Consider the following 72,089-nt stretch of genomic DNA (forward strand, 5'->3'; position numbering starts at 1 on the left):
AGTGAAAACTAAAAATAAAATCCTAAGCCCCCCCAACCAACAAAACAGACCCCTTTTGGCCAAGGGGACTTCAGAGAAACCTTAAAAACTGAGTTCCAGGCCATGAAGGGATGGGAGGTCAGACATGCCTCATTGTACTCCCTCCTTTCTGCAGCTGAATGCTGGTCAGTTGTCTGTTAAAACAGAATTCATAGGACTGACAGAATGGACTCTCTGTAGGAAGAAGATACCAAATTATAAGCAGACCTAAGGTCATTCCAGGCAAGGGTTAAGTTACCTATGCCTACACTTACAGAATAAGCTATGCTCTAATTGCCACAAGGTTCTTCTTTTCCTCCATCAGCAAAACAAGTGCCGGTCTTGAGATAAACAATGTTAAAACAATTACAGCTCATCTGCCACCAATACTAACTCATCCCCTCTTCCACAAGCCATAACTACAGCTTTGATTGGATAAGAGACCTATTTCAGTAACTTTCTCCTTATAAGAGACCACAGATTATGGATTGGTGATGGCTGATTTACACAGGTTGTGAACTTGAGTGTCTTTGTGTCCCTACTTCACCTTTTGACATATAGGGCCTAATTGTAATACGTTTCAATGTTAAATCTCTGTCCCAAAGTGAACATGGAATGCATTTAAAATGCATGCTTGCTTATCACACACGTGTGCATCCCCACTTTGTGAATATTCATAGGTCCTCTTATAAGCTACTGAATATGTATATTTAGCCAACCTGTTCAGAATAAATTTCTGTCTCATCCTTCCCTTCCTAGAAGTGCCTGCTAATGTTCTCTGCTAGAGGCTACACTTCCCAGCCTGCAGAATGGCCAGCCTGGTAGGCTGTAACCCTTTACAAGAAAGTCTCCTCTCCAAAATTAAGACCTCAAGATTCTTATGCTGACAATAACAACCAAAGAACTATGGACTCATGTACTAAGCCACCCCCTCCACCAATGATAATTCTTTCAAAACAACTTACGTAATCATCCTTAGCTTCTTTTTGATTTTTTCTTAAAAGCCCCTATGTTCCACCTCTCTTCAGAACACAGTTTCGCTTCTAGTTGAATCTGTGACTCTTAAATTGCAATTCCTAGGACTCCAAAAAATGCCCTGATTTATTGCATTGTAGTCTAGTCTTTAGCCTCCTGTTGGTTGACAACAGCTTGAGAAGTAAATTGCTGGCTGCAACATTGAGGAATTCTTCCAAAGAAATAAAGAGATTATATATATTAATTTTTTCTTTTTTTCTTTTTTTTTGAGACAGAGTCTCACTCTTGTCACCCAGGCTGGAGTGCAAAGGCGCAATCTCAGCTCACTGCACCCTCCGCCTACTGGGTTCAAGCAATTCTCCTGCCTCAGCCTTCTGAGGAGCTGAGATTACCAGCACCTGCCACCACGCCCAGCTAATTTTGGTATTTTTAGTAGAGATGGGGTTTCACCACATTGGCCAGGCTGGTCTCGAACTCCTGACCTCAGGTGATCTGCCTGCCTCGGCCTCCCAAAGTGCTGAGATTAGAGGTGTGAGTCACCGCACCTGGCCAAGAGATGCAAAATATAAAAGAAAAAGGAAGTTTAAATACAGTTTCAACAAATAGGGGTTCTAAGTAAGAGAATAGAGAAGATGGAAGAAAGAAAATACTGGAAAAATCTGTGGTTAATATTTTTTTCAGAATTTAAGAATGACAACAATCCTTCAATAAAAAAGAACTGCTAAATAAAAATATAAGGTCTTCTTACACTTAAATATAGAATTTCAGAACATTTAGGATAAAGACAATTTTCTAAAAGCTAAGAGAGAAAGGTCAGATTACCTCCAAAGGAATGTAAATCAAATTGGTATCAGATTTCTCGGCAGCATCATTAGGTTGCAAGAAGATACTAATGCATTGTTTTCAAAATGTTGAAAGAACAAAAAGTTTAAAAAGACAAAACTTTTTGCTGCCAAAAATGTAGTTCACTTATAAGGGGAGCACAAAATGTTTCCCTTCTGGCAAGAAAATCAGCCATATGAATTAAGAGCCTTAACGATGTTCAAATTCTTTAACCTATCTGGGAATCTACATTCCGAAGTGATAATCAGAAATGCAATGCATCACAAATGCAATAAGCCCTAGTGTAGCATTTTCAACAGCAAAAATTGTAACATTCCAAATATTCAAAATTAGGGGAAGAATTAATCATGGTTCAGCCATATGAATAAATACTTGCCATCATTAATACAACGAAAAGACTAATGAAATAAGGAGCATCACTTAGAACAACAAACCAAAAGTGTTCAAACAGTAATGATGCTTGTCATCTCACTTAAGAATTTTGGAGGTAGAAAAAAAGCAGTTAGTTAACTCTGGCAAATACTGCTTGCTGTCATCCAATATTTATTCTCCTTTCTCTGAAAGAGAACCCTGATTTTAGGCGGGCACATGGCCGCCTCCAAAATTACCACCTTTTGCAGGCTCTATAAATACTAAATACTAGTCAATGTGATATAAGCTGATGTGTTAGACAACTTCCAAGAAGTGTCAAAGTAAGGGTGGGGGGAAGTGCATTTCCCACTTCCTGACTGGAATTCAGAAGTCATAGCTGGAAATCAGGCAGCCATCTTGGCCTATGAAGAGGAAGCCACATCCTGAGAATGGCAGGGTAGCAAAAAAGAAGGAATCAGGATCTCTAACACCAAGGAAGGACCATGTCTGCTCTGGAACACCTACTTCTCGACCATTTTTACATGAGAAAGAAATAAACTGCAATTAAGACACTGTTGAGTCTTCTGATACACACATCTGAGCCAAATCCTAAAATCTCGGCTCTACCCTTAGATTTTCCGATTCAGTAGGTCTGGGGATAGGGCCTTATAGTTCTAGTTCTAACTAGGTCCCAGGTGATGTTAATGCAGCTAGTCTGGAGACCATACTTGAAGAACCACTGCACTAATGGAGGTAATAACTTAGTGATTTTCAAGCTGTGCTTTACATTAGAATCACTGGAAGAGAGGGAGGCTTTAAAAACACACGGCACGCGCACACACACACACATACACACACACAGCCAAGGCTAATTTCAAAAACTCTAACTGGTCTAGGCCAGATGATTCTAAGGTGTAGACTGAATGCTGTAACTCTTTCCTTACTTACTGAAACAATAGTAATAAGAAGGAAATACCTGTGTTTCCCCACAGAGGGGGGTTGATATTTAGAAAGCTGCTCTTGATGGCCCAGAACTTGAAGCCAAAAGACTGGATTTAATTCCCTGATCTTAGACAGTTATGAGGACCTAGAACAATATAGTATCTCTGGACCTTGGTTACATGATTTGCAAAATGGTGATGAAAATATTTACATTATTGGGTTTTTGTATAGATTATATGATATAGGTGAAAGTACTTTGTAAACTCAAAGTATTACACAGAAGTAATAAGGGAGGCCCAGCTGATTTTCTATGGAGAATCTGAGTTAGTTTAGCCCTAGGACTGAACTGAATAAATGGAAAAAGTAGGAGAAAAACAATAGAGAACATAAGAAATAACATAGGATTCATCTGTGACTCCCTGCCGGAGGACTGGAATGTGTGATAGGATCGGAGTACCTCCTGTGATGGGTGCTGCTCCCTCTTCCTTTTCTTATTATCATGATTTATTTTCATCAGGTGTTCCTAGTCTGAAATAACTCCTCAGGTGATGAAGCACACAGACTTTGTCTGTATAGAAGCAGGTGTTAAAGAATGGATAGTCCAGTGATTAGGATCATTATACCACCATCATTAAACAGAACCTGAAATCACCAGTCTCTGCAATGTTTCCCAGGTGGCTGTTTTATATTTAGGTGTTTGGCTGTGGATGTACCAGATGTCAGAATCTGACCCTGACACTTCTACTTTCAGGATAAAGGGGGATTTAGATCGGGTCCTTGAGGGCCTCAGGTGCCAGAGTGAATTTGGACTTTATTCTGTAGCCTGTGTAAGTCACTTTTTTTTTTTTTTTTTTTGAGACAGAGTCTCGCTCTGTGGCCCAGGCTGGAATGCAGTGGCGTGATCTAGGCTCACTGCAAGCTCCGCCTCCCGGGTTCACGCCATTGTCCTGCCTCAGCCTCCCAAGTAGCTGAGACTACAGGCTCCCACCACCACGCCTGGCTAATTTTTTGTATTTTTAGTAGAGACGGGGTTTCACTGTGGTAGCCAGGAGGTCTCGATCTCCTGACCTTGTGATCCGCCTGCCTCAGCCTCACAAAGTGCTGGGATTACAGGCATGAGCCACTGCACCCGGCCAAGTCACTGGTTTTAATCCCAGAAGTGACAAAGCGTGGTACTCTGAGAGTATCAGCCAGGGGCCTGTGTAATGGATTAGACTGAGCTGAGGCTGAAATCAAGATGACCAGCATAGAGGTTACTGAAGTAATACCGTAACAGAGTAGAAGCAACAGAAGTTGATGGGAAATAATAAATGCAAGAGATAGGGTGGATGAAAATGAACAGCACTTGGTCATTCATAACTGTCAAATTTTTTTTGGTAAATACTGGTAGCCTTCAATAAAGATTGACAAGGCTATCTTTCTTTTCCCTTGGTACTAAGTAGTGTCCTACAGTTAAAACAAGTCTCAGACTGAATGCTACTACACAAATCTTATAAGCAAGCAGACACAAAAAACAGTACAAACAGTACTTTGTGGCAAAATATTAAGTCTAGACTAACAGCCATTCTGAAGGGTGTCAGTCTGCGACACTCAGATTTCTACTCCATAGTTATGCAAAGAGGTGCTTGTACAATATTCTAGCCAGTCACATATCTTGAATATCTTGTTTCCACAATGAAGAATTCTTTCTAATCCTTTATGCTAAGGTACATCTAGTGCAGATTTACATGGTGATACTGGAAGCATCTGTGCATTCAACTCTGCAGTGAACATTTTTTATTAGTCTTTCAAATGCCAATTACCCACCCTGGGCTGTGCAGATTAACTTTCAAACATATACACATCTCACTGAAGTATTCTAAAGTATAAGGACAAGATAACAAGCATCAAAAATGGTTTTAAAGTCATAAGGCAGAAGACCAGGTCAGAGGAAGATGATGAAAAACCACTGATTTAGTGAGCTGGTCTTAGCGCTAAGCAACAGAATGCAGCTGTAGCTAATTTAAGCAGAAAGTACGTTTACTGGAGGACGCTAAGTAGCTCAAAGGATAACTGGAGATTGAGGCTTGCACCTACATGGCCAGAAACTACCTCTGGCTGTTACCGGTGGAGGGTGTCCAGGTTCTTGGCATCTTGAACAAGGAATTGGACAAAACGTACAAACAAAGCAAGGAAGGAATGAAGCAACAAAAGCAGAGATTGAAAATGAAAGTACACTCCACAGGGCGTGAGCAGCCGGAACATGGGACTCAAGAGCTGGGCGGCCGGGTTATAGAATTTTCTGGGGTATAAATACCCCTAGAGCTTTCCCATTGGCCACTTGGTGTACACCCCACGCAAATATAGTGGCCCACAATCAGTCTGATAGCGGAAAGCAACCAATCAGAGCCTGAAGCGAAGTTACAAAGGTTACACACTATGCAAACATCTGATTAGTTGTGGAAAGCAACCAATCAGAGGTACTTTCAATTTTCCGTCTGCCACGCAGAAAAGGCAGGTGGCGGGGGGACGGGGACGGGTCCTTTTGTTCCTCAGGTGTGGAAAGTTGGGGCTTTCCTTTTGATTTAGTTCTAGGAAGTCAGCATGAATCAGCCTTAAGTTCCTTGCCTTCAGACCCTATTCTCCTGCCTCATGGCTATATAGTACAGAGTCTGTCACAGGCTACCCAGAAATGTACACAGAGACTGTTAACAGGCTACAGAACAGATTGGGAAAGGGTTCTGGGGTTGTGATCCTCACCAAGCATAGGCATCTTCCATCTCTGACATGTTAATGGTGGATGCCAATACTCTCACTACTGCCCCAGAAGCTTACTTTGCTGTTGGGGATGGGTTCTCGGTTTCTACAGTTGCTATACTCCTATAGGTGACCTGGGAGTGTAGCTTTCTGTACCTTTTTTGACTCATGGCTTCCAGCGGGTACACATGATTGGTTAAACAAGGGTTCAGCATTTCAGCCGCAGCCATTAGACTCTTAACTAAGGTGGGGAATTCTCCAAATACGGAAGGGGATTCAAATGGAAAGCATAATAAATATATATAAATGTCCATTAAAGGCAAGTTGAGTTGGACGTGATGACAATATATTTGAGTAGAAACATCTAGCAGTAGTTGGAAATGTGACACTGGTGTTCCCCAGAGAGCTAGTTACAGATTTGGGAAGTTGAGTTGTGATTGCTTTTAGGAGTCTAGAGAGAATCTAGCTCAAAATTTTCATCTACATATGCAGAATCTCAATCTGAGGGTTGTTAATTCCTATAGAAGTGCTGGCCACACCAACCCCCAACATCTATTATGAAAATTAGGAAATTCACACTCTATTATGGAAAATAGGAAAAATATAGATAATATATGCAAAATAAGTGGGAGGAGAGAACTAGGGATGTGGAGAGCCTATTGTACATTATTACTTTACAAGTATTTAAGTGTTAACTTTGTGTCAGGCACTATGCTAAGGTGATTTAATGTTTAGCAAAACCCGACACGTCCCGGCATTTGAGGAACTGAAGGGTTCTGAGGGCGGGCCTAAGGAGCTTGGGGCTGAGCTGGTTACAAAGCCATATATTATGCCATATATATTAAAGAGCAGCAACGCCTCCCGCAGTATTTACAGCCCACGCGTAGCAGTCCCGTCCGCCCTGTCCCCGTTTGGTCCAGCCCGAGGCGGTGGCCTAGATGCTTGACGGGCACTGTCAGCCTGATCTTTGGTGGTCTTCCCGCTGTCTGTTCTCAGCCACTGATTCCAGGTCCCAAGAGTCGACTTTGGCTCGAGGAAGTCAGGCGCCTTAGGTGGGGCAGTTGACACTCGCTGAGCGCCTTGCTCACCTCGGTGCGCGGCGGCGCGCGGGTTTGGGCGGGGAAGGGGCCGGGCCTCGGGAAGGACGCGCGCCGCGCAGTTTGACCCCGGCGGCGTTCCGTACCGTCGCGGATTTTTGGCGGCGGAAACATGGCGGTCGCGGCCGGGCCGGTAACGGAGAAAGTTTCCACAAACACTGGCCTGTATTAGCGCGTATGGGCTCGGGCCCTCGTTCCCCAAGACGTGCCGCCTCCCTGTTCTCAGTCGCAGGCTGAAGCCTTGTCTGCCCTCCCCCTTTTTGGTTTGGTTTTGGAACTGATTCCGAGGTTTGGGAGAGCGCGTTGGTGGCCACGGCCGAGTCAGGTAGGGAGAAATGGATGGACGGCAGGGCGGCGAGATCTAGGTACAGACACCGCCAAGGCTCCGTGTGGTGGACCCCAAGCTCCGCCCAGCCGGCCTCCCAGGGCCGGGGTAGGATACCTGTCCCTGGAGGAGTTGACAGTGGTGGTTGGAGATTGGAGGGTATGGGAGCGCCTCTCCGTATCTTGCCAGGGTTCCCCCTCAACAGGGCGCCACGTTGTGGTCGCGTTCTCCCGAGGTAGAGAATGGTGGAGAACAGCCAAGCTCCTTGTCGGACCTCCTACATCTTGCTAAAAGGAGGCCGAAAGGGAGAGAAATTGCTATTGCTGCTCTAGTGCCGAGGAGTTTAATATTCGAGATACCATTTTCCTCGTATGAGATGGCTCAAATAGTTATCAGTAACTCAGAACCGAAGCACTGAAATTCCCTGGCCGTTTTTTCAGTGTAGTTGTTTCAGCCTTGACACTTCTAGATGGGACAGAAAGTTTCTGAGTGAAAGATAATGCAAGTGATACGGTATGCCTCAAGTCATTCCCTAGAGGTAGGACATGGAGAGAGAATTGGTTTGGAAGAATTTGGGTGAATTAAGTAAAGACTGGTGGAAAGCTGAAAGAGAAACCAAACATTTATGGAATCTCCCTTAGTACTACCAGTTATTAGTTGTGAGATATTAGCTAAGTTCTGTATTTTCTTTATGCATTAATAAGTGTCCAATGGCGACCATTGTTGTTACATGTAGTTATTTCTGTATTAGTCTTTATTTTTCAACAAGCATTTATTGAATACCTTCTTGATGCCGAATTTTTACTAGTCACTGGGTGTACAGTATTGAAGACAAACCCTCAGAGACCTTTTGATCTAGTGGGAGAAGCAGACATGAAATAAGTGATGGTATGTAACAGAGAAAGTACGGGGGTCATGTAATGGGAAGGGGGCAAGGATAATCTCTTAAGAAAATGTTTTATCTGAGACCTGAAAAGTTGGAGTAAGCCAGGTGTGAGCACTGGGGTGGGGCCAGGAGGAGGAAAAGGAGTGTACCTGGCTTGGGAATAGCATTTGTGCAGTTTGTAATTGAAAGGTCAGTAAGTTTGGAAAACAAACTGTGAGAGGAAGAGTGGTAACAGATGAGGCAGGAGAGTTATTCAGGCCCAACACGGAGAGCCTTATAAGGCGTTGAAGGAGTTTTGACTTTATTGTTAAGGGTGATGGGACGCCATTGGAGCATTTTACATAGTGGAGTGCTACATTTTTGTTTTAAAAAGTACACTTCTTAGAAAGGGCAAGAGTGGATACAGGGAAATGTTCAACATGATGGTGGCCAAAATCGGGATGGTGACCCTGGGGACGAGAAGTAGAAACACTTAAAAAATGTTTAGGAAGAATAGTAGACAGGACTTGGTGAGGGTTAAATGTAGATGATGGTGGAGAGGAGGGTTAGAGTAGTATGTAAGGCTTTATTAAATAATCAGACTCTGGCAGTGATTAGTTAATTTATCCCATATGCATATTGAATCTTCTATGCTCCATTTTAATCTACCTCTGGAATAATTGTCCATTGAATCATTAATGATGGCAAACCAATTGAAAAGGATTGTAATGTTTTTCTATTATTCTCTAACTCAGGCTGTCTTTTGAAGAAGATCAGGATGGGGAAAGACTTTTGTAAATTAGCCATTTAAAAACAATCTGCCATGTTGATTTTGGTCCGTCAGAAGGTAACTGCGTATATTGCATTATATGGATGCACTGTACTTGACTAATTTTTTTTTTTTACATGTTTACATTTACTTTGTTTCCAGGTATTTACCTCTGTTAACAGTGCAGAACAGAGCTGGTGCTTCAGTTTCTATAGTAGATTAATATATGTGTGCACTTAAGTAGAGAGATAATAATTGAAGACATAGAAATAAATGACATTGCTTAGAGAAAGTATGTAGTGAGAGAAAAGCCTAGGTTTGGGGTTGAACATTACAAAGGATGGATTGAGAATGAAGAGCCTTCAAGGAGACAGAGGAGGGGAAACCAATGAATTAAGAAAAAAAATCTGGAGACTTAGTCTTTGGATGCCCACGAAAAGGAATGGTTTGGAAAGAGAGAGAAGTCAACAATGTAAGTTTGTTTAAAGAATATGCAGGATACGGCCGGGCGCAGTAGCTCACGCCTGTAATCCTAGCACTTCAGGAGGCCAAGGCCGGCGGATCACCTGAGGTCGGGAGTTGGAGAGCAGCCTGACCAACATGGAGAAACCCTGTCTCTACTAAAAATGCAAAATTAGCTGGGTGTGGTGGCACATGCCTGTAATCCCAGCTACTTGGGAGGCTGAGGCAGGAGAATCTCTTTAACCTGGGAGGCCGAGGTTGCGGTGAGACGAGATCACTCCATTGTATTCCAGCCTGGGCAACAAGAGTGAAACTCCGTCTCAAAAAAAAAAAAAGGCCAGGCGCAGTAGCTTGTGCCTGTAATCCCAGAACTTTGGATGGCGAGGCCGGTGGATCACCTGATGTGAGGAGTTTGAGACCAGCGTGGCCAATATGGTGAAACCCCATCTCTACTAAAAATACAAAAATTAACTGGACATGGTGATGGGCGCCTGTAATCCCAGCTACTCTGGAGGCTGAGGCAGGAGAATCGCTTGAACCCGATAGTCAGAGGTTGCAGGAGAATCGCCTGAACCCGATAGTCGGAGGTTGCAGCAAGCCGAGATCCTGACACTGCACTCGGCCTGGACAACAGATCGAGACTCCGTTCCCCCATCTCCCCCCCAACCCCCCAAAAAAGAGTATGCAGGATACTGAGTGAAAAGTATCCATTGGATTTAGGAATTTACAGGTCATTTCAGCACTTAGCAGAGCAGTTGTGTGGTGGGAAACACCATTTAGTGGTTTGAAAAGTGAGTGGGTAAGTAAAGCAACTACCTTCCAGCTGTCAAAAGGACACAAGATTGAGTTTCATACAGGATATGGGGATTAGCAAGGATTGTTTTTGTTTTGTTTCTTTTTTTGGTATTGTTTTTAAAAGAAACAGGTTTATAAATGTTTAAATACTAATAGATAAAAGTGAGAGTTTGCGGAGAGGAGAGAGTCTGATGTTCTGGAAGAGGCAGAAGGAAAGATGCACAATATGGCTGAAAGATTTAACCTTAGAGAGAGAAGCAACAGCCTTCTTTCCTTATATTTGTACATATAAGCAGAGATGGGTTTGTGGACTTGGTAACTCAAGTGAACTCCCTTTTGATGACTCTCTAGGAGGCAGAATCATCTGGTGAGAATGCAATAGGAAGAAGTAGGGTATCAGAGATTTGAAGAGAGTAAGTAGGGTTTTGAGTAGTCACAAGAATGGAGAAGAATGTTGACCAGGGAAGGATGTTGCATGGATTTAGAGTGGTACTATTTAGCCTAGTGTGTGATTTTTTTTCCCTCCTGTCCAGCAGTGTTCAGTAGTCTGAGCCCAGATTGTACCATCAGCTCTTTGAGGATAAATATTCTAATGTATTTGTTGAATTATTTTATAACACACAATAGTGATGTTTTTAAAAAACCTCAGTGCATTCCAGATTTTGTCAGTTTCTCACACTCAAGTTAAAAAGATAAACCAAAATATACCAAAGGAAGACATTTTCTTTAACATTATGTGGTACCTTAAGACATAAGTGAATACAAATTTAATTAAGGCAAATCAGTTGGAATACTTAAATAGACTTAGTTGTAAAAATTTTTTTAAAAAAATGCTTGTTGAACATATAAAAGCAAAGTAAGTAATAATACTTGGAACTTCCCAGAGACGCTAAGGTTGCTTTAGTAACATTCCTCTCCAGCCAAATGAGTACTAAGAGTTGATTCTAGGTTCTCATATTTCTCTTGAGCCTTTTAGTGTACAGCTATTAAGAAAGTACAAATAAACTAATCACAAACTAGTATTTTTTGTTTGTTTGTTTGTTTGTTTTTTGGAGGCAGAGTCTCACTCTATCCCCCAGGCTGGAATCCAGTGGCGCAATCTCGGCTCACTGCAACCTCCGCCTCCTGGGTTCAAGCGATTCTCCTGCCTCAGCCTCTCGAGTAGCTGGGATTACAGATGCCTGCCACCACACCCAGCTAATTTTTGTATTTTTAGTAGAGACGGGGTTTTGTCATGTTGGCCAGGCTGGTCTCTAACTCCTGACCTCAAGTGATCCGCCTGCCTCTGCCTCCCAAAGTTCTGGGATCATAGGAGAGAGCCACCATGCCTGGCTCTAGTTTCTTTTTAAGTATCTGATTGGGTTCTCTTTAGATAGAGTTACCATGAACCATTGATCAGTTCTTTTGAAACAGTATACTAGGAAATTTTGAAGAATTATAATAGATGGTTAAATCATTTTTTGACTACTGTCATTTTTTAGGTGTGACTTTTGGAAGCTTTAATTTCCTGGGTCCTCTAACAAATAATTGTAGTAACATTTGTTTAAGTAGAATTGAAAAGTTCTTCATTTACTTTATAATGACTATAGAATGAGCATTTCAGTTTTTCATTTTTGACTTGGAATTGATCAGGAATTGGTTTCTATAGAGATAGTGTTTAGTAGAGTAATTTAATAGAGGTAAAAGTACAGGGAGAATTATGGCTCAACTTTAGGGACTAAGTAACTTTGATTCTGGTGAGTTTATTAGTTAAACAATGTAAAGACCTTGTGTAACATTCTAGAGCTGCCTTGTAAAAAGATGTAGGGGATATTTGGCAGGTAGTAATGGTTGCTGTTACTACTAGTATATACAAGTGCTTTTCAAATTAGAGGTAACAATGAAGTCCTTCATTTGCTTTAAGAACTAAGTAGCTGTATGTTGTACCAAAACCCGCTACAATCTAAGCTAAAGCTAACATATCACATTTCCTTGTTGTTGAAAAAACAGATATTTAAACCAGAATGGATTAGGTGAATTCTTCACTATCTCTGGAAGAACAATTCTATTCATGCAGTCATAGCATATGATGAGTAGAAGGCACAGCCATGTCTGTTTGGATAAACTGCCAAGTTTTAAGCCAGAAACAGTAATCATTAAGATATTGCAAATCAGGTTGTAAACTGGATTTCAGTTTTTAAACTGGATTTTTTCACTTTTTATATGCATCTTTATATAAAATAATGAGTAAATTATATAAAATTAACTGAAATATTTTCTTTTGCTTTTTAGATCACTATAAACAAAATTTCCATGAGAGAAAATGTTGAAATAGGAGTTGCGGATACACTGGATATACCGGATGAAATACAAGCAGTTAATTTTTGTCACGTGAGGGAAAAGCCCACATTGCTGGTTACATGTGTAAATCACTGCGTTACTGCTTTAGTCATTGTCTCTATTTAGCAATGACAAGACTGGAAGAAGTAAATAGAGAAGTGAACATGCATTCTTCAGTGCGGTATCTTGGCTATTTAGCCAGAATCAATTTATTGGTTGCTATATGCTTAGGTCTATACGTAAGATGGGAAAAAACAGCAAATTCCTTAATTTTGGTAATTTTTATTCTTGGTCTTTTTGTTCTTGGAATCGCCAGCATACTCTATTATTATTTTTCAATGGAAGCAGCAAGTTTAAGTCTCTCCAATCTTTGGTTTGGATTCTTGCTTGGCCTCCTATGTTTTCTTGATAATTCATCCTTTAAAAATGATGTAAAAGAAGAATCAACCAAATATTTGCTTCTGACATCCATAGTATTAAGGATATTGTGCTCTCTGGTGGAGAGAATTTCTGGTTACGTCCGTCATCGACCCACTTTACTAACCACAATTGAATTTCTGGAGCTTGTTGGATTTGCCATTGCCAGCACAACTATGTTGGTGGAGAAGTCTCTGAGTGTCATTTTGCTTGTTGTGGCTCTGGCTATGCTGATTATTGATCTGAGAATGAAATCTTTCTTAGCTATTCCAAACTTAGTTATTTTTGCAGTTTTGTTATTTTTTTCCTCATTGGAAACTCCCAAAAATCCGATTGCTTTTGCATGTTTTTTTATTTGCCTGATAACTGATCCTTTCCTTGACATTTATTTTAGTGGACTTTCAGTAACTGAAAGATGGAAACCCTTTTTGTACCGTGGAAGAATTTGCAGAAGACTTTCAGTTGTTTTTGCTGGAATGATTGAGCTTACATTTTTTATTCTTTCAGCATTTAAACTTAGAGACACTCATCTCTGGTATTTTGTAATACCTGGCTTTTCCATTTTTGGAATTTTCTGGATGATTTGTCATATTATTTTTCTTTTAACTCTTTGGGGATTCCATACCAAATTAAATGACTGCCATAAAGTATATTTTACCCACAGGACAGATTACAATAGCCTTGATAGAATCATGGCATCCAAAGGGATGCGCCATTTTTGCTTGATTTCTGAGCAGTTGGTGTTTTTTAGTCTTCTTGCAACAGCGATTTTGGGAGCAGTTTCCTGGCAGGTAAGCTTATTGTTTGTCCATCAACCCAATGACATGTAATAAAATGCTAACTTCAATAATTGAAATTAAAGTTGTAAGGTCAAGTTCCTGATTTCAAAAGGATACTCATATTTGCTCTTATTTAATTTTGTTCATGGAATTGAAGCACTGAATGTGTTTCAAGAGGATAATTTGTTTGATCTTTAGCAAAGAAGTACCAAAATGTTATGAACACTCAGCATTGAGATGCCTCCCACTTCCTGACTGTTCATTAGTGAAACATTCATCGATTAAAAAGTCTTAGAAAACTAACATTTGGAAAGTATTTAAAGATAGTATTCTGATCCTTTCATTATACCCATGAGGAAACTGAAAGCCAAAGAAGACACATCCAGAGTCACTAATACTGGCAGGAACAAGGTTACTTAATTTCTGTCTATTCCCTGGACTCCTCACTGTAACATGTTTCTTTTATGTAGCCATTTCTCTGAAGATTTTATATAAAAGGTGTTAGATATGTAACTATATATCAGTTGCTTATAGATTAGAGGTTATCCTAAGAAAGAAAACATGGGTTTCACAGTAACTTTGCTGCCCAGAAATGTTTTCTAAAAGGTTCTTGTAGACAAAGACATTTGTACAGTTGGCGTTTGCATCTGCAGTATTAACAAACCCAGTCTTCCATTAATTGAGCATGTATTGACTATGCACTATATGCCAGGCACTGTAGTGGGTGCGGAAGATCTCAGGATGTCTGTCAAAGGTGGCACAGTCTCCAATGGGAGGAGGAAGAGGCTGGCATGTAAACAAACAATTATGATTACAGTGTGATAAATACTATAATCTGTGTACGTCAGGCTGGGATGTGGGGCATAAAGGAAAGTCATCTCTGCTTGGTGCAGCTCTCTGTAACAGTTTGTTGCTGCTGAGTGATTTCTAGAGGACAGTCAGCTCTGCTTGGTGCAGCTCTCTGCTTTGTAACAGTTTGTTGCTGCTGAGTGATTTCTAGAAGTGTGTTTTGAAGAGGGAGATGTGGAGACTTGCCTGGACATGGTGCTTTCTAGTCAGCTGGGCTAGGGGCAGGGATCCTGGTGGGAGTCAACCAAATGAGGAAAACATCTTGGGTGTGGCCTGAGGATATTGTCCTTACTTTGCTCTACTTGCTAGTGTTGGGTACTATCAGAATTATGATGATGATGTCTAAAACTCAAGCATGAGTTTTCCTCCCTCTTCCTTGCCTCTCTTCCTGCTAGCTCCGTTCCCAGCCCTAAATACTTTTTCTTTTCCAAGTCAGCCTCATTCATGCTGGATGCCATTCCAGGCTGTCAAATTCTGTTATCCAAAATATTAATATTTTCTTGGTCTCCAAACTTTTTCTTATCTAGTGGTCTTCAGATATGGTGTGTACCACTGGAGGTACACAAAAACTTTCCAAGGAGTCTGTCAGCAGAGATAATTTTAAGAGCATCAGTTTCCTGATTTACACCTTCGATTCTGCTCTTTCCTAAAGTTGATCTATTTGAGAATCCCTTGATTTAGATGTAGGGTGATAGCATTGTGGTTTTAATTTATGTCTCTAATGATTAATGATGTTGAGCATCTTTTTATGTGTGTATTAGCCATTTACTTTGTTGTTTCAATATTCACATCTTTTGCTTATTTTAAAGCTGGGTTATTTGTCTTGATTGAGTTTTAAGAGTTCCTTATATATTCTGGATACAAGCCCTTTGTTAGATAAATGATTTGGAAATGTTTACTCCTGGTCTGGCTTCCATTTTTATTTTCTGAATGACACTTTTTGAAGAGTTTTCAAGACTAAAAGTTTTTAATTTTACAGAATCCAATTTATCCACTTTTTCTTATATGGGCTCTGCTTTTAGTAGCTTATCTAAGAAGTCTTTGCTCAACACTAGGTCACAGTTCTTTCAAAAGCATTATTGTTTTAACTGTTACATTTAGGTGTATGATCCATTTTGAGTTATAGTATGAGATAAGGATCTAAGTTTGTTTTTTTTTTAAATATATAAATGTCTCATTGTTCCCAGCACCATTTGTTGAAAAGATTAACATTTCCCCTATTGAATTGCCTTGGTGCCTTGTTTAAAATCAATTAAACATAAATGTAAGGTTGTATTTTTGAGTTCTTTTGTTATACTGACCTGTATGTCTCCCGTTATGTTAGTACTATGCCACCTGGTGAGATGTTTTCTAATTTCCTTTGAAATTTCTTCTTTGACTCATGGGTTATTTATAAGTTTGTTGTGTGATATCCTAATATTTGGAAGTTTCTCACATTTCTTTCCGTTGATTTCTAATTCCATGTGGCTGGAGAACATTGTATGATTTTAGTCTTTTAGGCCACTTGCTTTGTGGCATGGCATGTTTTATTCCATGTTCACTTGAAAATAATGAGTCTTCTGTTGTTGGGTACAGTGTACTATAAATATCAGCTAGATTAAGTTGGTTGGTAGTGTTATTCATATATCTATAGCCTTGTTAATTTTCTGTCTAGTTCTGTAACAGAGAGATTAAAATCTCTATTATAGTTCCTCAATTGTCTACTTCCTTTTTCAATTCTCTTTTTTTTTTTTTGCTTCATGTGTTTTGAAGCACTGTTCCTAGATGTAAATGCATCTTTGTTATGTCTTCTTACCATATTAACTTTTGTAATTATGGTAAACAGCATAGTTGAGTAGTTAAAACAGAGATTGCAATGACCTGCAAAAGAAAATATTAACTATCTGCGCCCCCCTCTGTTTTTTTTTTTTTGACACGGACTTTCACTCTTGTCACCAAGGCTGCAGTGCAAAGGCGCCATTTCTGCTCACTGCAACCTCCGCCTCCTGGATTCAAGTAATTCTCCTGTCTCAGCCTCTCAAGTAGCTGGGATTACAGGCACCCGCCACTAGGCCTGGCTAATTTTTGTATTTTTGGTAGAGACGGGGTTTCGCCATGTTGGCCAGGCTGGTCTCTAACTCCTGACCTCTGGTAATCCGCCTGCCTCGGACTCCCAAAGTGCTGGGATTACAGGTATGAGCCACTGCACCTGGCCCCCTATCTGGCCCTTTTAAGAAAAAGTTTGCCAACCTTTTTTCTAGACCAGTGTTTCTCAGTCCTCAGTATGCATGTGAATCATGTAGGGATCTTGTTAAAATTCTGAAGATTGGAATTCAGTAATTTTGGGGAAGAACATGAGACTCTGTGTCTCTAAAAAATCTTCAACGTGATGCAAACACTTCCGGTCACCAGCGTACTCATTTAGTGGCAATATATTCATTTAGCTATTCAAGACCAGTGTAAATCTACATGAGTTGTGTCTGCATTCCCCAATTGTTTGCTATTTGGAAACTGCTGCCCATGGCATAGGCATTATGCCTTAAAGGTAACTAAATTTTTTTGACTTAATTTAACCAATCCTCTGTAGAAAGATTTCAAACTCTGCTCTGCCCAGTGTTCTGTGAGATGTTAGTGAGTGTACTCTGAGAAAAAAATGTTCAAAGTACAGAAAGAAAAACATTTCCAAACTAACTTGACCGTGAAGTCCTTGCTCTACCCTCATTACTTACATTACACACCTCCCCATACCCATACCTTTTAACCTCTATGTGAAACATAATTTGGGAAGTATCTGCTGAATTTATACATGTTCCAGACCTCTTGAATAATGAAAGAACCAGAAAATTATGTAGAAAGGCAAATAATTAAGAGCTTTGTTAGGACATGACTGTTTTGGGGATAACATCATCATTTAATGCAAATAAATTCTGAGGGCTCTCTCAGATTATTTAAATTGGATTTTAATTGATTTTTAAAATTGAACTATTTTTACTTATTTCCTAAATGATATTAAGTTTTTAATATAATCTAAAACCATTTGTCATATTTCTGTGAGAGTAATACTAAGGTACGAAACCAATTTTTCTCACTGTCCCATTAAAATATCCTTCAGTCTATTTTCACTAGAAAAACTGTGCCACTGATTAGGTGAGGGCAGACCCAATGTGCCAAGAAAAAAATGAGGAATTAAAGAAGGCTTTGAGCAGATCAGTTTGCCAGCTATGACAGAATCTATGAAAGTAGACATAGACTGAAATCAAGAAGGCTAGCCAGGAGCAAGAGATAAGGACTTGGACTAAGGTGATAGGGAAAAGGGCTATGATAAGGATAAAACTGAGAGTATTATCAGAGGAAAAACTAATAGATTTTGTTGAGAAGTAAATTTAAAGCGAATTTTATATTAGTTGATAAAATGTGAAGTTGAAAGTTCGGACGTGGTAGATAGTCAAAATGTTAAAAAGATGTTGAGAAACTGAAGAGAGCAGATAAGAATGTAGGATGAGAGAAGACATGATGATGGATCTCACTGAGGTAATGACCTAGTGGACATTTGGAATTTATTAAATACCTTATAGGTTTCTTTATCTTTTAAAATATACTTTTAGGGACTCAAATGTACTTTTGTTTTACTATTAGAGAAGTAAAAACATGCAAGATTAACATGCCTTATGGAGCACAGTTGTAATTTAGATCATAATTCCAAAAAATGGGTTTAGCCATTTTTTTTAAGGTTTTGCATATGAAAACTTTTGGGTTTTGTTTTACTTAGCTTAACATAAAAATTTTTTTATTAAGGAAAAATTTACATATAGAAACATTCACCTTTTTTAGTGTGTAATTCTGTGATTTTGACAAACACATATATTTGTGTGACCACCACTACCACAGTCAATGTGTAGAGCAGTTAAATCACCACCAAAATTCCCTCTTGCTTCCTTGTAGTCAGTCCTTCTCCCAACCCCCAGGTACTTGGCAACCTGATTTGTTTTCCGTTCCTAGAAATTTTCCTTTTCCAGAATGTCATATTCATAAAATCATTTAACATTGCAGTCTTTTGAGCCTGACTTTTGTTTTTGAGACAGGGTTTTGCTCTGCAGTGTGGGCTAGAGTACAGTGGCACAATCATGGCTCACTGCAGCCTCGACCTCCTGGGCTCAAGCAGTCCTCCCTGCCTTGGCCTTCCAAAGTGCTGGGATTATAGGTGTGAGCCACTGCACCTGGCCCTAAGTCTGATTTCTTATTTACATCATTTGAGATTCATCTGTGTTACTGTGTGCCATCAGTAAGTTAGTTACTTTTATTGTGAGCAATATCCCATTGTATGGATGTTCCAGTTTATCCCTTACCCAGTTGAGAGACACTGAAATTATTTGTAGTTTTTTGGTAATTATGAATAAAGCTGCTATAAACCTTTGTAGACAAGGTTTTGTGTTAACATAAGCTTTTATTTTAGTGTGATGTGGGATTGCTGGGTCATGTGGAAAGCATTTGTTTTAACTTTATACTGCCATACATATGTATTTCTAATCTACAGAATAAGCTCGTGACATAAATTATCTATGTATATATTCCAGAAATCAAGACTGAAAAGGTTAATTAACTTATTCATGTACACATAGCAAGTGGCTGAGCTGGGATTGAACCAAAGTCTAACTCTGAAGCTTGGGTCCTTTCCACTATGCCCTACTTCTTCTGCATAAAGAAGTCATTTGACTTTAAAATTATACAGTAGTCTTCATAATGTTCTTAAATTTCCTGAACCAAGCAAAGTTTTGAAAGTTGCCTGTGGTTTCTTAAAGCTAGATTTCTCACAGTCTCTCCATTTATATATTGCTGCATTTATGTATTCTATTTCTTAGTTGGGCTTTACTTTCTTTAGGCTTCTATGTATGTTTTCCAAATCTGGTTTGCATAAGGTGACTCATAAAAAAATACTTCTAAACAAACAAGCCGTATATGTTTATGTAAATGTTACATTTTAAAAACGACATTGCATAAAGAAATTTTGTTCCTGTTACCTGAAAAATTTTAGGATATGAAACGTTGAATACTTTGACCGTGACTTGAAAGCCCAGCTGGATAGAGATCTAATAACTAGTAACAACTTTTATTCAAAGGGCATTACTTACAGGTTGTTTATTGGTCTTCTTTTGTGCTGACTTTGTATCTGCTCTGAAATATGAGCCATGTCTTAAAATTTGATAGTGAGCTGAGGATAATTTGGAGAAGCAAAGGAGAAAAAGTACTTATAGGCTTTAATCAATTGATCTTATTTGTTACTTGGAATTAAGGTGTAAGGAGTACTCCAAAGTCACAAATGACTTCTAGATTGAAGCTATAGAGTAAAGGTTTGCAGGCCAATAAAAGTGAAGGTCTCTGAAAGTGGCAAGTGGATAAAACATCCTACATTTATTTTGGCTTCCCCTGGACATACTTGCCATCTGTTCAGTTAAAATTATGAATTTTTGTATTGCCAAAACATTAACTTGTGCGTGATCTTAATAGAATATTTAATACTGTTTTTCTAAGCTTGCTTTTTCAAAATAACCTAATAGAAGTGCTTAATGATTTTTTCCTGATAAATTTGCTTTATTAAAAATGTATGACAGGGCCAGGCACGATGACTCATGTTTGTAATTCCAACAGTTTGGGAGGCCAAGGCGGGAGGATTGCTTGAACCCAGGAGTTTGAGACCAGCTTGGGCAACATAGGGAGACCTCGTCTCTACAAAAATGAAAAAATTAGCCAGGCATGGTGGTGCATTCGCCTGTGGTCCCAGGCTACTTGGGGGGCTGAGGTGGCAGGATCACATGAGCCTGAGAGGTTGAGGCTGCAGTGAATTGTGATCATGCCACTGCACTCCAGCCTGGATGACAGAGTGAGACCCTGTCAATCAGCATAAAATTCTCAGTTTCTAAGATTTTTTAATATAAAAAGCAAGTAGTAACAGATCATCTGTTATTTATGAATTGTGATCAGTAAACCCCCGAATATCTACTTATTTAGTCCTACTGTATCAAATATCATCGTCAGTGTTACATAACCAACATTAGGGTACTGAATAACATCAATATCAATTAACATTTTAATTGGAATTTTGGATTATTAGGCTTTTCATTTAAGTCATCTACAAATTGATTGGCAATTGAACTTTATCATTTGCTTAGTTTGCTGCTAAATGAAACCGTTCAATACCTTTTCTAATAGTAAAAACATACTGAAGATGAGAAGCACTGGTTTAGAAAAAATATGTAAATATATAAAATGTAATAGCCTGGAAATCAATCATCAGAAAATTGGAACTGATTCCATTTGTAAGAACAGAAACATAAAATAAGTTTTAAACTTACCAAACTTTTATTTTAAAATTATTGTAAACCTCAATGTAGGTTATAAAGGAAGACTTGAATAAATGGAAAAACACACCATACTTCCTGGGATGAAAAGACTCGATGCTGGGCCTTGCAGACATTTGTATACATAGAGGAAACTGTTTTCAAAGCTGAGCTGCACTTTTGGCCCCCTCAAGAGTGGCAAAAATAAAAGCCAAGCCCAGGGCCTCCAGAAGTGAGATCTCTGGTAAATTACCTCCCATTTTACGCTTACACAGTGAAAGAAGAGGGTGGAGCCATGTGTGTTATAGCCCTTTCATGAACTTGCTTTCTGCCGTTGTGTCCTGTTGGTGGTTCAACCTGGGATTCAGTGGTCAAACCCGAATTAAGATATGTAGACTCGTGATGTCCGCAGCTCTCTGGAAGAAACAATTGTCCCTAGGAGAAAGTGTCATTATCTAGGCCTAAAATTAATAATAATGTAATTTTTATATCCAGCGTTCAGCTTATAAATTTAACCAGGTACACACACACACACACACACAGCACCAAGCGCAAGAAGCAGCAAAATCAACAGACAACAGAAAAAAATCTTTAGGTATTGGAATTATCAAACAGAAAACCATCATGCTAAGTTGCAAAAATAAAAGGAGAGATCAGGACATAATGGTAGTATACTGGAAACTTTAAAAAATGACAGGGCAGATTTTAAAAAGAACTAAATAGAAATTTTAGGATCAGGAAATAAATTATTTCAGTGTTACAAACATAACATTAGACAAAGCTGAATTGAGCATTAGTGACCTGGAAGATACAGTTCAGAAGAAGCTATACAAGAAGCAGCATGAAAGAGGAGAAGTATGGAAAATAGTGAACAGAAGGAAAGGATAAGACTCAGAGGATATGTTAAGAAGATCTCATATTTGTTTGATTAGAGTCCCAAAAATAGAGGGAAGAAATGAAAACCAAAGGACATGTGAAAGGATAAAAAATAGACCAACAGAACAGAAGAAGAGAGACCAAAAACAGATCCGTGAATACTTATGACAAAAGTGGCACTGTAATGTGGAGTGGTTGATATTTTCAGTAATTGCTGCTTGGACAATTGAGTGTTTCTGTAGAAGAAAAACTTGGGCCATTATCATAAAATCAATTATATTTGGACTATAGATTTAAATGTGAAAGGCAAAACAATAAAGCCTTTAGAGGATAATGTTAAAATATCTTCTTAATGGTTGGATAGAGGGATTTTTTTCAACAAGGCATAAAGTGACTATATTATAATTAAGAACTCTTGTTAAGCAAAAAACAGCATTAAGGTAGTCACAGAGTCACCAGCAAAAGACTTTCATTTAAACTGTGTTCAAAACCAAACAAAGCTAAATCAATGAAGAAAAGATCAACCTCATAGAAAGGTGGGCATAATATTTAACACTTCATCACAGATGATACCCACGTGGTGAAAGGTACTTAACCTCATTAATAATCAGAACTTGATATTTATTCTAGTTTTGGTATAATGGCAAACTGTAAGCAGTTTAAATACCAATAATAGGATCCACCAATTAAAGTTTTATATGTATTATAGGAATGCCATTTGATCTTTACAAGTGACTTAGAGTTATGTAAGCTTAGATTAAAATGTTCACAGATTAGGTATCCCATTTCGGTAAAAAAAATACACATGAATATATATTTGTGAAAAATACATTGCATGAAGTCTGGGAATATTTCAGAGTAATTGTGCGTATAGATGATGGTATTTGGAATGATTTTAATCACATATCTTTTTTACTTATTTGTATTTTATAGTGTTTCTAAATGGAGCATGTACTGTGTTATTTATGTCATTGACAAAATAGGATGTACCAAAATAGGGCAGTATATTCATTTTTCTATTGCAGGAATAAATTTTTTAATTAAATTTTGATCAAATGAACCACCCCTTAGTGTTAAAAGCATGTGTTCATGCACCTAGGCATATAGTATGTGCAGTAGCAATACAGAAAGAATGTGATAGTTTAATATTCTAAAGGTATGTTCAAGTGACTATCCATTTTCTTTTCACTTAAATGAGTCTTAATTTTTTCTGCTTTTTCATTGCGGTTAATACCTGATTGCCTTCTCCTTATTTCTTCTGCCTCTCTACTTTCCATTCTGCTTTTACAATGCTTATATGTCCTTAAATTTTCTTCTGTTAAAATTTTGATTGCACATCTAGAGAGTTCAGTGCTTTATAAGGTAAACTATATCATATAAACGGAATTCATTTTTATAGCTTTAGAGTCTTAAATTTCCTTAAGAATTTATACAGAAAGAATGTAGAAATAATGTAATCGTTTAATATTCTAAAGATATGTTCAAGTGACTGTCATCCATTTTCTTTTCACTAAAAATGAGTATTAATTTTTTCTGCTTTTTCATTGCAATTGATGCCTGATTGCCTCCTCCTTATTTCTTCTGCTTCTCTACTTCCCATTCTGCTTTTACAATGCTTACGTGTCCTTAATATTTTCTTCTGTTAAAATTTTGAATTTGTACATCTAGACAGTTCAGTGCTTTATAAGGTAAACTATACCATATAAATGGAATTAGTTTTTAAGCTTTAGGGTCTTAAATTTCCTTAAGAATTTATTTTCATAATTTCATGGGGAAAAAATGAGCCCTTTCTAAAGTACCCTTTTTGATAAAGTAAATAAATCTGTTATTTGAAAAATGACATAGGCACATGGGTTTTAACAAGATACTTGTTATCTGGCATTTTCTCTGTCATATCTAAGAGTGGTTTTGTTTGTTTTTTTTTCTTCTAGTTTGGATAGGATGTTATTTGACAAATCTTTTTTAAAAATGATATGCTGTGTTTTGCCACAACTTTCAAAAAAACAGAGATAAATTTAGGATTTATTGCACTAGTTAGCTCATCCATGTATACTTGCCTGCTTTAACTGAACATTGTTTTTAGATCATTAATTGTTCCTTTTATCCTTTTTGAAAGTAGAAGCTAAAAAATGTAAATCAATGTGCATGTATGTAAATATATACACATATGTACGTGTACTGTGTAAACATGTTTTGGATTTCTTTTAGCCAACAAATGGAATTTTCTTGAGCATGTTTCTAATTGTTTTGCCATTGGAATCCATGGCTCATGGGCTCTTCCATGAATTGGGTAACTGTTTAGGAGGAACATCTGTTGGATATGCTATTGTGATTCCCACCAACTTCTGCAGGTACAGTAATCTAGTATAGTTAGTGGTAACTATTCAGTTCATAACATTTTCTTAATATTTATATGAATAAAATATAGCTCCTTTTCAAAACCGTATTTTCAAAATATAACTTTTGCGTTTCTTCCAGATTTTTAACAAACTTTATTCCAAGTGATAATATCTTCAGAGTTCAATTGAAATATTTTGATAAATATGATAAGCTTATATTTTAGCTAGAAACCATAAAATATTCATGTGTAACTTTTCTGAGGAAAGATCTTACCCTAAAGGGAATATTTTGTTTAAGAAAGTGTCCTCTGGCCAGGCGCGGTGGCTCACACCTGTAATCCCAGCACTTTAGGAGGCTGAGGTGGGCGGATCACCTGAGGTCAGGAGTTTGAGACCAGCCTGGCCAACATGGTGAAACCCCATCTCTACTAAAAATACAAAAATTAGCCGAGGGTGGTGGCAGGCACCTGTAATCCCAGCTACTCGGGAGGCTGAGGCAGGAGAATCACTTGAACCTGGGAGGCGAACGTTGCAGTGAGCTAAGATCGCACCATTGCACTCCAGCCTGGGGAACAAGAGCAAGACTTCGTCTCAAAACAAAAAAAAGTCCGAAACAACATAGTGAAATATAATAAAATGTGCACTGGGCCTGAGAGGCTGGAGGTCTAGTTCTGTGTTACCTTCAGTACATTAGAACTCTGAACCTTATTATCTGTCTTTACCTAAAGACATCATTCCTGTTCATCTGACAGGAATGGTATGAAGAACTAAAAAAAAAAAAAATGAATGTAAAAACACTCTGCACACTGAAAAGTGCCATACAAATACTAGGAATTCAGAGGATTGGCAGTGAAGTTTAATAAATGTTTATTGCAGTTTTATTCCAAAATAAATTTTACCCACAAAGGTGGTGACATCTGTATAAAGCTGTAAATGTGCTAAATTTTGTTTTTTATTTTATAGCTAAATACCTTTAAAATAGTTATTTGCCATAAATGAATTCTGATGACAGTTTTCATCACACTTTCCCTGGGGGAGGGGAGAGTTGAAGTAAAGTTTTTTTTCTAATTTCAAGTATTTAACATAAAAATCTCCAAATAGACTATTTGTAGGAAATAAAGACTTAATCAAAAGTCGAAGGTTCAAGAACTGAGGGAAACAGATTTGGAAATGTCCCATAAAGTGAGAAATGACAACCTTGTAGAAAGAAAGAATGTATGGAAATAGTAATATGCACAGTTAGATATTTATTATATTGTAATTTTTTTAAATGTAGTGCTTACTCTTTTGTGACTGTAATTTTAAAAGTTAGTAGAATACTATTGATGGTACATGAAGCAAAATCTAAGGTTTTCAAAAATCCTGACAGAAATCCCTTTTCTGGATAGGAATGATGGTTTTTTCTTTCTCAATATTAATGGTATTTTGCTAGTTATAAAACTTGCTTTATCTACTAGAGTACCGTTTTATATTTGTTCCAGGAGCAAATCTAAGTCTTCAACTAGTGTTCAGTATAAAGCAATGGACCTAAATTTTAATAACTTTTTAAATGCCTATTAATAATTTCTTCTATTTATGTACCTTAAGTTAATGAAATTTGAACACAATTTTTATAGATTATTTTTCAATACAGAAATATATAATTAAAATATTGCTTTTATATTTTGTGTGTTATAATATTTTTAAACAATAGTTTTTTCATAGTCCCCACCCAGATGTTCTTGAAACAGTGTAATCCTGCTTTTAAAAAGCCTTGTCCAATATCTGTCATGTAAGAAAATACAAATAAGGAACAAAGAGTAGTACTATCTACATTTGGAGGTATTATCCCAGCTTTTAATTTGATTATTGTTTTAATGATAGTGAGTATTTAGAAACCAGGTTTTGATTTTCTAAGCTTAATTCTTAGTACTATAGGAATTTTAGAAAGGATAATTTTTTTTAAAAAGCCTGCCTCTTAGCAGCAACTATATTATAACTGATTCTTAGATAATCAGTTATAAATGACAGATGAGAATGTGATACAGAATGAATACTTCTTAAACACCAAAATAATTGTTTTTTCTCCTACTTCAGTCCTGATGGTCAGCCAACACTGCTTCCCCCAGAACATGTACAGGAGTTAAATTTGAGGTCTACTGGCATGCTGAATGCTATCCAAAGATTTTTTGCATATCATATGATTGAGACCTATGGATGTGACTATTCCACAAGTGGACTGTCATTTGATACGCTGCATTCCAAACTGAAAGCTTTCCTCGAACTTCGGACTGTGGATGGACCCAGACATGATACGTATATTTTGTATTACAGTGGGCACACCCATGGTACAGGAGAGTGGGCTCTAGCAGGTAAACTCACCTTTGGCAGTTTCACTATTGTAAAGATACACATGTATATGTAGAAATCTGTACTTCACACACAGTCATTAAATTTCCAGGATTCTTAGTTTACTGAACTGTACATATGACTTTAATTTGTTTTTCTTTGCTCTAGCATCCCTGTTTAGCCATCTCTAATGATAAGATTCAGAAATATGTCTTGTAGTGATTAGAAGGAAAAAATGCTTTGAGACTTACAGTTTCCCTGAAAATATTTTCAGAATTGCTAAATATATTTTTCAGAAGCTGATAAACTTCGTTGACTAGTATTTTTAAGTTTTGAAATGTTATGGATGCAGATTTCAGTAGTCCTTCACATCTGTAGTTTTATTTATGTTTATAAAGCTCACCAAAATTTTAAACAGCAGATCATGTAGTATGTGGGAGTAGCATTTAGGTTAGGAGACCTTGGTTCTGGTCCTAATTTGCCACAACTGTGTTATTTTAGGCAAGTTAATTAACTTCTGTTGGCTTCAGTTTTCTCGCCTGTAAAATAAGGCAGTAATTTTAAATGATCATTGAATTTTATTCTAAGGTACAAAATTCTGTAGGGATTGTTTTGCATTTGAAAAATCATAAAATAACTTTGGTTTACATGCATTATGGGAAATAGAAAACTTCTTAGTTATTGCCAAGAGAGAAATGAGATCTCTTTATATAATATATAAATTTATCAGGCTTTCCAACTATTAATAGAGAGTAAGTGAAGGGCTTTGTTTTATAAATTGTTACTTGCTTAGGACCTATAACAGAGCCCAATACATAGTAGAGGATCCTTAAGTAGCTGATAGATGAAATCATTGAATACATCATTAAAAAAGAAAGGTAATTTTCTTATTTTAGATTAGAAATAGTTATTTTAGATTTAATTACATGATTTTTTTCCATAAAAGAGTATAGATGTTTTAAACCAAGAATGTATAAATAATAAAACAGTCATGAATAAATTGGAAACATTCATGATGAAGAAAAAGATAAATAGAAGTAGGATGGAAGGACAGAGGCAGAGTTGCCAATATAAGAACTCCAGAAAGAAACAAACAAAAGGTTAAGATAGAAATGATTTTAAACCAGTGTGATCTCACTAATTTCATGTCAGATTTGTAACTGGAGTTTTTATCCTAAAGAGAAATATTTTTTTGAAATTTTTCTTTTTTGCAAATAAATATTGAATAACTCAGTGGCCTTCTAGTAGAAAGACGAGCTAAAATTTATTGGACACATTTTAAGCATCAGCTTACTGTACCTAGTACCTTACACACATTGTTAGTCTTTATGTGAAATCCTTTGAGATGGATACCACTACTTCTGTTATCTTCATTTTTGAAAGGATGAAATGAAAATTATAAGTTGTTATGCAACTTATGATTTAAGACCAGATCTGCCCGGTTCCTAAAGTGTATTTTTCCCCCCACTGTACCATGTTGTTTCCAAGGGTGAAAGCCGTGATGATAAAGAAATGGCATGTTCTGGTTAAATGGATATTTTTGTTAGCCTGGGTCACCCATTTCAAAAAATTAGAATGTACAAGACTAAAAGATGTATTGAGCGTTAAAACTACTTGAATATAGTTTATAAAATCATTTATTTGACTATAACTTTTTAATTACAATGTAGAAAACATCTTTTTAACCTTTATGGCTACTTCAGTTTCAGGTAAAGTATAACATTCTGTGTATTCCAACTCAGAGCACAAGAGAAAGCTTTAGTCAATTAAAATAGTCTTTACAGAGATAGAATTTTAGATCTAAAAGTAGGGATTACTGAAAACTTACTGTAATCCTTATAATAATAAACTCTACCCAGATCAAATGGAAAAAACAGGGCTAATTTTTGGTGGCCATGCATATATCCCTAGTTATTTTAAAGTGTTATAAGAGAGTAATTTTAGAAGTAAGTTTTTTGTGTGTGTTTATATGAAAGATTTATTACTTAATGGAAACACTTTTCAAAAAGTTTGCAGTTTTCTTAAGTAATTTAAAATTCATTAAGTATTTCTTAAAGATAGCTATGGAAATCAATTCTAGATGTTCATTTACTAATTCTTATATCAGCGTTTTATTTTTCTAAGAAAATAAAAAAATAAACACTAAGATACACACATATATATGTATCAGTTTTTCTAAATTTTCATTCATCATTAAGTTAGGAATAATTTTTGAAGACTTTAAGAACTCTAAAATAGAGTTGTATTTTAGGTAAATGTTTAGCAGTTACATTCTAGAATTATGTCTTTATAATTTTTTTGAAGTATGCTACCAGTAAATTGACCATTACAGAATTCATCTGTTAGCTAAGATTTGTTCTTGTGTAACTTTGAGAGCTTATTATAAGAAGTTTAAAAAAATCGAGAGAGAAAGCACACTGATCTCCCTTCCCTGAGAAAGGTAGATTTTATCTTGTAATTCAGCAACTGCACACTGTCAAGCATGGCCTGAGGCATCTGGCATACTTGTGGGTAGTCATGTTGAACCAGGCCCAGAAAAGCCTGCTTTTCAGTTAGTTCATGCCCTGACCTGCTTTAGACATAACCCTCAAGGGCTGATTCTGCCTCACAAATAATATTGAATATCTCTGCTCTGAGGAAAATGCTTTAATCTATTCCAAATTACATGACAAAGAGCTTTAAGCTCTGCTAATTTATTAATAGTTGGGGTTTTTTTGTTTTGCTTTGTTTTTTGTTGTTGTTTTTTCAGCCGACTTTGAAATAGGAAACATCACAACTGGATTTTAGTTGGGTTAGCAAGTTAGTAGCAGACCCAGTATTAATATCACTGTGGGAAAAAGAATCTATATTTGCCTTTTATCCCATACATACTTAGAATATGTAGTCTTCTTATATTTATGGAGTTTCATGATATGGAACCTAATATTTTTGCCTCTGCTTGAGGATAGAAAACAATCATGGTAATTACAAGAGAGACAGAAATAAATGGAAAAAATGTACATAATTTATAAAGTAGTTTGTTACAAATAAAGCCTTTAAAAAGCAGTCTCAATTACTTGAAATGCATCAGGTGGCTGTTATCTTAGATAGATGTAAGTACTTTGAATCTGGGCCAAAAGCCAAATGTAGCATAGAACCTATTCATAGGAGAAAGCAGAGCAAAAGAAGAGAAATCGTTTAGAAAACTTTAATGCTGCTTTAAGTCTCTTGTTGATATCTAAAGAGCATTTATGTAAGAGAATTAGGGTAGAATATGCTAAAGAGTATTTATTGAAATTGTGGATGGCATGTTGGGCAATGATGTTTTGTGGCAGATGGAATTTATATAATAGTTTTTGTAATCTGTGTCATCCTCTGATCTCTAGAGAAATTTAATAGAGCTGGCAATAATGGAGAGTTAACGTTTGGCCATTTTTGAAAAAGTATCTTTTGGAGGTATCAGTGGAATAACACATTAGTAATATGTGGAGACATGTACTGAAATACTGTCTCTGAGATAATATGTGTGAGTGTTAGAGCCATTAATAAAACACGTTTATTTTCATGTTCTTAAGCTATTGTGGGCTGATTAATAAAACATTAATCAATTACACATAAAGAATATGATAGAATCCCAATTCTAAAGGATTCTCTCTCTGGTGGTGTCCATTTTTAATGGTGAAACCAAGAGGACAGCTGATTTGGGGGAAATATGTATTCTGGAGTTAGGTTGTTGGATCTTGTGCTGACAGATTGTAAAAGTAACTTATGCTCAATGTAAAAATTTCAGAAAAGTATTTTAAAAACCACCTGGAAGTGAAACACCTAGCAATAGCTGCTGTTGTAATTTTTGTAGATGCCCTGTCATGCTTTTTCTAATACATTTGCTCATCAATAAATTTTCTTTATAAATATTTTGTTATAAGATTTCCTCCTAAAGTTTTAGGACATAGTTTATTTCCATTTCTCAAATGGGAAAGAAGTCTTTTTTGTAATTTTTTGTCCCTATGTCTGTTCTTTTCTTAGGATAGATTCGTAGAATTGGAATGATCATTATCAGTGTACCATTGAGGCAGGGCCAAATGAGGTGTGGGTGGCAGTTGCCTCAGGCACAAAACATAAGGGAATGCCAAAAAACTCAATAATCAAAATGAACATTTTAATGTAGTACACTTAAAAATCAAAATTAATGCAAAAAAGATCCACAATGAACTAGATGTAAAACTGTAGTCAGAAGTTTATTTACTTTATAACTTTCTGGGTATATATTTTTTTAATCCCTTGTTCTTCAGCTATAAAACTGATTTAAATGTAAATCTGTTCTTAAACTCATTCTTGTACAGGTAGGAATAGGGTTTATTTTCATTCAGTAGGTACCTACGTATGAGGAAGAGAAGGAAACAGTGATACAGAATGGGGGCCAAACTTTTTCTGTAAAGGGCCAGATATTTTTGGCTCTGTGGGTTTAGATCCCTGTTGCAGCTATTCAGCTCTGCTACTTTAGAGCAATAGCAGCCATAGACAGTGTAAATGAATGAATGTAGTTGTGTTCCAATAAACTGTTATTTATGAAAATAATTATATGAAACTTAAATTGCATACAATTTTTACTGTCACAAAATATTCTGATTTTCTTTCAACCATGTAAAAATACAAAATCAACTCTTAGCTTTCAGGCCATACAGAAAGAGGTGGCAGGCTGGATGTGGCCCATGAGTTGTAGTTGCTGCCCCTGGTATAGAATGTTAGCTTTTCTGTATAGTTGTTTTCACTAAATACAAAGTATTTTCTTAATTTATACTAGCAGATTCCTTTTTATATGTAATTAATACGGATTTTTTTTTTTACCTGAAGTTGAAAATCTGTTGTAAAAAATATCTTTTCAAAAGATACTTTGAAAGTGTCATTTAAATACTTTATTTTTTGCTTATTTAATTCTAAGAACTTAAGGAAAATACATGTAAGATGAGTATGTTCCCACTAGGAGAAAATGATTAAGAGGGTTTTCTTAATGAGAGGCTGCAGAAATTATTGCTGCATTGAATTTTCTCTTGTTCACAGGTGGAGATACACTACGCCTTGACACACTTTTAGAATGGTGGAGAGAAAAGAACGGTTCCTTCTGTTCCCGGCTTATTATTGTGTTAGACAGCGAAAATTCAACCCCTTGGGTGAAAGAAGTGAGGAAAATTAATGACCAGTATATTGCAGTGCAAGGAGCAGAGTTGGTAAAAACAGTAGATATTGAAGAAGCTGACCCGCCACAGCTAGGTGACTTTACAAAAGACTGGGTAGAATATAACTGCAACTCCAGTAATAACATCTGCTGGACTGAAAAGGGACGCACAGTGAAAGCAGTATACGGTGTGTCAAAACGGTGGAGTGACTACACTCTGCATTTGCCAACGGGAAGCGATGTGGCCAAGCACTGGATGTTACACTTTCCTCGTATTACATATCCCCTAGTACATTTGGCAAATTGGTTATGCGGTCTGAACCTTTTTTGGATCTGCAAAACTTGTTTTAGGTGCTTGAAAAGATTAAGAATGAGTTGGTTTCTTCCTACTGTGCTGGACACAGGACAAGGCTTCAAACTTGTCAAATCTTAATTTGGACCCCAAAGCGGAATATTAATAAGCACTCATACTACCAATTATCACTAACTTGCCATTTTTTGTATGCTGTATTTTTATTTGTGGAAAATACCTTGCTACTTCTGTAGCTGCTCTCACTTTGTCTTTTCTTAAGTAATTATGGTATATGTAAGGTGTTGGGAAAAAACATTTTATAATGAAAGTATGTAGGGAGTCAAATGCTGACTGTAAATGCATAAGAGATGTTAAAAATAACACTGCACTTTCAGGAATGTTTGCTTATGGTCCTGATTAGTAAGAAAACAGTTGTCTGTGCTCTGCAATGGCCAATGATGAATTACTAATGCCTTATTTTCTAGGCATATAATAGTTTAGAGAATGTAGACCAGATAAATTTGTTTACTATTTTAAGAAAACTACCAGTTTACTTACAGAAGATTCTTTTTTCCACACAGTAGGTTTCATCCAAGACCATTTGAAGAACTGCAAACTCTTTCTCTTAGAAAAGAAAGAGGGCTACCTAAAATAAACACAAAATTTGCTTCTACTCCATCACACTCAGATGTCTTGGTTGTGACCTATTACCAGTGTAGCAGAGAACCCAAGTTACATTTTAGATCAAAACATTGTTTATGTCGGTATTGTTAAAAGGCTAGCGCCTACAAATTGCCCTTTCATGCTTTGGTCAGGGGGCCCTGAAAACACTGGTAATATTAAGAGTCTTTCTCAGGGTAACTTAATGTTTTCTTAATGAACAATGTTTCCAGCTACAAATTCTTCCAATAAACTGTCTTCCTTTTTGAAGAGTACTCTCATAGAAGAAATTTAGCAGTTTCTCATTTACTGACTCAATCTGTTTTAAGTATTCAGAAAAGATTTTGATCCCGATTGAGTTAATGCTCTGCCATGAAAATTATTTTTCTGATCCTTGTTAGTGATAACATTTTTTTTCTACTGAAGGTCAAAGGATAGGAAACAAGTCATTTCTCTTCTTGTATACATGTAGTGTATTATGTAAAAAAGTATTCATATTGGCAATTTTAGTTAGGCATAATAGTGTGGTTGTAATTTTTAAAACTTAGTGTTTGTCTTATTAAAGCAGGCACTGATCAGGGTATCTTCTAAGAGGTAATTCACTTCTAATTCCTTTCCAATAATTATTACATTCTAAATTTTCATCTATGAGAAATAACAAGAAGGGAATAGAACTAAATTGGAGAATAATCTAATCTTCATTGTTTAAATGGTTTGACTTCTCACCATTGAAGCCATTTTTTCTAGCCTCAGCAAGAGGAAATAATGCCTCCACTATTTTCTACCTGGTGACTTGAAAATTGAACTTTTCAGTTAGGAAGAAGAGTCGGGGAACTTGTATACCACTATCTATCTATGCAGCATTGTTATAGTCCAATTCTGTCTGTGTTTTGAGTATGATCTTCCTAATGCTCTAAATAAAATTTTGTTAAAAATTAATTTTCCATTTAATGTGCAAATATTGAATAGTATATTAAAAGTGGTAGTCATTAAAAATGCCCATGTTTTAGAGTTCACGTTTGAAAGTTTCCAATATAGGTTAAGGATTTATATTAGCCTTGTCCAAACAGTATAGTTTTTTTTATTGTTCTGTTCAGCAATAGTGTAGTAGAAAAGCCACATGTTAAAATTGTGAGCTTTTAGCTTAAAAAAAGTTAATGTTAAGTAAAATCTCCTTTTAAATTTCTCAGCTCTTTGTGAGCAAGTTAGCTTTAACTAAAGCATTATCTCTTCACTGTAACAAAGTCAAATACAAAAGTATATTCTGCATTCTTTATAAGGTAGTATTAAGGTGGTACTAAAAATTACATTCTAAAAACAGCTGACAGTTTGACAGCCACAAACCTAACTTTTTGATACGTATTTTCTGTGAAAGTAAAACCAAAAATGGTCTTTGGGCCAAGAATGTGACTTGAGCCAATTCGTTAACCAAAAATTTATAGAATATCCACTTTGATGAATTCTCCTACCCAAACAAACAAAAACCTATAAAGGACTTTTTGGGATGGTACCACAAAGCTGACATTTTAAAAACAATAACTAAGGGTGTAGAAAAGAAATATTATAAGAAGGATAAAGTGATTGGTTACTTTCACCTAAAGATTAAAAAATAGATCTGACAATTAATGAGACTAATTTGTCCATGGCTGTCAAGTTTAAGAAAGAGTTGCTTGGAGTGAAAGAAATTATTTTAGGGTGAAACTTTACCATTCTATTAAAAAGAAAGAGGTAACTTGTAGATATTTTTCAACATAATTTTATTTAATATTTGTTTCCTTGTGTGATGCCTTGCTAAAACCACAAAACCACTAGCTTCTAAAAACATCTTTTAAAATTGTGTACACACTGTTGCAAAATAAATAAGGAGCCAAGTTCTTTCTCTCCCCATGGCTTTTCAGTTATACTGTCATTTTATTCAAAAATTTTTAGTTTGCTCCTATCTAAACTCTTCCCTAGACTACTTGGGGTTATAGCTCCATAGAATTCTGTCTTGCTCTTAATAAATTCAAAATTCTTTGGAAAAGATGCATTTCAGAAGATTATTCTTATGACCAGTTATGCTTAAACAAATTACATTCTTAATTAAAATGCACTTATATTTAATGCATTAGTGGGTAGATTTTCGTTGTGAGTAAAATGTTCATTAGAATCTATTTGTAACTGGATATTTTGTGATTTTTGGACTTAAACATATTTACTCTTGGGTACTGCTTTTTTATATGTATTCAAATTTATAGCTTAGTCTCTTTTAAAGTAATATTCTACATTACTTTCCCACAAGTGATGATAGTTAATATAATGTATGCCAGAAGAAAACGATTTAATTTTAAGAATGTGATTAGATATATTTGACAGTAAATGCTCAAAGGAGTTAGATCTGTCAGTACTTTTGAATGTCTCCTGTATTGGAAACTATTAGACTGTCACCTCTTTTTAGGCAAAGGCTTACACGTGTTAGTATTTCTGGTACACAGTTACCGAGAAGAGTGCCTTGTCCATAATGAGAAGCATTTAATAAATATTTTGGGCTGAGTGAATAAATTTAGAATCCTAAGGAGAAATTGGAATAACTTGATTGTAAATTACTATATTTTCTTTAGTTTTACTTAAATGGATATTATTTCAAGATCTTCATTAAGCAAGTAATTTAGTAAAAACTTACAGAATCCGTAAAAGGAAAGCAAATCTCAAATTTGTAGTTAATAAGTGTTAAGATTAGGGAAGGAAAAACTGTTTCAGAACTGGTTTGAATGAAAACATAGCTGATGTTGCCAAAAAATGGCTTTTTGTGGGTTGAGTCCATTTCCATCATGACTCTAATATCATTAAGATTGAATCATTCATTTCCTCACTATTATATCTAGACAGATTGAAATTTATCACAAACGGAAATTATTAAAAGAAAAAGTCTGATGAACAAAGAAGGAATTTGGCTGTGCATATCAGTGACAACTAAATTGTAAGGTCAGTAAAACAGGCCTATAAACGTAAGCAAGGTAAGGACAAGCTAGGGAAACTACAAGTATCTCCTTTTTTATATTGTCTTAACCTATTCACTAATTACAACACATAGAAACAATATAAAACAATGAAGTTTAAGCAGTAATTGTTTTGAGAAACCATTCTGTTGATAACTTACATTTCTATTTATTAGGAAATAATTGTTTTTATTACTTAGACCGAAGTTGATTTAAAATTGAAAACTGTGGGCTACCGTAAGTTTTTTTGTTTTGAAATATTCAATACCTAAAAGCCATTCTGATTTTTAAAATTGAAGTTGACTAGTCATCTTGTATAATGACCTCATATTTTATAAGTTTGAACTTAAAATAGTTAGAAGTAGACAATTTTAGTAAGCTTTTGTTTTTATTTCGTCTAGCCTAAAAGACATTGATTTATCTCAAAGATTTTTAGCAGCGTGCGAGGGATAGATGAGTACGGCATAGCTTCCTAGACAAGCAGTATTCACTCAATGCCAAGTAAACTTTTCTAAGTTTAAAAATATTTTGATATTAAAACATACCAATGTATTGATAAACAAAATTTGCATTAATTTTTAATATAAACTATAGACTTCAAAGCAATTTTAATCTTGCAATGGGTCATTTGATTCATCCTCCTCATCCCCAAACACTTTGGACCTAATATTGCATGTTAATGACACTCTAAACAAGTTTTTTTTTTTTTTTTTTTTTTTTTTAAAAAAAACCTTTTTCTTTTGACTTGGAATACAAATAGCACGATTAATTTTCACTAAACAAATAGTTTTGTTTATACATAGAATTTCAGATAGATGCCATTTTAATGGGATTTTATAATATTTCTGGATTCTTCAAAGTCCTTATACATAATTTGTTCTATACACTTGGGTATTGGTAAGGAAAATACAGGATACAGATTTTAATTTGTAATCCACATCCATGTGTATTGATACACGTTCTCTCCTATTTCTCTCCTACCTAATTAGAAGAGGTATTTTTTACAACACCTAACCTTTGGATTTCTCTCTTCCCTTCCTCATGAAACAACTTAAAATGACAATAGCTATTACTTATTGTTCGCTAGGTTCTAGCACTGTGGTAAGCACTTCTGTATATTGATTTCGTTGAATCCTCCCACCCACCTTTTGTGGTAGATATACTTTTATGAATGAGGAAACTGAGGCATAACTTTACCAGAATGACAAAGCTATGTCTAAGAAATTGGGTATCAAAGTCAGCTTTAAACTCCTTAGAAAAAGAAAAAAAAAATGCTTTGTAATCCTATCAATTTGGTATCTTCAGGGTCTCTACTGGCACTTTTCCATCAGAATACAGTATGAAATTCTCAAGGCCTTTTAGTAGTAAAGAAATCCTCCCACAATTTTATATCAGATCTTTATTTTTTGCTTACAGTGAGGTTATTTGAAAGTGAGTATTCTGTACTCAGTCTCCAATTTCTCAGCTTCCATTTTATCTTGTATCCATAGCAGTCTGGTTCCGCTCGGCACTCCACTGACAGTGTTCTTACTAAATCACCAGTGACCTCCATATTGCCAAATAAAGAGACATCTGATCTCTAGAGCATTTATTAACTACTTCCGTTATTTTCTTTTTGTTTGTTTGTTTGTTTTGGCTTCTGTAAATACTGTTCTTGATTTTTTTCTGCCGTTTTTCTGGACATTCCTTAGTGTGTTTTATCAGCTCTTCTTTCTCTACCCTATATTTTGGGTTTTCTCATATTCCTTCTCTGCTCATTCCATCACCTGCTTTCAGTAATCTCATTCACACCTGGGATTTCAGCTATAACACGTTCCACTGATTACTCTCAAACATCTGTCTCAAACCTAGACATCTCTGGCACTCCAGGTACATGTATTCCGTCATGTACTAAACATCTCATTTCACAGGTTCCTCAAACTCAAATTCAAATCAGGTAGAGCCTCATCCAAATTGCTCAGTTCCCTCTATTCATGTACATGTGGATGGTACCATTCATACTTTATTACTCAAACGAAAATTTGGGCTTTATCCTTGACTCTCCCTTTTCCTCGTTACCCACATCCCATTAGTCTCCAAGTCCTACTAATTCCACCTCCTACCTAGTATTTTGTATAACTATCCCCTCATCTCCATTTCTACTGCCTTTACCCTATAAAGGCCTTCACCATTTTTTCCACTAGTTATTGTTATAGCTTGTTAACTGTTTTTATTCTCCTTTCTCAAGTCTCATTTTGCTCCACTATAACTTCCATAGTTTTGCCAAAACAACCTGTCTATACTCCCTATAACTTTCACCATAAAGGATACATTCCTTGTGTTAGCATATCAGGCCTGCCTTGTGATTAGCCTGTTTCCAAAATCTCTAACTGTTCGTCATCTCAGTCACCTTCCTGTCATTTAGAACTGTAAATCTCTGAAAATGTTATGTTTTTTTTTTTTTAAAACCAGTTGCACGTGGGTTCAAAATACATGCTGGTCTCAAAACACATTAGTCAAGTGAAGCAAGGCTCAGCTGTGAGAATAGATCATGCTGGTGGCATAAATCTGGCATGAAAAATGTTTTCCCATGTTATTTATGAGTCAGGTTTGCATCCAGGACAGATACTCGAGAGTAGAGAATCATGGACAGTGACTAATGAATATAACAGCTTAACTGACTTTTTATGTCATTGGTCCCCACCACAACATGTTGGAGATGAGAGGATCATGGCAGGTAGAGGGGAGAGCCTTACAGCTGGTGAGAAGGTAGGTCCAGAGTGCAAGGCTTGGTCCACATAACTATGTGGCATCACTAAGTCTCTCTTCAATCCAAAGGCAGGAGCTTGCTTGCCACTCTAGTTTTGCCCAAACATAGGAAAATGCTTATTACCCAGACAGTGCAAAATAGGATGGGAGCTGTGAAGTCCAGGGGTGAAGTAAGCAGCTCCCTTGCAAACCATGCACCATTTTGTTTTGTGATTTTTCTTTTTTTGACCCATTGCAGGTAGTGCTATTTCAGCACAGCTGGCAACAGAGCTGCATGGCCAACATCTATGAAACACTAAGAGCAGTCCCTACATGGCCTTCTGTCCTCAGTGAGGCTTATCAATTCAGAAAGAGTAGGGATTCTGGAGCTATGCTAGTTAATATGCAGGACTCTTCTCATTCCATGTTATCCAGTAACTGGTAGAATAAATACTGTGCTTCATTATGAATGACAGTTTCACAGTCAGGGGGCACCACTCCCACCCCCTGAACCTTTGAAGAACTCCATCCTCAGGCCTTGGTCATTCCACACAAAGTCCTGAGAAATAACCCAAACTCCACAGTGAAGGGAACCATGACCTACTCCTACCATCCCCTTCATGGGATCGTCAGCCAGCTCTTTCCCAGCAGAGCCACCAGACCCAAAGCTCAGCCCTAGAGGCTCAGGAAAAAAAAAAAATTTTTTTTTTTGAGACACCTGTTTGTATCTTCTGCCAGACTTCAGACTGGAAATGCTGTGTGTTCTGTTGCCTCCTTGAATTTGGTGCCTAAGATACCTAGAATTTCTGAATGAGAGTGCTTTGCAGGGTACCAGTCTTCCTGTTTTATTTGGAGAGGCAGGCTCAGTAGCTTCAGAAGAGTAAAATGTTCTGTTTACACCAGACCAGAGCTCAGATCTCAGCTCTGAAAGATATGGACGGAAACAGCTACCTTGAAGTCACTTTTCAGTCAGAGGATGAGGTTCTGTCAGTCTGCTGCACTCAAGGGCCCATACTTATATTTAGAAGTGACTACTAAAGCTGTAGGTGCAGCCAAGGATGAGATGTGGAGTGAGGGTCTTGGCTGACCTACTGATCACAAATAGAGGGTAAAGCTCAGCAGTAAAACCCTGAAAGACATCAAGATGTCTGGTTTGGTCATAGTGTCAGAAGGAGAAAAGCTAAAAACTCCAAGGAACTAAACTACTGTCACTGTCCAAAAAAAAAAAGTAATAACCCTCTTTTTTTTTTTTTTTTTTTTTTTTGACAAGTTTATTTCATCCAGTGTGGTAGAAAAGGCACAATTCCAGTGTATCATTTACAATCGAATGTTGTTAACCTGGCTTTGTTCTTTGGAAGAACAATCATCGTTAGGGTTAGGTAATTACTCTCTTCCCTTACTCCTGGACAGTGACAGGGGTCTGACATTGGGATATGGTGTCCCAGGAGCTTAGCTGGTCAAGTGTGTGGAACCCAAAGGAGCAAAGAGCCAAGACAGCCCCTTGGAGAGAGACATAAATTAAAACCAAGCGAAGTGTTAAATTGAATATCACTCAGGAGTTAGGTAGAATGAAATAATTCAGCCTTGGGATGACGGGACAAAAACCAGATGAAAGCAATAGAGATTTTGAGATGACAAAGAAAGGGTACAGAGAAGTCACAAGAGCAAGGGAGAAAAGCTGTGCACTTTTTTTGTTTCCTGAAGTAGAGTAGTGCAACTGGTCTTATAAATAATCAGGACTTACGAAAAATTTGGTAGGTATGGTTGTTCTGGCAGGTTGACTGAAAATTTAAACTGTTTCTTCTTTTTTATTCCCCAGGATATGTTTTGAAGATACAGTCTCACTATAGTAATGAGAATGGACCATTTCCATGTAAAGGGCAAAGATTCCAGCCTTGTCAGAATTACAGCTACTCTTAACTCCTCTAGCTGGAGAAGGAAATAGAGATAGCTGCTTCTTTCCTTCTCTTCCTTCTTCAGCTTGCAGTCTTCGACTCCTCAAGGGTTGGAAGAGAGGTGGAGGGGAGGAAAGAGACATAAGGAAGGCAGAAGAGTTTAAACTTGACTAGGACCGTGGTAACCTGGCTCTGGCAGACTGCATCTTCTGATATTTACAGTGGCATCCTGCACTGATACTCCTGATACTGGGGATCTCCCACCTGTATGCAGTTGCTTCTTTGCCTTACTCTTTCCATGGCTTTTAGGAATTCATTTGATACCCTAGCTTCTCTCTGAGGTCGGTTTGCTGTTCCAGGTGGCCCTCATGGGCAGGACCTCCCATGGCCATATATTGGCACTCTATTCATGGCCCTCTGTGGTCTGTGGGAAACCCTTTCACAACCTTTGCGCTTGCAAGTCTGGGCAGCCATGCAGATCCACAGCTGCCTCTTGAACTCGTTTCTCAGCACCTGGCCAACGCTCTTCTGGTTTCACGGGCAAGAATCAACACTGGTGCACTGGACCTACCAACTGCAGGGCCATGTACCAGTCTCTCTGAGGGCCCAATTAAATCCCTTTCCACTAGGATTTGAGGCAAGGGGTAGTCACCCCATTACCCCCTCCCAGTGGGGGTACTCACAGCATTATAACAACTCTCTCTAAGGAATCCTCTTTATGAACCTGCCTTTCATCTCCAGCTCCTGAACTTTTTATAACTCCTATGTGGGTGAGGGATTTCAGTCATATGAGTGGTTCTTGACTCTCTTCTTTGGCATTTTTCTTCTTTGTCTGACTTAGCAGTCTGTCAGTTACCCTTTTTTGCTGAGAGTCTCTCACTCTGCTTAAACATCCTTTAAATAGTTAAACCCATAACTATTTGAAATATAATGGGAAAAAGATTTCTTCTACCAACAGAAATAGAGAATGTAAGATTAATCAGAAATACTTGGGTCCTATAAGAAAAGCATAACTGCACTAAAATATAGAGAAGATTACTAAATACAGAGACAGCATTTTTTTAGGGAATGAATAAATACTGTAAATATCTCAGTTCTTAACAGGGTAGTAAAATAAGTTTAATACGATCATAAGTAAAATGTCAACAGTAGTTACCTATAGTCCAAGTTTTTTGAGTTTTTTCCCATTTTCTGAAATTTTGACTATAAATTTGTTTAATCTTATACCCTTAAAAATAAAGTTAAATACATCAAGGGAATCAAGTCATACCGAAGGAATCATAATGAAATGTAACAGTCCCCTATTCCAACATTTCTGACCCAAGTCCCACTCCCAAGAGGAAACCAATATTATTTCTTATGGTAATCAACTCCATGTCTGTAAATAATGTGTTATTTTATAATTTATAATGCTGTCTTTTCCTAAATTTATCAACTTTAGATATTATTAATGGCCCACTATGATAGATGAGGGCTTATTTCACTTACACAGTTTACTCATCCTTCCAAATGGTTCTATAAAATTATTATGTTTTAATATACTCAAAACTCTATTTCTTATTTCCTCAGTTGTGGACACTCTCTTGACTCCCCTCCTTTAGTGATGAGGGAATTAGCACTTCTGATCTTTCCTCACCTTTTACTTCCCCTACTACCACCAACTTGTGACTTTAGTCTCTTTGGTAGAATAACCACAGTCACATCTCCTGCTTTATTTAATGGTTGATTCTAAGAACTAACAATTCCATTAGTATGACTTCATTATATTGTTCATAGCATAGCCAAATGTGCTGTGACTACATTTCCTCTTTTGTATAACCTTTTTCACCTGAAGTTTCTGATTGTCTACCTCATCCCACCTGAAATCCTAATTTTTCTTATTTTCTTCCTGAATCTCCCATTAAATTATATAATGCGTGGAATCTTGTTTTCCCCAAATTCTTTCTCTTGGATCCCACTCTGCCTCTTCTAGTCAGTACCATTTATTCTCTAGAGCTTCTGCAAGGCTGCCATCCTAGGACTTCCCTTGATTATTTTCCTACGTTAGATCTAATATTTCCTGGACCCCACATCTTTCTCTTCATTTGCTCATTTTGATTGGAACACTTTATGAAGCAAATTCTAAAGAAATGATGCATGGAATATAAATGTTCTTAGACCGTGTTTGTCCCACAGAGTTATTATTCTGTTATCTGTCCTTGCTGGTATGACTGGATAGAGAACTCTAGTCCATAGAAACTTACAGGCTTTGCCCCTTATTGCTCCATTTTATCAGTGGTCAATATTCTAGTCTTTTTTTTTCTCTATAGAAGCTTTTATGATATCCTCTTAAAATAACTTCTCTTTATCTTGGTTCTGAAATTATAACTGTTTGGGGCATGGGCATATATTGTAATCATTCTTAGCATTCCATAGCAAGCCCTTTTCATTTGAAGATGTATATCTTCCTAGAGCTCTGAGAATTATCTTCCATTATTTTCTCTTTTCTCTATTTTCTGTGTGCTCACTTTATTAATATCCTACTACAGGGATGTAGGACTTGTTTTTTTTGTTTTGTTTTGTTTTGTTTTTGTTTTTGTTTTTGTTTTTCTGTTGTTCTGTATTTTGGAAGATTTTCTTGGGTTTGCTTTCCAATACTTCTGAGTTGTTTTTTTTTTTTTTTTTCCAGCAATCATACATTTAATTTCCAAAAACTCTTTCTCATTCTTTATAATTCCTTTTTCATGACATGGATTTAGCATCTTAGATTTGTCTAAATGCTAATTAGAGATTTTTTTAAAAGAATATTGTAGCATTTTTAATAGCAAAGTTTTTTTAAAGAAGCAAAATAAATGTTTACAGGAAAATGGATAAACACATATTTATACATTCATTTAAATGAAGAAATTAGAGCTATACTAATATAGATAAATCTCAAAAACATACTTTTTAAAAAGTTGTAGATACATTAAGCATGATACCATTTATATAAAATTTTAAACTTGGAAAGCAATGCTATATGTTGATTTTGGATACATATATAATGAAAGTAATATTTTAAGAGAGTAAGGGTAATATAATATTTTATAAAAATATGCATGGAAATGACACCTAAATTCAAATTAATGGTAAGAAGTTAGAGATTTAGAAGTTAGATTTAGAGTGAAGAAGACCTTGAACTACCTTTTTTTTTTTTTTTAATTATACTTTAAGTTCTGGGATACATGTGCAGAACATGCAGGTTTGTTACATAGGTATATGCATGCCTTGGTGGTTTGCTGCACCCATCAACCCATCATCTACATTAGGTATGTTTTCACTCATAAGTGGGAGTTGAACAATGAGAACACATGGACACAGGGAGGGGAACATCACACACTGGGGCCTGTCGGTGGGTGGGGAGCTAGGGGAGGGATAGCATTAGGAGAGATTTTTTAAAGTTCTCTTTGGATTTCTGAATTTCCTTTGCTTCCTTTGGCATTTGTTGACATTCATGTTAGTTTCCTCAGTTTCTCTTTTAAATTCCAGGCTTTTCTCAAATAGCTGAAGATCTTTGGCTAGCTATTCATGTTTAAGGAGGGAGCAATAAAAAGGCTGGTGTATGTGCTGCCTAAGTGAATACTAAAAAGGCTGATTTAAATCTCTTTGTCCATAGTGGAAGCTGTCAACCAGAGGGCTTCATATTTAAGTGAAAGGGTAGGAAGCCAGCTTTTATATTATGGTGATTTTCCATATGCCAGAAAAAGGCAGGCTTTACTCTCAAGTATAAATACCTACATGCCCTTTAGAGAACTGTTTGAGTTTTTTGCCTGGAGAGTAAAACACTTGGCTATAAGCACATGAGCATAGGGTAGAAAGGCATTTGGTCGATAGAAAGATCTTCAATTATTAATTGCACAAATATCCTTCCTCAATTTACCAGCAATCTCTGAGGCTTCTCCCGAGTTGTGCTCCATGAGGCTAGATAGGACATTTCAGAACCAAATGGAAGTTTTATGACTGATAAATATATCTTAAATTTTAAAGTAAATTACTGGATGTCACTCATTGTGTGTTAGGGGAGGAAGGGTACCTGGCATAGGATATCAGAGCATGTAGAAGGAGTCCACAAAAAAGGAATGGTCTGACATGGGCTGAGGAGGGCATCTACACCAGCGATAGACGTGAGATGATGATGAGAGATTGTCTACATTTATAAAGGCAGACTTATCAAATAAGATCATGGGGAGCAGGTTCTTCTGATGAAGAAAGAAATTGCAAATATGGAAATGGAGAAAACTAGAATGATCCCTAAGGTGTTGGATTGAAAGATAAAGTATCAGGTATATATAGAAATGAATGTAGATATAAATATATGTAACCGTGTGTGTGTATTTTTTCACACATATTTGATAGATCTGTCTACTAAAAGGGCCTGAGACTGCCAGTCCCCAATAGCAATGAACATACCTATATCTCAGATCTTGGCTTCTGAATATTATTCCCCACCGAAAGGAATAAGGGCTTCTTGGAGAAATAACTGATTACATCTGAATACTTTTGCTGAGGCAGCAGAAATACAAGGTAAGCTTGGAAAATGTTAGTTCTAGAAAGGAAAAAGTGTTCAAAGAATGGTAAGAAACAAATTGAAAAAACACAGTAGTTTGAAAAAACTCCCATTGGCCAGAGATGGGGAAATTGAGTATCAAAACAAATAATTCCAGTAATGGACTATAGCCCATTGAGTAATATTAGAAATAATGTACCTATACTGATAAATAAATGTATAAATGAAAACTTCAAAGAACAGAATATTTACATTAAAACAAGAAGAGGCATAAAAGAAGAGAAGAAAACAGAATACTAAAGAAATAACTGGGGGGGCGGAGCAAGATGGCTGAATAGGAACAGCTCCAGTCTTCAACTCCCAGCGCGAGCGACACAGAAGACCGGTGATTTCCGCATTTTCAACTGAGGTACTGGGGACATCTCACTAGGGAGTGCCGGACAATCAGTGCTGGTCAGCTGCTGCAGCCTGACCAGCGAGAGCTGAAGCAGGTCAAGGCATCGCCTCACCTGGGAAGTGCAAGGGGGAAGGGAATCCCTTTTCCTAGCCAGGGGAACTGAGACACACAACACCTGGAAAATTGGGTAACTCCCACCCCAGTACCGTGCTTTAAGCAACGGGCACACCAGAAGAATATATCCCTCATCTGGCCGGGAGGGTCCCACGCCCACGGAGCCTCCCTCATTGTTAACATAGCTGTCTGCGGCGATCTAACCGCAAGGCAGCAGCGAGGCTGGGGAAGGGACACCCGCCATTGCTGAGGCTTAAGTAGGTAAACAAAGCCGCTGGGAAGCTCCAACTGGGTGGAGCTCACAGCAGCTCAAGGAAACCTGCCTGTCTCTATAGACTCCACCTCTGGGGGCAGGGCTCAGCTAAAAAACAACAGGGGAAACAGCAGAGGCCTGAGCAGACGCGAACGACTCTGTCTGACAGCTTTGAAGAGAGCAGTGGATCTCCCAACATGGAGGTTGAGATCTGAGAATGGACAGACAGCCTGCTCAAGTGGGTCACTGACCACTGAGTAGCCTAACTGGGAGACATCCCCCACTAGGGGCAGTCTGACACCCCACACCTCACAGGGTGGAGTACACCCCTGAGAGGAAGCTTCCAAAGTAAGAATCAGACAGGTACACTCGCTGTTCAGCAATATTCTATCTTCTGCAACCTCTGCTGCTGATACCCAGGCAAACAGGGTCTGGAGTGGACCTCAAGCAATCTCCAACAGACCTATAGCTGAGGGTCCTGACTGTCAGACGGAAAACTATCAAACAGGAAGGACACCTATACCAAATCCCCATCAGTACGTCACCATCATCAAAGACCAGAGACAGATAAAACCACAAAGATGGGAAAAAAGCAGGGCAGAAAAGCTGGAAATTCAAAAAATAAGAGCGCATCTCCCCCTGCAAAGGAGCGCAGCCCATCGCCAGCAACGGATCGAAGCTGGTCAGAGAATGACTTTGACGAGATGAGAGAAGAAGGCTTCAGTCCCTCAAACTTCTCAGAGCTAAAGGAGGAATTACGTACCCAGTGCAAAGAAACTAAAAATCTTGAAAAAAGAGTGGAAGAATTGACAGCTAGACTAATTAATGCAGAGAAGGTCATAAACGAAATGACAGAGATGAAAACCATGACATGAGAAATACGTGACAAATGCACAAGCTTCAGTAACCGACTCGATCAACTGGAAGAAAGAGTATCAGCGATTGAGGATCAAATGACTGAAATGAAGCGAGAAGAGAAACCAAAAGAAAAAAGAAGAAAAAGAAATGAACAAAGCCTGCAAGAAGTATGGGATTATGTAAAAAGACCAAATCTACGTCTGATTGGGGTGCCTGAAAGTGAGGGGGAAAATGGAACCAAGTTGGAAAACACTCTTCAGGATATCATCCAGAAGAACTTCCCCAACCTAGTAGGGCAGGCCAACATTCAAATTCAGGAAATACAGAGAACACCACAAAGATACTCCTCGAGAAGAGCAACTCCAAGACACATAATTGCCAGATTCACCAAAGTTGAAATGAAGGAAAAAATCTTAAGGGCAGCCAGAGAGAAAGGTCGGGTTACCCACAAAGGGAAGCCCATCAGACTAACAGCAGATCTCTTGGCAGAAACTCTACAAGCCAGAAGAGAGTGGGGGCCAATATTCAACGTTCTTAAAGAAAAGAATTTTCAACCCAGAATTTCATATCCAGCCAAACTCAGTTTCATAAGTGAAGGAGAAATAAAATCCTTTACAGATAAGCAAATGCTTAGAGATTTTGTCACCACCAGGCCTGCCTTACAAGAGACCCTGAAGGAAGCCCTAAACATGGAAAGGAACAACCGGTACCAGCCATTGCAAAAACATGCCAAAATGTAAAGACCATCGAGGCTAGGAAGAAACTGCATCAACTAACGAGCAAGATAACCAGTTAATATCATAATGGCAGGATCAAGTTCACACATAACAATATTAACCTTACATGTTAATGGACTAAATGCTCCAATTAAAAGACACAGACTGGCAAACTGGAAAAAGAGTCAAGACCCATCAGTCTGCTGTATTCAGGAGACCCATCTCACATGCAGAGACATACATAGGCTCAAAATAAAGGGATGGAGGAAGATCTACCAAGCAAATGGAGAACAAAAAAAAGCAGGGGTTGCAATCCTAGTCTCTGATAAAACAGACTTTAAACCATCAAAGATCAAAAGAGACAAAGAAGGCCATTACATAATGGTAAAGGGATCAATTCAACAGGAAGAGCTAACTATCTTAAATATATATGCACCCAATACAGGAGCACCCAGATTCATAAAGCAAGTCCTTAGAGACTTACAAAGAGACTTAGACTCCCATACAGTAACAATGGGAGACTTCAACACTCCACTGTCAACATTAGACAGATCAACGAGACAGAAAGTTAACAAGGATATCCAGGAATTGAACTCATCTCTGCACCAAGCGGACCTAATAGACATCTATAGAACTGTCCACCCCAAATCAACAGAATATACATTCTTCTCAGCATCACATCGCACTTATTCCAAAATTGACCACATAATTGGAAGTAAAGCACTCCTCAGCAAATGTAAAAGAACAGAAATTATAACAAACTGTCTCTCAGACCACAGTGCAATCAAACTAGAACTCAGGACTAAGAAACCCAATCAAAACTGCTCAACTACATGGAAACTGAACAACCTGCTCCTGAATGACTACTGGGTACATAACGAAATGAAGGCAGAAATAAAGATGTTCTTTGAAACCAATGAGAACAAAGATACAACATACCAGAATCTCTGGGACACATTTAAAGCAGTGTGTAGAGGGAAATTTATAGCACTAAATGCCCACAAGAAAAAGCAGGAAAGATCTAAAATTGACACTCTAACATCACAATTAAAAGAACTAGAGAGGCAAGAGCAAACACATTCAAAAGCTAGCAGAAGGCAAGAAATAACTAAGATCAGAGCAGAACTGAAGGAGATAGAGACACAAAAAACCCTCCAAAAAATCAATGAATCCAGGAGTTGGTTTTTTGAAAAGATCAACAAAATTGACAGACCGCTAGCAAGAATAATAAAGAAGAAAAGAGAGAGGAATCAAATAGATGCAATAAAAAATGATAAAGGGGATATCACCACCGACCCCACAGAAATACAAACTACCGTCAGAGAATACTATAAACACCTCTACGCAAATCAACTAGAAAATCTAGAAGAAATGGATAATTTCCTGGACACTTACACTCTCCCAAGACTAAACCAGGAAGAAGTTGAATCCCTGAATAGACCAATAGCAGGCTCTGAAATTGAGGCAACAATTAATAGCCTACCCACCAAAAAAAGTCCAGGACCAGATGGATTCACAGCTGAATTCTACCAGAGGTACAAGGAGGAGCTGGTACCATTCCTTCTGAAACTATTCCAATCAATAGAAAAAGAGGGAATCCTCCCTAACTCATTTTATGAGGCCAACATCATCCTGATACCAAAGCCTGGCAGAGACACAACAAAAAAAGAGAATTTTAGACCAATATCCCTGATGAACATCAATGCAAAAATCCTCAATAAAATACTGGCAAACCGGATTCAGCAGCACATCAAAAAGCTTATCCACCATGATCAAGTGGGCTTCATCCCTGGGATGCAAGGCTGGTTCAACATTCGCAAATCAATAAACATATTCCAGCATATAAACAGAACCAAAGTCAAGAACCACATGATTATCTCAATAGATGCAGAAAAGGCTTTTGACAAAATTCAACAGCCCTTCATGCTAAAAACGCTCAATAAATTCGGTATTGATGGAACGTACCTCAAAATAATAAGAGCTATTTATGACAAACCCACAGCTAATATCATACTGAATGGGCAAAAACTGGAAAAATTCCCTTTGAAAACTGGTACAAGACAGGGATGCCCTCTCTCACCACTCCTATTCAACATAGTCTTGGAAGTTCTGGCTAGGGCAATCAGGCAAGAGAAAGAAATCAAGGGTATTCAGTTAGGAAAAGAAGAAGTCAAATTGTCCCTGTTTGCAGATGACATGATTGTATATTTAGAAAACCCCATCATCTCAGCCCAAAATCTCCTTAAGCTGATAAGCAACTTCAGCAAAGTCTCAGGATACAAAATTAATGTGCAAAAATCACAAGCATTCTTATACACCAGTAACAGACAAGCAGAGAGCCAAATCAGGAATGAACTTCCATTCACAATTGCTTCAAAGAGAATAAAATACCTAGGAATCCAACTTACAAGGGATGTCAAGGACCTCTTCAAGGAGAACTACAAACCACTGCTCAGTGAAATCAAAGAGGACACAAACAAATGGAAGAACATACCATGCTCATGGATAGGAAGAATCAATATCGTGAAAATGGCCATACTGCCCAAGATTATTTATAGATTCAATGCCATCCCCATCAAGCTACCAATGAGTTTCTTCACAGAATTGGAAAAAACTGCTTTAAAGTTCATATGGAACCAAAAAAGAGCCCGCATTGCCAAGACAATCCTAAGTCAAAAGGACAAAGCTGGAGGCGTCACGCTACCTGACTTCAAACTATACTACAAGCCTACAGTAACCAAAACAGCATGGTACTGGTACCAAAACAGAGCTATAGACCAATGGAACAGAACAGAGTCCTCAGAAATAATACCACACATCTACAGCCATCTGATCTTTGACAAACCTGAGAGAAACAAGAAATGGGGAAAGGATTCCCTATTTAATAAATGGTGCTGGGAAAATTGGCTAGCCATAAGTAGAAAGCTGAAACTGGATCCTTTCCTTACTCCTTATACGAAGATTAATTCAAGATGGATTAGAGACTTAAACGTTAGACCTAATACCATAAAAACCCTAGAAGAAAATCTAGGTAGTACCATTCAGGACATAGGCATGGGCAAGGACTTCATGTCTAAAACACCAAAAGCAACGGCAGCAAAAGCCAAAATGGACAAATGGGATCTAATCAAACTAAAGAGCTTCTGCACAGCAAAAGAAACTACCATCAGAGTGAACAGGCAACCTACAGAATGGGAGAAAACTTTTGCAATCTACTCATCTGACAAAGGGCTAATATCCAGAATCTACAAAGAACTCAAACAAATATACAAGAAAAAAACAAACAACCCCATCAAAAAGTGGGGAAAGTATATGAACAGACATTTCTCAAAAGAAGACATTCATACAGCCAACAGACACATGAAAAAATGCTCATCATCACTCGTCATCAGAGAAATGCAAATCAAAACCACAATGAGATACCATCTCACACCAGTTAGAATGGCAATCATTAAAAAATCAGGAAACAACAGGTGTTGGAGAGGATGTGGAGAAACAGGAACACTTTTACACTGTTGGTGGGATTGTAAACTAGTTCAACCATTATGGAAAACAGTATGGCGATTCCTCAAGGATCTAGAACTAGATGTACCATATGACCCAGCCATCCCACTACTGGGTATATACCCAAAGGATTATAAATTATTCTACTACAAAGACACATGCACACGTATGTTTATTGCGGCACTATTCACAATAGCAAAGACTTGGAATCAACCCAAATGTCCATCTGTGACAGACTGGATTAAGAAAATGTGGCACATATACACCATGGAATACTATGCAGCCATAAAAAAGGATGAGTTTGCATCCTTTGTAGGGACATGGATGCAGCTGGAAACCATCATTCTTAGCAAACTATCACAAGAACAGAAAACCAAACACCGCATGTTCTCACTCATAGGTGGGAACTGAACAATGAGATCACTTGGACTCGGGAAGGGGAACATCACACACTGGGGCCTATCATGGGGAGGGGGGAAGGGGGGAGGGATTGCATTGGGGAGTTATACATGATATAAATGATGAATTGATGGGTGCTGACGAGTTGATGGGTGCAGCACACCAACATGGCACAAATATATATATGTAACAAACCTGCATGTTATGCACATGTACCCTAGAACTTAAAGTACAATAAAAAAAAAAAAAAGAAAAGAAAAAGGGGATGCAAACGAGAGAGAGGCAAGAGTTGTTTCCCTTTCAGTTTAGGTAATTTTTCAGAGTTCTCCTTTTTTCAATAGGAGAATCCACTGCTGTGGGTTCCTTGTTCCTTTTTCCTTCAGCCCAGCCACCCCATTCACTCTGAGCCAGGCTGTAAATTTACTTCCTGTGCACCTTGCTCCAGGACTTCTTTTGTCTAGATTTTACAAAAGGTCAACTTGACACTGCTGTATCACTTTACATCTATTCAGGCATCCCATGCTGCTTAGGAAATAGTAAGAAGTGCACTTTCTCTCTCCAGTGCGTTCTTTTCTGGGCAGACTCTTAGTTCTGAACAGACACTTATTTTTGCCCAGAGCTTATTTCTTGTTAATGTCCTGTAAATTCAATATATGGGTCTATATTTCCATGGCTTTGGTCACTAGTTGTGTACAGGATGCTTTATTAGTTAAAATTGTGAATCAGTCCTCTCATATATCATTAAACTACTACCATGGTCTCCAAATCAAGTGTCATGTTGCCAGGTAGGAATAAGTCTACAACCAAATAAAGGAGCAGAAGAGTAGAGGAAGGTTTCAAGTTACTGTGGCAGATCAGTTTCCTCCTATACTAAGTGATTTTCCAAATCAATTTAAGCAATGGCAATTCATCCTGCTGTGGATGGAGGCCATCACCCATCAGAGGTTGTTTGGCAAGTGTGTGTGCATAATGGGTGTCAAGCAGGCAGTGATGTATTAATTAGGATATATTGATGATGTGAGCAGAGGTGTATGACAGCAATAATATTCCAAACACTACTGTGAGCAAATAAGAGTGATGGCTTATGTACAATAGGAGTCATCTCTATCAGAGATAAAGACTACACTTACTATGCACGGCATTTTCTCTCCAGCAGGGAAACTTTTGAAAAACAAATGGGAATCAGAATGTAGCTTGGTAAATAACACAACAGAGAAACAGATCATGATAGAAAGAAAGGATTCTCCCATGAATTCCTGGATTCAGCTGTCAGGATAATTCACCATTAAATCGAACTGCTAAATATTTGCCATGTGCTATGTGTTATGCTAAGGGAGCATTAAAAAAATGCATTCTAAAACACTTGGAAATTGCCCAGGTAGTTCTCTTGTTTTTATCCTCAACTCAGTTTTTTTTAAAGCCAGTATAGAAACATTGATTCTTAATCTATTGTTTAATGGTTCAAATGAACAACAAGCAGAAGAGCTCATTAAATTAGTTCAAGATTATCTCTGATCAGGCCCTTCATCTTACTCAATTTAAGAGTATACTTGATTTATGGCATGAGTGGTCTTGAATGATTTTGATGGATGACTGGAAACAATTAGAGATATAAATAAATAGCCCAGAATCATGACAGATTTCATGAAGAATACACTGTGAAGATTCACATGGTTAATAAAATTGAAATTATTAAAATAAAAAAAAAGAAATAACTGGTTTGATCCAATAGGAGGCAAGAAGAACAAATGAACAAAGAACGGATAGGATGAACAGAAAACAAATAGCAAATGCTAGGTTTACATTAAAGCACATTGATAACTATATTAAATGAAATTACACTAATGGCTTTAATTAAAAATCAGATTATCAAACTAGAGTTTCTCAGTCTCAGCACTGTTGACATTTTGGAACAGATAATTCTTTGATGTAGAGGCTGTTCTGTGCGTTGCAAAATGTTTAACAGGATCCCTGACCTCTACCCACTAGATATCAGTAGTACTACTCTCCTCCCCTTCACTTGTGATAACTAAAATTATTTCTAGGTATTGCCAACAGGGAAACTCCCCTTTATGATACCGTCAGATCTTGTGAGACACAGTATCACAAGAACAGCATGGAAAAGAGCTGCCCCCATGATTCAATTACTTCCCACTGGGTCCCTCCCACAACACATGGGAATTCAAGATGAGATGTGGATGGGGATACAGCCAAACCATATCATGCCCCATGGTGGGGGGAAAGAAATCACCCCTGGTTGAGAAACACTTGACTAGATAAAAACTCAAATCTAGCAATATGTTGTTTAAAAGAAATACATATTAAATACAAAGATATGAATAGTTTTAAAGAAAAGGATTAAAAAAGATATTCCATGCAAATATTAAAAATGAAATAGCTACCAGGCATGGTAGCTCAGCTACTTGGGAGGCTGAGGTGAGAGGATCACTTGTGCTAAGGAGTTTGAGGTTGAGAGAGCTATGGCCATGCTACTGCACTCCAGCTTGGGTAACAGGAGAACCTGTCTCTCAAAAAAAAATTTTTTTAATTAATTTTTAGCTGATGGGGCTACGCTAATATCAGACAAGGTAGATTTGAAGACAAAGAACATTACCAGAGATAGGTAGATCCTTTTATCATCATGAACTGTCTCTGTCAAAGGGAACTAAATGTGCGAGTACCTGATAACAGAACTTCAAAATACACCAAGAATATATAGACATAAAGGAAAAACATAGACAACTCCATTATCATATTTGACAATTTAAACACTGCTCTTTCAATATTGCTAGAGCAACTAGATGCAAATCAGTAAGATAATAGACTACTTGAACAATGCTATCAACCAACCTGACCTAAATGATACCTTCACAATATTACACTCAACAATTGCAGACTATACATTTATTTCAAAGTCACCCAGAATATTCACCAAGAAACAGCATATGATGGGCCAACAAACAAGTCTTATTAAATTACAAGTGACTGCAACCAAACAAAATATTATTTTCTGACCACAACAGAAATAAATTAAAAATCAGTAATGAAAAGATATCTAGAAAAATCCACAAGTATTTTATAGTAACATACTTCCAATAAAAGTAGAATCTTTTTTTAGATCGAAGATGTTTTTGTGACCCATAGGATTTTCTTTGGGCCAAAGAATCACAAGGGAAACTTAAAAATATTTTCAAATGATGTCAAAGTTCTTCGAAATAATTCGGTTTTAAAGTATCCCTGATTTGCTGGTACTTTAAGCAAGTAAGTAAAGCAAGCACTGATGCAGGATTATTTTCATGCCAGTATGTAGAATATAGAAATTCATTTTTTTTACTATAGGTACAAGTTCAATAATAACTGAAAAAAAGTTTGTCAATTAATGTATATGCAAAGGCATATTTTACTGTTGTCTTTTTACTTTTTTAAATCTTTCACAATATCTAACATCAAAAGACACTGGTTTGATTGATGTTTTCAAATAGTCTCACCAAAAATAATGCTAGTGGAATGAAAATAATTGTGTGTGAAAAATTTTCCATCAGATGACAGACGCCTTTGAAAAAAAAAAAGTTTTTTGGAACTTTCAAATGCTTTAAAGATACTGATGCAAGATAAATTTGCAAATCAACTCAATACTTTTTGATTCTGAACAACTGTCAAGACTGAGATACAGTATTTTTAATAGGTGTGACAGTTTTCTTTCAGATGATAAAAATTATAAATTTTATAAGATATTTTATCTTGTTTTATTCTTTAAACAATTTTTTTGACTTTTTGAATATCTACTTAATGTTAAAATGTTTTTTTTTCTCTTCCCGACTTTTATTTTATGTTCAGAGGGTACCTGTGCAGATTTGTTACTTGAGTAAGTTGTGTGTAGCTGGGGTTTGGTATCTAATGATTTCATCATCCAGGTAGTGAACATAGTACCCAATAGGTAGTGTTTCAGTCCTCACCTTCCTCCCGCCCTCTACCCTCAAGTAGATCCCAGTATCTGTTGTTCCTTTCTTTATGTCCATATGTACTCAGTGTTTAGCTCACACTTATAAGTCTATAAGAATATGCAATATTTGGTTTTCTGTTCCTGCATTAATTCACTTAGGGTAATAGTCTCCAGCTGCATCCATGTTGCTGTAAAGGACATGATTTTATTATTTTTATGGCCATGTAATATTGTATAGTGTACATGTACCACATTTTCTTTATCCAGTCCACCATTGATGGGCATCTAGTTAAGCTCCATATCTTTGCTATTGTGAATGAGAAGTGCTGCAATGAACATACACATGCATGTGTCTTTATGGTAGAACAATTTATATTCCTTTGGTTATATACCCAGTAATGGGATTGCTGGGTCGAATGGTAGTTCTGTTTTAAGTTCTTAGAGAAATCTCCGAACTACTTTCTGCAGTGGCCGAACTAATTTATATTCCTACCAACAGTGTGTAAATGTTCTCTTCTATCCACAACCTTGCCGACATCTGTTACTTTTTGACTCTTTGGTAATAGCCATTGTGACTGGTGTGAGATGGTATTTCATTGTGGTTTGATTGGCATTTCTCTAATGATGAATAATGTTGAGCATTTTTTTCATATGCTTTTCAGCTGTGTGTATGTCTTCTTTTGAGAAGTGTCTGTTTATGTCTAAAGGCATATTTAAGATAACAATCAAATCATAAGATTTTGCTAAGTATCAATATATAGTCATGTATTGCTTAATAATAGGGATACATTCTGAGAAATGCATCATTAGGTGATTTCCTTGTTGTGTGAATATCAGAGTGTGCTTACATAAATCTAGATGGTATAGCCTGCTAAACACCTAAGTTATATGTTGTAGCCACCATCATTGATGTGCTTCATCCTTGACTAAAATGTTGTTATGCTGCACACGACTGCATAAAAAACCTGAAGCCATTTTTCAAATCCAGGGTCCCTGGTGTCCCCCTTATGGAGCATTATAGAGTCACAGACGATAAAACCTCCAAAAGAGAATGAACTCAGAACTTTCCTCACATGAAACCATTCTCTCTACTTATTTTCAGAGGATGATGTTTCAATTGAGTGTCTAGAAAGTGATTTTCATCCTTGAATACAATAACTGAAGTTTCTTGCCTGACTGTGATGATTTACTGTGGAGATACAGCTTAGCTTATTCTGACACTTCAAAATTAGACATTTCTACCATAGGCTGGTTTTGACAACTTTGCCCTGGATAGGATAAAAGTCTTCCCATTATAGAACTTCATCAAAATCTGTGACTGCCTGTGAGTATTTCCTGAACACCTGTAGTTCTCAATTATTTTTATCCGGCTTATGCAAATTGCTGCCTAGAATCCCAAACAGAACTCCTATGTAGTACACATATTCACTTAACCCTAGGATCATACTTGCTATAATAGATTCTAAAACCCATTCTCAAGCCAAACTAGCTTTGGATGGTCAAAGAAAGAGTTCATCAAAACCATTTAAATGATTTCCTTGCATCCTTGGGCAGTCACTTACCCCTTCATTTTTAACCTCACACTTATAAGAATGGAAGGCTAAAGAAGTTTATAAATGTCATGTTAACATTTAGTTATTCAGAACAGAGAATAAAGAAATTCAATGTTATTTCATAAAGAATTCAATGTTATTTGATAAGTCCAGAAATTGTTGTTTTGAGTGTAGTCAGTGTTGGGATTGCAGAAAATTATGGTTATAACTAGTATTTTGCATATAAGGCATTGCCAACTAGGAATGAACTTATAACTTTGGTTAGCATGTGAAAAGGAATAATTTTAGTGATGGATCCTAATCAGGATACAAATTTGTTAAGTCTGTATCTAGACATTTCACAGTGAAATTGCAGGGGAAAAAAAGAAAAAAATCTAAAACAAATAGATTTTTTATTATTTGTTTGTTTGTTTGTTTTTTGAGACACAGTCTCTTTCTGTTGCCCAGGCTGGAGTGCAGTGGCATGAGCTCAGCTCACTGCAGCCTCCACCTCCCAGGCTCAAGTGATCCTCTCGCCTCAGCCTCTCAAGTAGCTGGGACTACAGTTATGAGCCACTACGCCCAACTAATTTTTGTATTTTTTGTAGAGATGGGGTTTCTCCATGTTGCCCAGGCTGGCAAATAGATTTTTAAAGTAACAGATTGTCTTCAAAGAGGCAAAATGTACCCTGTCAGCTCTGGCTTAGCAGCAACAAGAAAAATCAAGGGACAACAATTATATAACCAATATACTAAAAGAAAATAATAACTAATATAGAATTCTATGCCCAGCAAAAATATCCTTCAGGAATGAAAATGAATAAAGACATTGTCAGTCAAAAATTGAGAGAATTTGCTACCAGCAGTCTTCCAGGAAGGAAATAGGGATGTTGGGCATAAGAAAAAGACCAGCTATGCCGGCAAGAAAGAATATGAAAAAAAGCCATAAATCAGTAGATAAATCTAAATGAACATTGATGATGTAAAATAATAACAGTAAAGTTTTGTGGAGTTTAAAATATAGAGAGATTCAAAATAAAGATCATATGTCCAACAATAGTATATTAGTTGTATTTTCCTACTAGAGGGTTAGGGTACTAATTAATTTGTCATTTCTAGGGTAAAAAAATTGCATAGTTTTCAGACTAACAGGAAAAAATAAAATTGAAAAATCAATCACTTCATAAGAAGGCAAGAAGAGAGAGAAAACAAAACATAGAATAAGCAGGACAAATAGCACAGTAAGAAGGTTGATTTAAACCTGCATTTACCACTTCAAGACTTTTGAGGATGACATATAGGAGTTTATTAGTCCTTTCTCTCATTGCTATACAGAAATACCTGAGACTGGGTAATTTATAAAGAAAAGAGGTTTAATTGGCTCATGGTTCGGCAAGTTGTATAAGAAGCATGATGCTGGCATCTGCTTGGCTTCTGAGGAGGCCTCAGGAAACTTACAATTATAGTGGAAGGTAAAGTGGGAGCAGACATGTCACATGGCCAGAGCAGGAGGAACAGTGAGAGGAGGGAGGTGCCACACACTTTTAAACAACCAGATCTCAGGAGGACTCACTCACTATCATCAGGACAGTACCAAGCAGATGGTGCTAAATCATTCATGAGAAACTGCCCCCATGATCCAATCACCTCCCAACAGGCCCAGCCTCCAACACTGGGGATTACAATTCGACCTGAGATTTGGTGGGGACACAGATCCAAACACATCAGGGAGTATGATAGAAAAGAATGTACCTGATTTAGTTAATTCCATTTGCCCTGGCCTAAGAACTTTTTAATAAGTTCCCATGCACAGAAGTTTTAAAATGGTTACTTCTTGGATACTTTAGGTACCAAAAGAGCACCAACAAGGCCTTCTGTATCCATCAGATCTCTTAGTCCTCACGATGAACTTTGAGGACCTAGAATTGTTTATCCCCAATTTAGAGGTAAGGATTGCCTAAAGTTGCTCAGATAGTAAGTGACAAAAACAGGATTCAAAACCAGGTCTAACTCATCCCAACTCCAACACACATCCCACTATGAGACTTAGGCATTTAACAGTATAAAGTTTAGTCATGATGTTCAAATATATCCTGAGTTCTTAATTATTCAGAAGAAACAGATGGACATTTTGCAACAAACCAACCTTCTTAAAAAAAATCCCTGAGATCTATTAAGTTACAAAATAGGTCTTCAAAACAAATGTACTAAACTTAGCCTGTAGTTCTGTACACAGCTACTCATATTCAGGAATTTATGGAGGTGTTACACATCTTATATTTTCCCCATATTGTGGCCCACACTGCATATGCATCTCAGGTCCTGCTTGGATCTCCATTTAATTCTGCTAAGAACATGCATTCATTTCTTGTTAAAAGTAGAGTTTTCATTTCTGAAATGATTTATAATAGAAGACAATGTAATTACATTAGAAGACATTTTAATTTGCAAATTCAATTCCAGCTAAGATGCTAAAGAATATCAAACCTGCTGATCAATTCTCTTTTAATGACTTCCCAGGAAGAAACTGATGTTGGCTATAATTCTTCACACAGCAATCTTTCAACCATATTGCTTTTGAAAAGCACCAATCTGTTTTTATGCTGCTTCAGAAATGAAGATTGCATTACCTATTTACCTCAAAATGAGAACTTTGCCCAAACTATAAAAAAGGGAGGCTTTGGTTGTTTTCTTTCCAGTCATTTATTTCCAGGTACATTCACTTTTATTTCCTTCACATTTTTACTAGTTGAATCCTGATGCCTTCTACACTGACTTGTTAACTGTATTCTAATATACACATGAAGTGACTGTAGCTTGTTCCAAGATCGTTACAAGAGAATAAGTTGGAGAAAGAAAATTCATTGCTAGAAAAGCTAAATGGATGACATATTGGCCCCTAAACCCTGTTTCTAATGGAAAATCCCATGCAAGAGATGAAACGTTACTAGAAAACATGAACTGCTTCATTAACTTTATGCCCAACTTCTATCAGCGATTGATTTTTAACGCCTGTGTTCATCATTTATGAGCTCTTAGTATTCTTTACATACATTTTAAATTAAGCTTTATAAAATGAACTAGTTATACGGTGACTCTCACTGTATCATCTATATAAAGCATCTCAATAATTCACAGAGGAGAAACAGAAAGCTTATTATAAGTCTGTGGTTTTGTGATGCAAATTACTAAATGTCAAATGTGGCAGCTATAAATGCCACTCTATTTGAAATGACCTTAAAAATTGCCAACATATTGTGAAGTATACTTTTGGAAAAATCAAGATTACATTGCTTTCTTTGATTATATTTCAATGGTATCTTTCAGTCAAGGTTCCTAGCAATATAACAGTGAGGCCATCTGCATCACAATATATTTATTATTGATAGAAAGATATGAATTTGGAAATTGCTGCAAGTCAAAGCAAAGTAGATTAAAGTGAGCCAAGCACACTAGTTATCAAGATGGGTTCTAGAAATAACAATTCCACAGATACAGTAAACAATCCACTGAGATTCGTAGAGTTGTCTGGAATAATTCTTTTAAATAGGAATTTAGAAAGCAAATGCAGGCCAGGCGCGGTGGCTCACACCTGTAATCCCAGAACTTTGGGAGGCTGGGGTGGGCAGATCACGAGGTCAGGAGTTCGAGATCAGCCTGGCCAACATGGTGAAACCCCGTCTCTACTAAAAATACAAAACTTAGCTGGGCATGATGGTGGGTGCCTGTAATCCCAGCTACTTGGGAGGCTGAGGCAGGAGAATCGCTTGAAATCGGAAGGCGAAGGTTGCAGTGAGCTGAGATCGTGCCACTGCACTCCAACCTGGGGAACAAGAGCGAAACTCCATCTGTGTAGAAAATAAAGTTTTAAAACAGGGTTTTATAAGCCTGCTTTTAACCAGTGATGGGGCAAAACTGTTAAATATAGCTTTGTTGTTACTGGAACTAAGTTAAAAATAAATTGCCAGAAGCTAGGTTGATTTAAGAGATGTTTTTGAACTTACCACTAGAGGATAGCTAACATTGGCTAACATAGCCAACCTCTTGTAAGCCCTTGACATGTGTTAACTCATTTAATCTTTTCACAATCCTTTCAAGGAAGTACTATTATTCTTATTTTAGGAGTGAGAAAATGAGGCAGAGAGGTAAAATGAGGTAAAAATAATTCACCGAGATCATCATGTAGGAGAGGGAGGGGTCCACTCTGGGTGATCTGGCTCTGAAGCCTGATTCTAACCACTTATGGTAAGCTCTCTTCAATTGAGTGTTCGAATCAAGTGGCCATGTTCTTTCATTAAAGGCACAGAAGTATATTCGGAAGAATTCTAGTGTATGTGGGAGGCCTTAAAGAATCTTCAAAATTGAACCAAACATTAGCGGGAATATCAAACTTTCACTGGATTCTTCCCTCTCTAACAAAAAGATTAACCCTGTAATCTGCAAGCATTCAACCCCTGACATTTAAATTCTTACTAAATACTCTGTTATCTCATTTAATCCTCATAACAACCCTATAGACTAGAGTGGATTTTATTTTCTCCATTTAAATTAACACATGACATGGACTTTTACAAAATGAGGGTGGACACCACAAATATAAATTCTGAAAATGCCAACGGATTTATATATTACTATATCCTTTTTATAGGTTTATGAAAAAATTTCGCCTAAAAAATCTGAAACCACAAATATCAACATATCTGGTTCTATAAGAATTGCAATGGGAAGCACTACTATAGAAGAACAAACTACATAATAAGTTAACGTAAGAGATATATAGTAGGGTAATGATACTTGGGTAATGTGGAAGTTGGGTTGGTTCATAGACTTTTTTTTATAGTTAAGGACATTTAAAATTGTAGAATTACAAACCTCAGCAGCAGAAAAAAAAAAAAAAAAAAAAAAGACCTCAGCTGGGTTGGTAACATTCACCTTTTTAGCTATATTCTAGGAAAATTAGAAAGAAGAGCTCTCTCCCCAGAGAAGTGCTCCAGGCTGCAGCAGCTCAACTCCAAACAGGTTTCACTACCTCCTATGTCCACTTAGAGGGAGGCTCCACAGGCTCTGATCTCTGTGTTCTCTGGCCATGCTTGAGTGTCTACCAGCCCTCTCCTAATTAAATTTTGTCAATGCTTCTATTCTAGTTCTCTGTTCAATCTAATATTCCCTGTAGTGAATTCTGATCACACTGAGCTGCCTGCCTTGACAGGCCCTTTTAATACCCAGGTACCTGTGTTTTTTTTTGTTTTGTTTTGTTTTTTTTTTTTTTTGGTGGTGGGGTGGTGGTTGTTAGTGCTCTGGTTATCATTAAGATGTTATTTTATTATTTATGTTATAACATAAAAAATAAAATAATCATAAACATGGAAAAGATTTTTATTAAAGGATAATATCTCTCCTGGCATTGCAATTCTCCATCCACCTCCATGTTTATTTTTTCCATTGGTCTTCACCTGGTTTGAGGTGGGGATCAGATATCAAAGTCACTTAGGAAAAGCTTTTAAATAATTTCTAATCTCCTACTCACCTTCTGCAAGATTATGTTTTGTTGAAAACAACCAGTTTTTGAAAATCAAGCATACCCTACATTTCCCTAATTCCTCAAAATTCTTAAACAAAAGTTTCAAAATCCTTAGGAATTTATAGACTTTTTTATTTTTTTAAGGCAGGGAGGACGACTTTATGTTTAAATGCACTTATATAACAAGCTTTCCTGGCCATGAGTAAAACATCCTGTTTTATGTTAAGCACTATCACATAACAAGATATAACAGTGTATGTATTTGCAGCAATTTTAAAGTCTCTTTCATTTCTAAATTGAAAAAGATACTATTAATTTTAAAATCTCAGTTAAAGGAAAAAAGATAATTGAAGACCCCTTCCTATGTTAAGGAACCATAGACTATTCAGTAGTATTCTCTGAAGGTTCTCAAAATAAAATGATTTCCATCCTGATTTTAATTTAAGGGAATCTTAACTAGCACTTTTACTTTAACTGTGTACTTCCTCTGTTGTTCTCTCTTCTCTATCTCCCAAGTGGATTTTTTTTTTATTGTACTTTATATTCTAGGGTACATGTGCACAACGTGCAGGTTTGTTACATATGTATACATGTGCCATGTTGTTGTGCTGCACCCAGTAACTTGTCATTTACATTAGGTATATCTCCTAATGCTATCCCTCCCCCCTCCCCCCACCCCACAACAGGCCCTGGTGTGTGATGTTCCCCTTCCTGTGTCCAAGTGTTCTCATTGTTCAATTCCCACCTATGAGTGAGAACATGCGGTGTTTGGTTTTCTGTTCTTGCAATAGTTTTCTGAGAATGATGGTTTCCAGCTGCATCCATGTCCCTACAATGGACATGAACACATCATTTTTTATGGCTGCATAGTATTCCATGGTGTTTATGTGCCACATCTTCTTAATCCAGTTTGTCACTGATGGACATTTGGGTTGGTTCCAAGTCTTTGCTATTGTGAATAGTGCCGCAATAAACGTACGTGTGCATGTGTCTTTATAGCAGCATGATTTATAATCCTTTGGGTATATACCCAGTAATGGGATGGCTGGGTCATATGGTATTTCTACTTTTGGATCCTTGAGGAGTCGCCACACTGTCTTCCACAGTGGTTGAACTAGTTTACAGTCCCACCAACAGTGTAAAAGTGTTCCCATTTCTCTACACCCTCTCCAGCACCTGTCGTTTCCTAACTTTTTAATGATCGCCATTCTAACTGGTGTGAGATGGAATCTCATTGTGGTTTTGATTTGCATTTCTCTGATGGCTAGTGATGAAGAGCATTTTTCCATGTGTCTGTTGGCTGCATAAATGTCTTCTTTTGAGAAGTGTCTGTTCATATCCTTTGCCCACTTTTTGATGGGGTTTTTTCTTGTATATTTGTTTGAGTTCTTTGTAGATTCTGGATATTAGCCCTTTGTCAGATGAGTAGGTTGCAAAAATTTTCTCCCATTCCGTAGGTTGCCTGTTCACTCTTATGGTAGTTTCTTTTGCTGTGCAGAAGCTCTTTAGTTTAATTAAATCCCATTTGTCAATTTTGGCTTTTGTTGCCATTGCTTTTGGTGTGTTACATGAGGTCCTTGCCCATGCCTATGTCCTGAATGGTATTGCCTAGGTTTTCTGCTAGGGTTTTTATGGTTTTAGGTCTAACATTTAAGTCTCTAATCCATCTTGAATTAATTTTTGTATAAGGTGTAAGGAAGGGATCCAGTTTCAGCTTTCTACTTATGGCTAGCCAGTTTTCCCAGCAATATTTATTAAATAGGGAATCCTTTCCCCATTTCTTGTTTTTGTCAGGTTTATCAAAGATCAGATGGTTGTAGATGTGTGGTATTATTTCTGAGGGCTCTGTTCTGTTCCATTGGTCTATATCTCTGTGTTGGTACCAGTACCATGCTATTTTGGTTACTGTAGCCTTGTAGTGTAGTTTGAAGTCAGGTAGCATGATGCCTCCAGCTTTGTTCTTTTGGCTTAGTATTGTCTTGGCAATGCAGGCTCTTTTTTGGTTCCATATGAACTTTAAAGTAGTTTTTTCCAATTCTGTGAAGAAAGTCATTGGTAGCTTAATGAGGATGGCATTGAATCTATAAATTACCTTGGGCAGTATGGCCATTTTCACGATATTGATTCTTCCTATCCATGAGCATGGAATGTTCTTCCATTTGTTTGTGTCCTCTTTTATTTCATTGAGCAGTGGTTTGTAGCTCTCCTTGAAGAGGTCCTCCACATCCCTAGTAAGTTGGATTCCTAGGTATTTTATTCTCTTTGAAGAAATTGTGAATGAGAGTTCACTCATGATTTGGCTCTCTGTCTGTTATTGGTGTATAAGAATGCTTGTGATTTTTGTACATTGATTTTGTATCCTGAGACTTTGCTGAAGGAGATTTTGGGCTGAGACGATGGAGTTTTCTAAATATACAATCATGTCATCTGCAAACAGGGACAATTTGACTTCCTCTTTTCCTAATTGAATACCCTTTATTTCTTTTTCTTGCCTGATTGCCCTGGCCAGAACTTCCAACACTATGTTGAATAGGAGTGGTGAGAGAGGGCATCCTTGTCTTGTGCGAGCTTTCAAGGGGAATGCTTCTATTTTTTGCCCATTCAGTATGATATTGGCCGTGGGTTTGTCATAAGTAGCTGTTATTATTTTCAGATATGTTCCATCAATACCGAATTTATTGAGAGTTTTTAGCATGAAGGGCTGTTGAATTTTGTCGAAGGCCTTTTCTGCATCTATTGAGATAATCACGCGGTTTATGTCTTTGGTTCTGTTTATATGCTGGATTAGTTTATTGATTTGCATATATTGAACCAACCTTGCATCCCAAGGATGAAGCTCACTTGATCATGGTGGATAAGCTTTTTGATGTGCTGCTGGATTCAGTTTGCCAGTATTTTATTGAGGATTTTTGCATTGATGTTCATCAGGGATACTGGTCTAAAATTCTCTTTTTTTGTTGTTGTGTGTCTGTCAGACTTTGGTATCAGGATGATGTTGGCCTCATAAAATGAGTTAGGGAGGATTCCCTCTTTGTCTATTGATTGGAATAGTTTCAAAAGGAATGATACCAGCTCCTCCTTGTACCTCTGGTAGAATTTGGCTGTGAATCCATCTGGTCCCGGATTTCTTTTGGTTGGTAGGCTATTAATTATTGTCTCAATTTTAGAGCCTGTTATTGGTCTATTCAGGGACTCAACTTCTTCCTGGTTTAGTCTTGGGAGGGTGTATGTGTCCAGGAATTTATCCATTTCTTCTAGCTTTTCTAGTTTATTTGTGTAGAAGTGTTTATAGTATTCTCTGATGGTAGTTTGTATTTCTGTGGGGTCGGTGGTGATATCCTCTGTATCATTTTTTATTGTGTCTGTTTGATTCTTCTCTGTTTTCTCCTTTATTAGTCTTGCTAGCAGTCTATCAATTTTGTTGATCTTTTCAAAAAACAAGCTCCTGGATTCATTGATTTTTTGAAGGGTTTTTTGTGTCTCTATCTCCTTCAGTTCTGCTCTGATCTTAGTTATTTCTTGCCTTCTGCTAGCTTTTGAATGTGTTTGATCTTGTTTCTCTAGTTCTTTTAATTGTGATGTTAGAGTGTCAATTTTAGATCTTTCCTGCTTTCTCTTGTGGGCATTTAGTGCTATAAATTTCCCTCTACACACTGCTTTACATGTGTCCCAGAAATTCTGGTATGTTGTGTCTTTGTTCTCATTGGTTTCAAAGGACATCCTTATTTCTGCCTTCATTTTGTTATGTACCCAGTAGTCATTCAGGAGCAGGTTGTTCAGTTTCCATTTAGTTGAGCGGTTTTGATTGAGTTTCTTAATCCTGAGTTCTAGTTTGATTGCACTGTGGTCTGAGAGACAGTTTGTTTTAATTTCTGTTCTTTTACATTTGCTGAGGAGTGCTTTACTTCCAACTATGTGGTCAATTTTGGAATAAGTGCGATGTGGTGCTGAGAAGAATGTATATTCTGTTGATTTAGGGTGGAGAGTTCTGTAGATGTCTATTAGGTCCGCTTGGTGCAGAGCTGAGTTCAATTTCTGGATATCCTTGTTAACTTTCTGTCTCATTGATCTGTCTAATGTTGACAGTGGGGTGTTAAAGCCTCCCAATATTATTGTGTGGGAGTCTAAGTCTCTTTGTAAGTCCCTAAGTACTTGCTTTATGAATCTGGGTGCTCCCTGTATTGGGTGCATATATATTTAGGATAGTTAGCTCTTCCTGTTGAATTGATCCCTTTAGCATTATGTAGTGGCCTTCTTTGTCTCTTTTGATCTTTGTTGGTTTAAAGTCTGTTTTATCAGAGACTAGGATTGCAACCCCTGCCTTTTTTTATTTTCCATATGCTTGGTGGATCTTCCTCCATCCCTTCATTTTGAGCCTGTGTGTGTCTCTGAACGTGAGATGGGTCTCCTAAATACAGCAAACTGATGGGTCTTCACTCTGTATCCAATTTGCCAATCTGTGTCTTTTAATTGGAGCATTTAGTCCATTTACATTTAAGGTTAATATTGTTATGTGTGAATTTGATCCTGTCATTATGATGTTAGCTGGTTATTTTGCTCATTAGTTGATGCAGTTTCTTCCTAGCATCAATGGTCTTTACATTTTGGCATGTTTTTGCAGTGGCTGGTACCACTTGTTCTTTTTCATGTTTAGTGCTTCCTTCAGGAGCTCTTGTAGGGCAGGCCTGATGGTGCCAAAATCTCTAAGCATTTGCTTGTCTGTAAAGGATTTTATTTCTCCTTCACTTATGAAACTTAGTTTGGCTGGATATGAAATTCTGGGTTGAAAATTCTTTTAAGAATGTTGAATATTGGCCCTCACTCTCTTCTGGCTTGTAGAGTTTCTGCCAAGTGATCTGCTGTTAGTCTGATGGGCTTCCCTTTGTGGGTAACATGACCTTTCTCTCTGGCTGCCCTTAACATTTTTTCCTTCATTTCAACTTCGGTGAATCTGACAATTATGTGTCTTGGAGTTGCTCTTCTTGAGGAGTATCTTTGTGGCATTCTCTGTATTTCCTGAATTTGAATGTTGGCCTGCCTTGCTAGGTTGGGGAAGTTCTCCTTGGTAATATTCTGCAGAGTGTTTTCCAACTTGGTTCCATTCTCGCTGTCACTTTCAGGTACAGCAATCAGACATAGATTTGGTCTTTTCACATAGTTCCATGTTTCTTGGAGGCTTTGTTCATTTCTTTTTACTCTTTTTTCTCTAAACTTCTCTTCTCACTTCATTTCATTCATTTGATCTTTAATCACTGATAACCTTTCTTCCAGTTGATCGAGTTGGTTACTGAAGCTTGTGCATTTGTCACATAGTTCTCATGTCATGTTTTTCAGCTCTATCAGGTCATTTAAGGACTTCTCTACATTGATTATTCTAGTTAGCCATTCGTCTAACCTTTTTTCAAGGTTTTTAGCTTGTTTGCGATGGGTTCGAACTTCCTCCTTTAGCTCAGAAAAGTTTGATCGTCTGAAGCCTTCTTTTCTCAACTCGTCAAAGTCATTCTCCATCCAGCTTTGTTCTGTTGCTGGCGAGGAGCTGCGTTCCTTAGGAGGGGGAGAGGCGCTCTGATTTTTAGAATTTTCAGCTTTTCTGTACTGCTTTTTCCCCATCTTTGTGGTTTTATCTACCTTTGGTCTTTGATGAAGGTGATGTACAGATGGGGTTTTGGTGTGGATGTCCTTTCTGTTTGTTAGTTTTCCTTCTAACAGTCAGGACCCTCAGCTGCAGGTCTATTGGAGTTTGCTGGAGGTCCACTCCAGACCCTGTTTGCCTGGGTATCAGCAGCAGAGGCTGCAGAAGAGTGAATACTGCTGAACACCAAATGTTGCTGCCTGATCATTCCTCTGGAAGCTTCGTCTCCAAGGGGTACCTGGCCGTGTGAGGTGTGAGGTGTCTGTCTGCCCCTAGTGGGGGATATATCCAAGTTAGGCTACTCAGGGGTCAGGGACCCACTTGAGCAGACAGTCTGTCCATTCTCAGATCTCAAACTCTGTGCTGGGAGAATCACTACTCTCTTCAAAGCTGTCAGACAGGGACATTTAAATCTGCAGAGGTTTCTGCTGCCTTTTGTTTGGCTATGCCGTGTCCCCAGAGGTGGAGTCTACAGAGGCAGGCAGGCCTCCTTGAGCTGCGGTGGGCTCCACCCAGTTTGAGCTTCCAGGCCGCTTTTTTTTTTACCTACTTAAGCCTCAGCAATGGCGGGCACCCCTCCCCCAGCCTCGCTGTCACCTTGCAGTTAGATCTCAGACTGCTATGCTAGCAATGAGGGAGGCTCTGTGGGCATGGGACCCTCTGAGCCAGGTGCAGGATATAATCTCCTGGTGTGCCGTTTGCTAAGACCCTTGGTAAAGCACAGTATTAGGGTGGGAGTGACCAGATTTTCCAGGTGTTGTGTGTCACGGTTTCCCTTGACTAGGAAAGGGAATTCCCTTCCCCCTCGTGCTTCCCAGGTGAGGCGATGCCTCTCCCTGCTTCGGCTGTCACTCAGTGGGCTACACCCACTGCCCCGCACCCACTGTCCGACATGCCCCAGTGAGATGAATCTGGTATCTCAGTTGGAAATGCAGAAATCACCCATCTTCAGTGTCGCTCACGCTGGGAGCTGGAGGCTGGAGCTGTTTCTATTCAGTCATCTTGCAACCACCCCTGCCCCAGTGGCTTTTTCATCCAGAAATTGGAAGGCACTACACCTTTAGGCTGGTAGCCTTCGGGTGAATGAAAAACAGAGTTCAGACTGAAGAAGTGTTGTGTGTGTCTGCTCAGACTATCTTTCTTCCAACATCTCCTGCTGCTAATTCTTCACCAGTAAAATTGTACATTCCCATCCCCACCCCAAGCTTAGATAATTGGGGAATTGTTGGGAGTCTCTTATTAGTTGGCACAGCTGAGTTTTATTTATTTATAATTTATACTCCATGTATCACCAACATATTTGAGGTGGTCAACAATAAAAGTATTATTCCGTTATAGAAATTAAAAGTAATCTTTCCCCTCTTCCCAACTAATCCCTGTGTACACCCCCCTCCCTGACAGTAACAGAAAGAAGTAAAAGTTAACTTTGATTCAGCCTTGGTTAAAGTGATAGTAAAGCGTAAGTTACAATAATATTCAATTATTTCATGTCAAAACATTCTGATCATCTCAAGAACATAGGAAACAAAGATATTGGATAGGTGGGGAAAACACTTTATTTAGAATTAAATGAATGTGCTCATTACTAAGTTTTTGTATCTCAGCACCAAACTTATCCATTCTGTGTTACATGATGCTGGAACTGAGACTTTACAAACTACATTCCAGCTGGCTCCCTCTTAAGTTCTGCCGGTTATGGTGATGACAGGAGGTTGTTTAGAAGGAGAGCACAAGGTGGAGATAGGAAGAAAGAACTACTTGCTCTTGCTTGCTTCCTCTTCCTGGAAGCATCAGTCCTGCAATGATTTTTGGCCCTAAAAAGGCAATTCCACTCCCCAGTGCTGCCTCACCCTGAGAGGGTAAGTCCTTCCCATCACAACTCTTACAGAACCAGCCTTTTTGAACCTCATCAAAGACATAACAACTAGCTAGCTAAAGACCCCTTTTCAGAGATCTGAGTTTCAGAGCTTCTTGTCTCCAAGATTCCAAGTTTTAATACAGATTGAACATCCCTAATTCAACAACCTGAAATTTTAAATGCTCCAAAATCTGAAACTTTGAGGGCTGACATGATGCCACAGGTGGAAATTTTCACAGTTGACCTCATGTGATGGGTCACATCCAAAATACAGTCAAAACTTTTATCCACAAAATTATTTATCCACAAAATTATTTAAAATCTTATATAAAATTATCTTCAGGCTATATATATGTATATGGAACATAAGTGAATTCCATGTTTAGACTTGGGTGCCATCCCCAAGGTATCTCATTATGTATATGCAAATATTCCAAAATCTGAAGAAAGCTGAAATCAAACACTTCTGGTCCTAAGCATTTTGGGTAAGAAATACTCAAACCTGTATATGCAACCTCTTCCCTTTGTTCTCCCAGCCCTAGGGGTGGTATCTGCTCCTGCAGTTGCTTTATGTTTCCTTTTTGCCTTTTTAGCCACTTAATTAACAACTTTATACCTAATTAACAATTCCTTATGTTATATTTTCTGTTAAATAAGTAGTGTGACTGCTGTATCCTAACAGGATCTTAATGGCTACAATGGATAGAGGACATTTCTCTTATTATCTTCACTTATGGGAAGCAGCATGCCTCCTAAGATAGGTACACTCTCTTCCAGAGCTATTAATACAAAGATCTTCCCATGATAGTCAATTTTTCTTAAAGTTTCCCTAACCACACTGGAAGCAAGAAAAAAATATTTTTTAAAGTTTCTTTTAACAAGGAGGCATGTAAGACATTTTATTCCCTTTTTTATTTTTGGCAAAATATGTTTATTGTAAAAATTATAATTTGCTCCTTTTTATGGTATAAATGAACTTTATTAGACCTATGACTGCATGTATTATATATGGGTCAGAAAAGCCAGACTCTAGGTCTAATTTTTCTGTTTGTTAGCTTGGTAAATAAAATGAAGATGGTGGTGCTAGCAGCTTAAAAACTACACACAATGGGAAGTCTGGATTATTTAATGATTTGCTATTGGAAAATTAAAAATAAATTTAAAAGAATGGTAGAAAGATTGCTAGTTCTATAAAAAGGGAGATCACTGGGAGCCTGGCATTATATTCTCAAATGAAATTTTAACTTTCAGCTCTCTGGCAAGCCAAGGAAATAATCATTGCTTTTATGTACAAGTAAAGAAGTGACTTCATCAAAATGGCTGACTAGAGATGCTTGATACTCATCCCTCCCACAAGAAAGGACCCAGGCAACGAATAAACAGCTAAGATTTTACTGGGATGTTGAAGGGAGAGTGCTGGTGTGCAGCGAGGGAGTGGAGACGCACCTGTGGTGATTCATCAGAAATCCAGGAGGACGGCATGGAGGTACCCAATGTCTGCAACCATCTCCCCTGCTCAGATTGAATCTGCCTGGAGTTAGGAGGAACTTCCCATTTCAGGGGAAAAGGCAGGCAAAAGATTCCAACCAGTTGCCATTGTCACCACAAACACCCACAGTTCTTACTACAGGAGAATCACATGCTCCTTGCAAGCCCTGAGCCCAGTTTGGAGAACTGCCAGGAATTCATGCAGCTGCATTGCCCCAGTTTAAGGGCATGACGTGTGTACTTCCCACCCACCACTCGCCCTCTGCAAGACAAGCTGGTGCTGCACAGCATCATGAGAACAGAGCTGCCTCTGTAGTACACCTTGTTCTGATGGCCAGTAGCCACTGTTCCTCTCCAATACTGGGGCTTCATCTTAATTTCACCAAGCCTACACAGGTGGCTAAATGCCACAACTCCATCTGCACAAAGCTTAGGCCCAGGGTAAGCTGTGACTCAGGTCTTGCACAGCAAGGTAACCCACCCATCCCTGCTGCCACACTTCCAGCTGAATGAATAGTCTGGCAGTCCTACACAGGGTGAACTCAACCTTGAGCCAGTCCAACCACTGCATGCCCCCCTCAAAGTAGGAGAGGCATCCAAGCCTCTGAACAGCTAATACACACATCAGGCTGGTGGAGCAACTACGCACTTCTTCTCAGGACCTGAAAAATAGCCCTGTCCCTGTAGTGTCCTCCCACTCCCCAGCAGACATGCCCCTAGCCTGCCCAATGGCCCTGCACCTGCAATCAAGATCTGAGACACAGTCCTGCAGTCTGGCTTCTGGTGGGCACACCCCTAGGCCAACCAAGCAGCTTTAAGCCCATGACCCAGACCCGAGAAACAGTCCCAAAAGGCTACCCTGAGCTAGCTGAGCTGCATAACACCTGTGTCCCAAAATTGAGAAACACTCCGGTGGGTCCCCCTTCCCCAGAGCAGACATACCCTTAGGCCATCTGAGCAGCCTTACACCCATGTCTCAGGCCTGAAAACAATACTGTGGGTTGTCCCTGGTAGATAGATATACTCCCAAGCCAGTTGACCAGCTATGTGCCTACATTCTGGGCCTGAGAAACAATCCCACAAATCTACTCCTGGGAGGCATGCCACAAGGCCAGCTAAGCAAATGTGTGCCCATGCTCCCAGCCAGAGTAACAGCCCCATTGCCAGTGAGCCAGACCCCAAGGTAACTGAACCACCATGTGCACACACACTCCCACAACCTAAGAAACAGCCTGGAGAACCC

At 37.6% G+C, this 72,089-nt stretch overlaps 1 protein-coding gene across 5 annotated transcripts; it reads left to right on the forward strand.

The window, feature by feature from the left end:
• The first annotated feature begins 7,022 nt into the window (after nt 1-7,022).
• Nucleotides 7,023-33,445, forward strand: TMEM168 (transmembrane protein 168). Of its 5 annotated transcripts, XM_030932829.1 has the most exons (7): nt 7,069-7,287; nt 8,096-8,175; nt 8,908-8,999; nt 12,450-13,705; nt 23,941-24,083; nt 26,148-26,422; nt 31,440-31,987. In XM_030932829.1, the coding sequence occupies exons 4-7, from the start codon at nt 12,578-12,580 to the stop codon at nt 31,985-31,987; spliced, it is 2,094 nt and encodes a 697-aa protein (XP_030788689.1). In that variant the 5' UTR covers nt 7,069-7,287; nt 8,096-8,175; nt 8,908-8,999; nt 12,450-12,577. The 5 variants fall into 5 exon arrangements, with proteins under 5 accessions (XP_010372929.2, XP_030788690.1, XP_010372930.2 ...); XM_030932830.1 differs by lacking the exon at nt 8,096-8,175 and having other exon boundaries at nt 7,053-7,287; nt 31,440-32,099; XM_010374628.2 differs by having other exon boundaries at nt 7,056-8,175; nt 31,440-33,445.
• The last annotated feature ends 38,644 nt before the right edge of the window (nt 33,446-72,089 follow it).

This window comes from Rhinopithecus roxellana, chromosome 6 (genome assembly GCF_007565055.1).
Source record: "Rhinopithecus roxellana isolate Shanxi Qingling chromosome 6, ASM756505v1, whole genome shotgun sequence".
In the NCBI taxonomy this organism is placed as follows: Eukaryota; Metazoa; Chordata; class Mammalia; order Primates; family Cercopithecidae; genus Rhinopithecus; species Rhinopithecus roxellana.

Bases quoted from the DNA above. Each gene is read 5' to 3' on its own strand.
- TMEM168 (XM_010374627.2), top strand. From the start codon at position 12,578: ATGTGTAAATCACTGCGTTACTGCTTTAGTCATTGTCTCTATTTAGCA. The intron at 13,706-23,940 runs GTAAGCTTATTG...GATTTCTTTTAG, and splicing joins TGGGAGCAGTTTCCTGGCAG to CCAACAAATGGAATTTTCTT. The intron at 24,084-26,147 runs GTACAGTAATCT...CTCCTACTTCAG, and splicing joins ATTCCCACCAACTTCTGCAG to TCCTGATGGTCAGCCAACAC.